Source organism: Rattus norvegicus, chromosome 4, assembly GCF_036323735.1.
Source record: "Rattus norvegicus strain BN/NHsdMcwi chromosome 4, GRCr8, whole genome shotgun sequence".
NCBI lineage: Eukaryota > Metazoa > Chordata > Mammalia > Rodentia > Muridae > Rattus > Rattus norvegicus.
This window is the reverse complement of record NC_086022.1, coordinates 141,382,610-141,454,698: the sequence shown is the minus strand read 5'-3', so window position 1 is coordinate 141,454,698 and position 72,089 is coordinate 141,382,610. Positions and strand designations below refer to the sequence as shown.

The window sequence follows — 72,089 nt, the reverse complement described above, 5'->3', positions numbered from 1 at the left end:
TTCCCTCAAGCAGAAAGGAACCTATACCGCCAGTTAATACTAAATAACTGCAGGGTTTAGATGAGGGTACAGAGAAGGTGTTGAGTGGTGTCCAAATCGTGCTGGGCCCTTTCTATGTAGCTCGTTAATTACTTTTTGTTGCTGTGAATAAATACCAGACAAGAAGCAATCTATTGAAGAAGGGCTTATTTTGTCTTTGAGGGGACACAGACCACTATGGAGTGAAAGCATGGCAGCAGGCCTCCCCATGGTGATAGAAATATACAGTGGAGATTCCTTACTTCCTCACATCAAGACAAAGCAGGAAACAAATAGAAGTGGACCTGGGACATAAAACATTAAGGCTTTAGTCTCACAGAGACCCAAAGTACCAGGGTAAGGGGATACCTAGGCGGTCCCCACTAATTGCTCAGAGGAAACGAAGAGGAAGGGGGATGAGGAAAGGATTATAGAAGGGAATGATCAGGAAAGGGGGATACTGAGCAGGGTATAAAGTAAATGGGTAAAATTAATTGATTAATTGATTAAAACAAACAAAAAACCCATTAAGGTCTGTCCCCAGTTATCCATTTCTTCCAGTGAGACTCCACTCCTTTAAGTTTTCACAGTCTTTGCAGAAAAAACAAACAAACAAACAAACAAAAACATTATCGTCCAGGAACTGTCATTAAACACATGAGCTTATGAGAAGCATTTCACACTCAAACTAATACAGGTACTGATGCCTTTGCCACGGCCTGAAGAGTTCTATAGTTGACTTACGATTTCATCATTAGCAATCTCAACCCTTAGCTACACCGTTATTAGCTGTCTGACCTTATGCACTGTGTAATCCAAAATGACCTTTGATTGTAAGATTCTCACTTGATAAAAAAGTTCAATGACATAAGTCCTGGATATCAATAACAGAACTTCCTGAGGTTTGACCCTCCTATATAAAGCCTTACATTAAGGTAATGCTTCAGTTGTAACTGGAGTAAAGATAAGAATTGAACTAGTAAGGTATTAATTTAGGAATAATTGTGTGTCCAGAGGACAATGATACCAAAGGTAACAATGTTTCCTTGCCTCTTGCTCACTTCTCCAGCCTTCTCTGATGACTCTGATGACTCTGATGACTCTGGCTTTATGTCACTGTAACCAAAGAAAAGCAACTTAATTTATGGTTTCAAAGTACATTAGTTGGGGTTCTCTAAAGTCATATATATGTATTATTAAATTATGTATATAATTTATTATATCTATTTATTATTATATATTATATATATAATTTATTGATATGACTTACATTACAGGCTGCAGTCCAACTAATCCCGCAATGGCCCTCTGTAAATGGAAAGAATCTAATAGTTCAAGAATCTAATAGTTGCTCAGTCCCATGAGCTAGGAGACACTAAGCTGGGTGTATCTTTGCTGGTTTTCTGTATAAACTGGAATCCTGAAGAAGTAGACTCCGGTGTTAGGAAAGGAATAAATGTGCTAGCAAGGTGAGGGCAGGCAGGTGAAGAATGAAAGAATGCTTTCTTCCCCATTGCCCTTATATCAGCCTCCAGCAGAGTCTAGCCCAGATTAAAGGTGTGTCTGGATTAAAGGTGTGTGTCATCCTACCTCAAGATCCAATCAGGATCTCACAGGATCAACTGCCTGTGTCCTCCAGCCTCACGATTTAGACCAAAAACATGTTGTCTTCCTGCAACAAGGTCTATATTACAGAGGTGCCCTACATTTCCAGATTGTTTTTTCATTCCAGATATAGTCAACTTGACAACAGAGAATAGCAATCACACAGAGGATAGCTTGCCTCCTTATTTCTGAATATGATAGTTGGAACATGTAGCAGAGGCTATTGATTTCATGGTGGTCACAAAACAGAGAATGAGGAGGGGACTGAGGTCCCAAAAGTATGTGTTTTAGTCACTTGTTATCATATCAAAATTCCTGACAAGAGAAACTTAAGGAAGAAAGGGCTAATTTTGGCCTACAGTTCAACAAGATACATTCCACCATGGCAAGGAAGTTATACAGGTAGAAACAGAAAGTTCTCGACCATGTTTTATTCAGAATCAGGAAGCAGAGTAACAAATACTTGTGTTCAGCGTTCATTGTCTATTTTATTCAGTCCTAGACCTCAAGCTGTGCAATGGCTTACATTTAAGATGTATCATCCTCCCTCAATTAACTTAAAGTAGACAACTCTTTACAGAGGTTAGTCTAATGCTGACCTTACTAGTTATGTTGTTGTTGTTAACTTAACACAAGCTAGTGTCATCTGGGAAGTGGGAACCTCTGTAGAGAAAAATGCTCCCACCAGATTGGCTTCTAGGCATGTCTGTGGGGCATTGGTTGTTGTTGTCGTTGTTGTTGTTATTGTTGTCGTTGTTGTTGTTGTTGTTGTTGTTGTTGTTCTTGCTCTTGTTCTTGTTCTTGTTCTTGTTCTTGTTATTGGTTACTGATTGATATGGGAGGGCCCAACCCACTGTGAATGGTGCCACCTCTAGACAGAGGCTTAATAAGCTATGGGGAACGAGCCAGTAGATGGTGCTCTTCCATGGTCTCTGCTTCAGTCCTGGCCCCCAGGTTCCTGCTTTGACTTTCCTTGATGAAAGATTGTGACATGAATGTATGAGCCAAATCAACCTTTCCACCCCCACCCCCATTCCACATTGTATTAAGTCATGATGTTTTGTCACAGCAATAGAAAACAACGTAAGGCACATGGTGACTCTCAATCAAGTTGTCCATCAAAGACAAATCATCCTAGCATGTCTCCAGTGACTTACTTACCTCACTTAGTCTTCATCTTCTAAAATGTCCAGACCTTCCAAAAATACTGTTACTAACTGGAGACCAAGCCATCATCACAGTGAGCCTGCAGGAGGCATTTTGTATTAAAAACATAATATCCGTTTCTTCTGTACCCACTCACCTCACTTTTCCCCAAGAACCCTCCTGCTTTTCAGCACATTGCTCTCAGTAGCTCAAGCCAGGAGGGTTGACCTTGAACAACATGTGTCCTTCCTTCAGCCCAAGACAAACTTGACCCACTGTCTGATACCAATCTTCTTTCCCTCTCTTATCAGAAAAGGGATCCTCCTGACTGATGTTCAGAAAATACAGCCCTTTCCTTCAAACATGGTTAAACTCTAACAAACCCTTTAAAACTTCACCTTCCCTAATTTCTTCCAATCCAAGAACAAATAGTGGCTATTCTTCTGTGTCCAGTGCTAGGAAACTGAAATATCCTTTAAGCCTAACTGTGAAACAATCCATTTAATTTAATTTTGAGATAAGTACTCATGAGGCATAATTGAGGGGAGAAAAGAAAAAGAACAGAAGAAGCTTGTTTTAGGAAATACTAAGGGAATCTCAATGGTGGTGGGACCATGCAAACTGTGAGTCCATGGACTCCCAATGTGCCTACTACTCATGAGATCTGCTGTCTTATGCCAGCCTGAATTTTTTGTATCTATGTTAGATAGCTAATGGGTAGTCCACATGTTTGAAGACTGAAGAAGTACTGAGGGGAGAATTAAAATGATTATCCTAAATGCATTCATTTTAAATATTTGAATGCTGTTTAGAATCTTGTGTGACTCAAACAGAAGCCAACATTTTTCTTGCTTCCCAAAGCCCACTAGAAAAATTATTATTGCAGAACTAGTAATTATCCATGTCTGTGTTGTTAACACCCTTATTAGGCCTCCTAGGTAAGTTAGTTGTGTTTTTTACATAGGATGGAGTTTTGAAGGTCCTGCAGACCAGCTCTTGCTTAAAGCATGAGTTCACACATAGCAACTTCCTCAGTGTCATAAGGGCTATTTTAGAAATTGGCTTTACATAAGTTCTATTTGAAGCAATATTAAGTAGTGTGAATGGATTCTTACACATGAAATGTACTGGTTCTCCAATATTTAACATTTGGTCCTGAGATACCCCGTGGTTTTGGTTTGCTCTCTCTAGCTATACTCCAGATCTGACTCTCACTCTGACTCCTCTGTATGAAAACCTCTAGATGTTACGACTTCATCCTTTGTTTTCTCTAAATTATGCTATGATTGCTTCTAGCAATACACCCATGGAAGAAGTAACAAAGCTATTGGCATCCTATCTGGACCATGTTAACTCTTAGCTGAATCAGTAACATGGTATACCCATCAGGTCAGATATCACTTTTCCAGGTAGAGGTAATTCAGGCTGGTGGGTCAGTCAGTGTCATAGCCTAGACCCTTGGTGATTAAATACACCAAGCTAAAGGCTGTGCCTCTAGAGTGCCAAAAAAGCAGAATGATTAAGTTCAGGGACTCAGAAGGCATGCGGACCCACATTCCCATCCTTGATATTGCCAGCTAGTTCAAAATATCTAATCTATTTTCTAGTCTGTAAAGTAAAAATAGAAGAGGGAAATCATTTGTAGAGGTGGAGATACAATTGAGGATGTGTATAAAGAGCTAAGGTGCACACTGACTGGTGCACATCGCTATGCAAGTGGGGTCGGACATATTTGTGCTGTCACTGTTATTCTGCTTACTCATCTTCTCTTTTTCATGAGACTTTTATATAATGAGTCCAATCTACTAAACAACTGAATTTCATTAAACTCTATTTTCATATTCCCCTTAATGATGATATTTTTCCTTTAAAAATAAAAATGAAGACTTAAGACCCAACAACATCAACTATTTTGTGAGATGGATTTGTATCCCTCCCACTTACGAAGAGGACCAAAGAAGGGTTTTTAGTCTTTGACAGGCAGGTTCACATATAATCTATTGTTCATTAGTTGTAGAAATTGAAAATATCACCCACTGTCTCCCTTGGTGAGGGTAGCCTAATATTTTATTATGACAATTAAATTATAGTATTAATATTTATCATGCTTAATACATCACTGAAAAATCACTTCTTATAAATCTTGAGAGATGTCGCAGAGTTTATAACACTTGTATTGTTCTCGAAGAGGACCAGTACAAACATGCATACATCAAATAAGAATAAATAAACCTTTAAAAAGAGACATTTTTTTCGGAACTGGGGACCGAACCCAGGGCCTTGCGCTTGCTAGGCAAGCGGTCTACCACTGAGCTGAATCCCCAACCCCCAAAAAAGAGACATTTTAAATGTACACTCAACATCACTTTTCATGGGAATACGAGATGAAATTAAAAGGAAGAAGGGATAATCTTTGGAGAATTAATCTTAGCCTGGGACCCCAGAATGGGGCTAAGGGGTAGGAACTAGAGGGAAAGGCAAGAAACATAGGGGAGAGAAAGAGTATAGTGTCTGCTGCCCAATGTGTAGCACTAGGCATGCCCCACCAAGGTTCTTCAGGGCCCTCAACTTCTCAGATAAGGAAATGTACTGATTCCTTTACTCAGGCTTGATCCATAGAAGGCCATTATCTTGCACTCACTTAAAAGTTAAGCGCAGTTGAACTCAGTAGATCCCTAGAAGTCTGTGTCCCAGAATAAGACAAGACACATCTAATACAGTCATAAAAGAATTCATACAGTTGAACGTTAACTGCTGATTGCCTAACCAATAGATGAGACCAGAAAACAACAACAATAAACACAAATAGACAAACAACCCTGAAGAAAATAAAGCCAAGAGGACACAGGAAAATGCTTTCATATAAGCATTTCTTGAGTTCAACTCAAGGATCAACGTTTAAAATAAACTTGGCCATGGTGGAGCACGTTTGTAATTCAGCACTATGGATGAAGAGATAAGCATATGTCTGGTGTTCACAAGCCAGCCAGCCAACCCTTATTTCATGAACTTCAGAACAATGAAAGACCTTGCTCAGTTAGGAAGATAAATGGCTCTTAAGGAATTACATGTAAAGTTGTCCCAGGCCTTCATATTACACACACACACACACACACACACACACACACACACACACACACACACACACACACACACACACACAATCTATGTACACACACACACATGTACACCCTCATGTGTACACACAGACAAAAATTTTAAGAGACGAACCTTATGCAACAAACTATCTAAAAATCAGAATCTTTACACAAGAAGTGTCCAAGGTAAGGAAGTGATGAGTAAAGAAGTAAGAAGACATTTCCACACACTCTTCTTGCATATATTAAAGACAAGTTGGCATGGTGTCCATCAGATTCACTCCCATGCCATGCCTGCATACTATCAGGACCGTATCATCTTGACTGGCTCTGAATGGTGCCTTCCCATCTGCAAATATGCTCTCATAAGCCTTAAAAGATCTTAGTCAGTACAGAGATTCTTTGTCATTTCTTTTCCAATCCCTTAACATGTGTCCTTTTTTTCCAGGTGACAAGAAATTTGTATATACATTGTCCCACTTATGTTTAACAATTCCAGAGTAATGTAAATGGAGAGAACAGGATTATGGTTTAAAGGTGACTAACTTAAAGTTAGAAGAAATTGCCTTCACAAGAAATCTTCAACAAAGAAAGGAAATGCACAAAATACATGTACATGGATTGTGGTATTTGAGGCTGTGAGACTATCTAGTGTATTTTTGCTGCCTTAAGTAAACTAGATCATAGAAGAAATATGTTTAGCCTTTCCCTGTGTAAAAGCTGTCCATACACAATGAACTACATTCAGTGCAGTTGCATTTGGATTGGTCATCTGACAATAGCATTGGGGAATAGATAATCAAGACAAAACCCATTAAATGAAGAATACTTCTCACATCTGAGAGATATTCTAGGCTGCTGTGGGAGAAGAGTCATAGAAGTACAATGTCATCTGTAAATAGGACCTCACTCCTCAACTCTTATTCCTAATGGATCCTCAGTAAATATTTAACAGCTGGGTGTGTAGGGGTAAAACACTAAGTTGTAACTGGAGTCTACGTGCATTATTTTGGTAGTTCTTTGAGATTTTAGGACACAGTGTTTTGATCATATTTACACCCTCTCATCCAACTCCTCGCAGGTCCACTCCATTTCCTTACCCACTTATCTTGTAGTTTCTCTCTGTTTTTTAATATGTCAAACCCACTTTATATTGTTAATATATCCTCAGATATGTGGCCTTCCATTGGAGTGTGCTCCACTCACCAGAGGCTATACTCTGAGAAGGAACTGACTCTCTTTTTTTTCTCTCCCAAGAGTTATCAATTGGCACTAGGTTCTTAATGAGGTGGGAGACTATGTGTTTGCCTCCCTATTTATACTAGGATTCAGTCTGGCTTGAACTTGCACAGGTTTTATATATGCTGTCACTACTGCTATGAGTTCGTATGTGCAGTTGCCCAACTCTGTTTGGAAGCCATTGTTTTCTGGGAGTCATTCAATGCCTATGGTTCTTATATTCATTCTATGTCCTCTTACACAATGATTCTTAAGTCTTAGAAGTGGGAGCTGTGATGTAGATACAATCTACAATCTCTTTTTATCTGTACCTTGACCAGTGTGGGTCTCCATGCTACTGATTATCTACCACAAATAAATGCTTCTCTAACGAAAGTTGAAAGATTCATGAGTCTATGTCTATAATAATAGTTATATGGAATTAGCTTACTATTATGTCTATTTAGCAAAATAATAGTAGAAGCTTCTATCAAGGGCCTGAGACCTGTCTAAACACAGATTCTTGGGCAAACAATAGTGCTAGTTATGGGTTTCAATCTTTTGGAGCAGGATTTATATCCAATCAGAAAGTGTTTAGTTACTCCAATGATGTTATGCCATTATTTTATCAGCACATACATCAAGCTGGTCATTATTTTAGCTCATAGGGTTAACAGATAAGATCAATGATTAATTTTTCTCCTCCAGTAGCTGTAACTCACCTGATCTAACTTATGCACATTTTAGGGTTTAAACATTCCCATTAGTTAGTTACTTGCTCATGCAACTCTTAAAATTTTTGCAGTTAAATCTCACAAGCTGAAACAGGCAGGCACTGACACAGCACTGTAGATAAAAGTGTAAAATGATTTTAACCACTGTCCATATTTTTATAATCCTCTCAACTTTCTTGAACTCAAAGCTCAGCTAATGATATTCCATGTTACAAAGCCTCAGAGGCCTCCTACTCCTGTGGTCCTCCCTGTCAGTTAAGGACAACCTCATATTTTCAATTATTCAGATCAAAATCTTCCTCAGCAGCCTTGTTGTTTTGACTCAGAAGTTTATCCAAATCAGTCAGAAAATTCAACAACTGATACCTTTAAATTGCATTTAATAACCAATCATATTTCATTTCCTGCCAACATCTGCATCCAATGTATTTAAAGTCTTTGGTACTGTCCTAAATAATGTACTAGCTTCTTGTATTTTGTGAGATAAAGTTCTCCAGATCAACAACAAAGGTTTTGGGAAGCATCCCCAGCTCCTGGTAGCCTATCTATCAATGAAAAAGCTTTACTTCTCTTTTGGTTCCCGATTTGATACAGGCCTGGGGGGTGCCCCTGAGCAGCTCACCTTTGACTGAAGGCAAAATCATCTGTGCTGTTGCCTTATAACTCCCAACTATTTGACCCGTCCAGCGGATCCAGTTATTCAGGGTCCCGAAGAGGCGTTCTACCTGTAGGTCAAGGGGGTAGAGAGAAGAAGGAGACCAAGCAAAGTTCTATTGTCAAGGTCTCATTTATTGAGAGGAATGTACAGCATTTAAAGCTCTATGGCAGGAATTGAAGCTTATGGTGGGGGAGTATTGGGAAGTACCCAAGGATATAAGGTGAATCACTAAACTGCAAGATATCCTCCTTAAACAAAGAGGCAACAGTCTTCCGAGGACATGTTCTTCGAAAAGGTAGAACCCTTCTCAGGAATCTGCTCAGGGACATCCGGTGTTTGCTCAGGCTGAAACATCCTGTGATTGCTCCCGGAATCTTCCTGGAAGAGGCTTTTGTCCAACAATCTCATAATCTTACAGCAGCCACCTTAGGGGTGAGCTTCTGTGGCCATACAGCCCAGAGTCACATAACCACCTTGAGCTATGCAGTCACAAAGCGGCAGGCCCAAATCCAATACAGCTCCCTACAACTATTCAGGGGGCCTTACCTTCCACAGAAAGAAAGGAAGGGAAATGTATAAGGTATAGAACCAGGCCTGGTTATTATATTTGTCTCTTCCACTCACACCCTACTCTCCATTTTCAAGAAAAACAGTCCTGCCAAGATAAAGAGGGCTGGAAAACGTCTTCCTGTGGCCCTGAGAAAATGGCATAGTTCTGTCTGGTCCATATGTGGCACTTTTTGTGTCACATCTTCAGCTGATACCCTTGTTTCTGCTCTAGCTTCCTCAATCTTATTCTCAACACAGCAGCAAGTAAACTGTTACATGCCAAGTCAACTACAAATCACATTATACGCTATTTTCTTCCAAACTACCCAGTGGCTTCCATACTTAGTCCAAATAAAACAAAATTGTATTTACACAGTTGTTAGGAAAACCTGCCTCCTGTTCCTTCTGTGAGCTTTTTTCTCACTACTCATCCTATACTCATTTCCAACATAACCATACTGCACAACTGCTGTTTGTATGCTGGCTGTGCTATGGCCCATATGCTACGGCCTTTACTCTTCCCATATTTCTATCGGAATAATGCCCTCTCCTTCCTATAGTTCATCACTGTCACCTTTTCTTGGTTGCCTATTTAAAATATTAATATTCTTGTCCAGTTCCCTTCACCTGTACTGTCTTCATTATCCCCTTTGCAGCTTCTTTTTCCTATACATCATTTAGCACTATCTTCTTCACATACGATTATCCATCATTTTATTATTGTCTTCTAAGCCTATTTCAATGTAAAGTAGTCCGTTGTATTTTACTCATTTTGTCTCTGAATTTACATTTGTGCCTATACATCACAGGTATTCAAGACATTCTTGGTAAGTGACTGAATAAATGGTGAGTAAAATTAAGTTTTTTTCTTACTTTGTGATATCTGTGGACATTAAGTGTTCACGAATTTTGCTTTTATCAAATGCTTCACAAATGAAGACAAATTATGTAGTTTAATCTGATAATAGTATAGTGGCAGGCATTAGTCCAAATTTCTGTCCTTGGATTATGTGATTAAATTCTTATAAAGTTTTCATAACACCTATATTATTATTTTCTTACTTTCTATAGGGAGGAAAAGGCCTCCATCATTGCTTATGTATCTGTTAGGAAAGTAAGTAGAGTTTCAGCCTAGGAAGATTGACCAAAGTCTAAAGAAAACCAGTCTACAATCTCAAATTGTTCTCAAGAATAAAGAGTCACTTTGTAATTTATTTGCTTTTTAATAATTGTATTTGTGTCCATTTGTGTGTGTGTGTGTGTGCATGTGTGTTTGTGTATCTCTTCTATTTGTTCAGATGAAGAGATAGGATGAGCATTATACTTAAACAGGGTGAATTTATGGCTTGGACTAAGTTCAGGGCGTTTCTTTTTCTGTTATAACTATCCTACACCTGGAAACTTTTCTGTACATTATAATCTTCCAAACTGACTGATTCAGTCTTGCTTCTTGTAGCTTCTGACTGAATTGTTCTGTTTGACCTCAAACTTACATTGGGAGCATGTCTAATCTTTTGGCTCCTTCTCATTCTCTGCCTCATTTTTTCTTCATCTGTATCTAGCTTGTTCTCTCTACAACTTGACTTGTGTCTGTAAAATTCATACACACACACACATACACACACACACACACACACACACACACACAACCACCCTTTTCTCTCTCATGCAAGTCTTTCATAGCCTCTCTTTCCTGTGCTGCTCTCATGAGAATTATGTGTATAGCATCTCTAACTCATTTTTTCCAATCTTTCTCTGATTCATCGCTTTGAATTTAGCAGAAAGTTCAAGATGGACTTAGTAAAAAGACTGGGTTCTTGAATGCATACCTAGAAAGAGGCATCTTTTTCTGTCTTTCTCATTTTAGCTAGAAATGGATGGTTTTAATATTACATGATCCTAGACTCATACTGCCAAAATAATAAGTAAATCACAACTTTTCTCTGTATATGTTGATTATCCCAGGTATTTGCCGTTGTAATGGATTATTATTACAACTACAAGTGTACATTATTTGCTAGATCATTACAGACTAGGCAGTTTAAAAATCAACAGAAATGTATTCACCTACAACTCCGGGCCTTGATGTAAAAACATCAAGGATTATCAAGGCCAGTCTTCCTTGGCAAGCTGCAGAAAAGATTTTTTACAAGGCTTTTATGGGTTACTGTAAATCCTTGATATCCAATTGCTTGTGCCAGCATCATTCTAATTTCTGCCTCTGATTTTACCCAGTATTGTCTCACTGCACCTATCTGTCTTTCTTCCTGGCTTTCCTATAAAGGAAACAGTCATTGGAAGATGATGAGTTGTGTTTGAAAAGAACTGCTTCCAGATAAGGAAATGAGTCATATTCTCACATTCTATGTGGACTTGACATTAACTATCTGGACCCATTCATTCAGAACGGGGCATTCTAGTTCTTGCTGGAAACTCTGTCTCCCACCCTGTTCTACCCATCCATACTCATGGCCCATCACTTTCATAGTATGTCATCTCCCCCTAGAAACTTCTTGAACTGTTCAAAGTTTAAGTATCCACCACCAGTCTTCTAACTGTAAATGTTTTGTATTTTAGAACAAGGGATTTAAAACTAACCCAAAGATGTCTTCCAACTACTTGACTCTATAGTGATCTTTCCTTATCCCAAGTTCCTTTAAGTGTTTATAGGGACGTTCCTTTGAGAAGAGTTGATAGCACATGGAAGAAACAAGATAGGAAATACTGGGTAAGCATTTTTGGTGGGTTGATAAATGTGTGAAACTGTGATGGCAGGTGCAAGAAAAAGTGCCAATTAAAAATTAGCTGTCATGCACATTTACAGCTTGTGTTGTTGACTCCAGCATTTTGCTGTTGCTTATTAAGGCAGGAGTTGGCAGGTAAATGTCCTCTTCTGAATTCATCTACAGGTCAGAAAATAATTGTACACAGCTATTGGGATTCATCCAAGCTGTTTAATGAGTTCTTTAGCTATACAGATGCTGTAAGTTAACCTGTTGGATTTGTTAGAAAAATAAAAACTAAAATAAAAGCTCTTCACTTGAATTATGACTTCTGCCAGTAGTCAAGAACCATAGAAATGCAATCTTTTTACTGAACGAGAAGCTACAGTTTGCCTGGTAACTATTTAAAGCAAGTGTTTCCACGACAACTATGTGTACCTATGTAATGTGCAACTGGAACTCATGTCTCTGGATGCCTCTGGTTATCAGCACTGCCTTTCTGTTAATTGTTAGGTGGAGAAATGCTTGATTTGATTACATGCACATCAGGATAAATCTTTGGACATTTGAGCATCGTTAAAAAATAATATTTGTCAGTCCCCAGCTCCGAAAAAAAGAAAAAAAATCGTCTTGTTTGATGCAGTTCTGAAGAAATAACCACATAAATGTCTCTTCTCACAGAGGAGGCATGTTGAGTTAGAATTTGAGAGGGGTTTTACCTGTAGAAGGAGCCCTTTATTCTCTTTGGTCATGCCCTAAATGGAACCTCCATAGAATCTTAATGTAATATTTAGCTTCACAGTAGATTGGATTGTGCTACTGACCTCTGGAAGCAGACTGTCCACACTCACTGTATACTCTGTTACAGCTGAGATTCTCAGACACCAAGATGTACAGGAATCATCTGGGAGCTTGCTAAGCTGCAAGTCTTGATTCTAAAGATTAGGCCACAAACTCTCCCTTTGTAACAAGTTTCTCAAAGTGGTAATGCATTTTGACGTTGAATTTTGTAGAACCTGGCACAATTTTAGATTTTGCCTGAATAGAAACAAAATTCTGTAGTTGTATTTGTTTATGATTTTTTTTCGTTATAACACATTTGTTGGGTTGAAACAACAGAAAATGTTTTCTTATAGTGTTGCTTACCAGAAATCTGAAATCAATCTCACCAAGCCAAAATTTGCATGTTTTCAGGAACATACTGGCTGCACAGGCACTGGGGAAGAATTTCTTCCTGCCTATTTCAGCTTTTGTGGCTGTCTACACTCATTGACTTATTGTCTCAACACTCTGCTCTTTACCTCTAATGTCATCTTACCTGCTCCTCCCCCTTCCCTACTTGAAATCTGTTTTCTTTTCCCTCCTGAAATGACTCTAAAACATAGGTCTGAGCCAGCTTATCCAGGATAAGGTAATGTCACCTGCAGTGGTCTTTTCCTATATAGACTCGTCTTAGGAGACTGTAGGGATTAAAACTGAAGCCTTAGGGAGCCATTTTTAACCTTACATGATATTTTTTATGGGATGTAGGGTACAGGACCCTGAATTCTAATAGCTTCTCAATAGACCTTGAATACTGTTTCATTGTAAGTTATACACTCATCATGTATAGCGTTCACGTAGTGCTTTAACTATTACTTATATATGTTTTTACTTATACATGTTTCTCTTTGGGGGAAGTTTTTTGTCATCATTGCTGTTGCTTTGTTTCTGTAGCTGTGGTCTTTATGTAGCTTAGAGCTCACTAGATAGAATATATATATATATATATATATATATACATATATATATATATATATATATATATCTCCACCCATTTAGGTCTGTCTATCTGTCTGTGTCTATATCTGTTTTAATTTCTCGTTGCCTACCTCTAATCTTTCCCCCCTCTGTATGTATATTTATATGTACATTATATCTACATCTATACCTATATTTCTATCATCTACAGAGAGAGACCATAGTGTCATCTCAAACTTACACACTTACACATATCTTTCTGCCTTTCCTCCATAGGTACAAAAGTTACAGGCATGTACCACCACCATGATCAGCTTGGAACGGGAATTTAAATGGTTTCCACCTTATTCTAGTTCACAAAAAGGCAATGCTAATCAAATGCATCCTGTCATGAAGCCAGTGAGTTGTACACCCCAAGAGCATTGTAGCTTCTGACCAGGCATTGCTAAGGGTTGTTAACACAAATCTTCAGCGGGGAGGAAGCCCATTTCTATATTGCATCTTGTGGCAGAATTGTTCAGTGATTACACTACCAGTCATCCATCTGTTGAGTGGCATTCTGTTGAATTGATGCTGATGCTTGGTATTCATTTATTTTTGCATTCGTGCATTGACTCAGCTGTAATATAAACTGTGGGGGGAGTTAGTGAAAACTAGAGAAATGTCAAAATATAGTGCCAGGTGTGATGGACCACACACCTGGCTGTAATCCTAAAATAGGAAATGCTGAGGCAACTTCTAGGCCTGCCTGGGCTTCAAAAAAGAGACCGTCTCAAAATATAACTAAATAACATGAAATACGCAAGTAAACGAAATGATAGTTTGTCCTCAGTATATCCATGGAGCCCACAGTTGAAGTAAATCCAAGCAAAAGAACTATGGTAGCCGTCTAAATACATCATTACAAGCATGCTGTTGAAATGTTCATTGTCAAACTATAAATGCTGAAATTCTATGAAAAGTTTAGAAAACTATAAAGAGTCCCTCAAAAGAGGGCTACATACATGGAAAATGACTAATCATATGATACTCGCACCAGAACTGTTAGAACTCTATCTGATGTTTGAGCTGTTCATGTCTAAATTTTAGCAGGCATCAATCATGCTTATTTACCACTTGGATTTGGGAAAAGTCATGGGTGTGTGTGTGTGTGTGTGTGTGTGTGTGTGTGTGTGTGTGTGTGTATTCAATTTTTGGAAACACAGAATGATGGTATTTTTTCATCAAGTCCTGAGTTTATGCTTGCATGTGTGCATGTGTTATGTGTTTTCAACAATGTACTCTGTGCCTCTTTGCTTGATTCAGGTCATACTTTAAGGACTGCTAAACTCAAGCTCATTTGGAAAACATGGAAAGTATAATCTAATCCCCTTGTAGAAGCAATCAACAATCCACACATGTAGGGATTCGAAGTCTGTGTCCACACAGTGGGTCATGTAACAATTAACTCCTTGTACCTTCCTCTATTTCTCAATGATGTGAGGTCTTGCTTTCATTAGCACAATCTTGGTTTAGCAGATTCTAACCAGCAGTAAAAGTGGAGGCTGAAATATGTTTTTAATTAAGAATGACTATTTCCCCCGAGTTTCATGGGCTACTTAATGATCGCATTCTTCTTGTACAAAACCTTTCTGGGTGCCATAGTAGCTCAGAATTAGTCTAACAATGAAAAGAATCATCTCACAGCCGATTCTTTTCTGTGTGTACAGGCCAACATCAATTTCACAGTGGGAAAGTGAACATTTAGGTACCTGGTTTTGGTGATTTGGATTGCCTATGCTAGTGTTTAGGCAAATAAAATGGTGTTGCCAAAGACAAAAAGAAAATGGGTCTTAACTTTTTATGGGATTTTCAATGAAAACTTATCAATTGCAAGGTTTCTAGTGAAGTCATTGCTGATGAAGATTGATAATGGCTGATAGCTTTGTGTATGTATATGTGGGTAATGGGATCAATGCACAAACTTAGTTACTGTGTCGCAACCAGATTGCTAAGTACATTAGTGTTAGTGTAATATTATCATTATATTCTTACAAAAATTATGAAATAATTATTTTTACTTTATAGATTAAAACTAACATAGTTTATATGAGTATATTTCCCCAAAACAGTGAGTAACTAAGGTGATGGAATTTAGGTCTAATTTGTGAGGCTCCTGAAGCCAACATTTTTTTAACATTTATTTGCTGACTGTTTACTGGGTTCTTACTATGTTTTCGGAGCAGTGCTAGGCTGGGAAGATAAATATCAAACAGGGAAACAGACAAAGTCTTTGATGTCCTAATATATTGGAAAGGAAGGAACCAGAACTGACACATAGCATAAAGGGAAATATGAATGTTGCCTCTATGGAGTAAGAAAGCCTTTGTGAGGAGGTTTCATTATAGCTCAGATCTAAAAAACAGAACCACCATGAGGAACACCTCAAGCAGACTGATGCACTTATACAGAACACGGGGACCCAGAGAAGCTTCATGCAAAGACCTTTTTTTTAATGTCAAGCAAGGAGGGCTCTCTCTCTCTCTCTCTCTCTCTCTCTCTCTCTCTCTCTCTCTCTCTCTTTCTCTTTCTCTCGTAAATCAGCAGAAAGTGAAATAGAGAAAGATGAGGTCCACAAAGATCTGTCTTCACTCTTGGCATGGTGCTTGGGTCTCTGCTGAGCAGAGTTCCTTATAGAAGATCTCAGAGGAGGTCAAACCCATTTAATGTCCCCCAGTTGCACTGATTTTGTGGTTTTTTCTGTCTGTGGTCAAGTGCAAAGAACCCCACTTAGAGCTTAAATCCAAAAAAGAAATTGTATTAGCACCACTGCAGTTCATTTTGCTGGCATGTAGGGACTGCAGTGACCAGCCTAAAGTAACTTCTATCACGCAACCTAGGCATGGGGCTAAGCAAGTTCAAGATGTGTGCAGATGGGAAGTCTCCAAGGGGCACTTTTTAAAAAAAAATCAAATGAACAGTACAAAAGAAACAAAGTATGTAAAAATATGAGCAGACTAGAGCAAACTCAAGAACATATCCAGTCTTTCTTGAGAAAAGTTGGCAGCTACTAGTAAGTCAGGGAAAAAAGATTTAAAAGGAGTTCATGGTGCTTATCATGCTATGAAATTCACATTTCAATATCTGTCCATATTTCACTGGACCATAGCCATACCTACAGGTGCTTTGCACATAGATAGTCGGTGACCAGCATGGCTAGAAAGATTCATTTTCTGGTCTTGGTAGAAAACATTTGGTTCTGATACAACTATCTGAGTGGGCCATGAAAATGTCATTCAGGGTTATAAAGCTTATTTTCAAGAGTCAGTGCTGGTTCTTTATGAAAAAAAATTGGGCTAGATAAGAAAGCAGATCAGACGGAGCAGGACTATGACAATAGGCACTCAGAGATTGTGGCAAGAGGATGGCAAGTTCTAGGCATGCTTTGTGATGGAATGAATTCAGGGACATCTTGAGGAACATAGTGAGCCCTTGACTCAAAAACAATAAGTAATAAAAGGGTTAGTAAACAAAAGTGTGTGTGAGTGTGTGTGTGTGTGTGTGTGTGTGTGTGTGTGTGTAGGGGTAAGAAACCAATGGGAGAACAAAAAAGTAAGGTGGAAAATACAAAAGAAGAAAAGAAGGAAGGGGAGCTGGGGGGAGGGGGATACAAAAGAATATTCCAGAACAAGAAAGTCTATTGCTTTTTGTTTCTTACCAGAGTGGAACAATAAGCCAATTCACAGGGAAGGATGCTCACTATACACACCAGTGTCCTCACAACCTGATTTTAACCACCGTTCTTACACACTACACACAATATTGGTGGATCCCATCGCCAGTTCATTGTCAAATCAGGGGAATACAAGACAAGGGTTTTTGTTGAACTAGGAGCTGGTGAATTCTAGAAAGGTGCCATGGAATAGGAGGAAGGGATGGAAAAGGGGGGAAAAAGAGGGAGACAGGGAGAAGAGGAAGTTGAGAGGAGCAAGAGAGAATCTGCTTAGGGAAATGCTATGCAGTAAGAGAAGCCTTCTATGCCATCAGAACTATTAGAAGAGACTCTCCAGCTAATTACCAAAGTACCCTCCATGTAGTTTTCTGGTGACACTTTATGCAACCATATGGATTCAGTTGAGAAAAAATTTCTAAGGACTTATGGACACTCTAAATGTTCCCTAGTTTGTGCTGAAAATGTGCTTTTCTCTGTGAGAGTTAGAATATAGGCAGCCTTCAAGAAAATTAAACCGGTGCACAGAAGCTCCCGGAAAGGGCTGCGCAGATCTTCCTGGTTGCTGCCACCACGGAGAGCTCGTAGGCAGCACCCCACGAGCAAACTTGAGCCTCGGGACCACAGGTAAAGACCAACTTTTCTGCTGCAAGAGACCTGACTGATGAACTTAGGACACACAGAGGGAAAATTCCTCTAGGACCGGGCACTTCTGCTGTTTACCGGGAGTCCTAAACCCGCGGATCCCGGCCCGCAGCAGCTCTCTGCTCCCAAACCCTGTGGAAGAGAGAACTCACCACCTGGTCAGGTGGGCACTCCTGAGGCTGCAAAGCTGAAGAGACCACCAACACTGCCCACCCCTGCCCACATCCCTGGCCCAAGAGGAAACTGTATACAGCCTCTAGGTTCCCGTAGAGGAGGGCCCAGGAGCAGCAGGACCTCTGTGCCTGAGACACCGCCATAACCTGAAGGGACCTACTGGACAAACAGTTCTCTGCACCCAAATTCCGTGGGAGGGAGAGCTAAACCTTCAGAGAGGCAGACATGCCTGGGAAACCAGAAGAGCCTGCACTCTGCACACATCTAAGACGCCAGAGGAAAACACCCCACGAGCAAACTTGAGCCTCGGGACCACAGGTAAGACCAACTTTTCTGCTGCAAGTGACCTGCCTGGTGAACTCCAGACACAGGCCCACAGGAACAGCTCAAGACCTGTAGATAGGAAAAACTACACGCCCGAAAGCAGAACACTTTGTCCCCATAACTGGCTGAAAGAAAACAGGAAAACAGGTCTACAGCACTACTGACACGCAAGCTTATAGGAAAGTCTAGCCACTGTCAGAAATAGCAGAACAAAGTAACACTAGAGATAATCTGATGGCGAGAGGCAAGTGCAGGAACCCAAGCAACAGAAACCAAGACAACATGGCACCATATAAGCCCAATTCTCCCATCAAAACAAACATGGAATATCCAAACACACCAGAAAAGCAAGATCTAGTTTCAAAATCATATTTGATCATGATGCTGGAGGACTTCAAGAAAGACGTGAAGAACTCCCTTAGAGAACAAGTAGAAGCCTACAGAGAGGAATCGCAAAAATCCCTGAAAGAATTCCAGGAAAACACAATCAAACAGTTGAAGGAATTAAAAATGGAAATGGAAGCAATCAAGAAAGAACACATGGAAACAACCCTGGATATAAAAAACCAAAAGAAGAGACAAGGAGCTGTAGATACAAGCTTCACCAACAGAATACAAGAGATGGAAGAGAGAATCTCAGGAGCAGAAGATTCCATAGAAATCATCGACTCAACTGTCAAAGATAATGTAAAGCGGAAAAAGCTACTGGTCCAAAACATACAGGAAATCCAGGACTCAATGAGAAGATCAAACCTAAGGATAATAGGTATAGAAGAGAGTGAAGACTCCCATCTCAAAGGACCAGTAAATATCTTCAACAAAATCATAGAAGAAAACTTCCCTAACCTAAAAAAAGAGATACCCATAGGCATACAAGAAGCCTACAGAACTCCAAATAGATTGGACCAGAAAAGAAACACCTCCTGTCACATAATAGTCAAAACATCAAACGCACAAAATAAAGAAAGAATATTAAAAGCAGTAAGGGAAAAAGGTCAAGTAACATATAGAGGCAGACCAATCAGAATCACCCCAGACTTTTCGCCAGAAAATATGAAAGCCTGAAGATCCTGGACAGATGTCATACAGACCCTAAGAGAACACAAATGCCAGCCCAGGTTACTGTATCCTGCAAAACTCTCAATTAACATAGATGGAGAAACCAAGATATTCCATGACAAAACCAAATTTACACAATATCTTTCTACAAATCCAGCACTACAAAGGATAATAAATGGTAAAGCCTAACATAAGGAGGCAAGCTATACCCTAGAAGAAGCAAGAAACTAATTGTCTTGGCAACAAAACAAAGAGAAGAAAAGCACACAAACATAATCTCATATCCAAATATGAATATAACAGGAAGCAATAATCACTATTCCTTAATATCTCTCAACATCAATGGCCTCAACTCCCCAATAAAAAGACATAGATTAACAAAATGGATACGCAACAAGGACCCTGCATTCTGCTGCCTACAGGAAACACACCTCAGGGACAAAGACAGACACTACCTCAGAGTGAAAGGCTGGAAAACAACTTTCCAAGCAAACGGTCGGAAGAAGCAAGCTGGTGTAGCCATTCTAATATCAAATAAAATCAATTTTCAACTAAAAGTCATCAAAAAAGATAAGGAAGGACACTTCATATTCATCAAAGGAAAAATCAACCAAGATGAACTCTCAATCCTAAATATCTATGCCCCAAATACAAGGGCACCTACATACGTAAAAGAAACCTTACTAAAGCTCAAAACACACATTGCACCTCACACAATAATAGTAGGAGATTTCAACACCCCACTCTCATCAATGGACAGATCATGGAAACAGAAATTAAACAGAGACGTAGACAGACTAAGAGAAGTCATGAATCAAATGGACTTAACAGATATTTATAGAACATTCTATCCTAAAGCAAAAGGATATACCTTCTTCTCAGCTCCTCATGGTACTTTCTCCAAAATTGACCATATAATTGGTCAAAAAACAGCCCTCAACAGGTACAGAAAGATAGAAATAATCCCATGCATGCTATCGGACCACCACGGCCTAAAACTGGTCTTCAATAAAAATAAGGGAAGAATGCCCACATATATGTGGAAATTGAACAATGCTCTACTCAACGATAACCTGGTCAAGGAAGAAATTAAGAAAGAAATTAAAGACTTTTTAGAATTTAATGAAAATGAAGGTACAACATACCCAAACTTATGGGACACAATGAAAGCTGTGCTAAGAGGAAAACTCATAGTGCTGAATGCCTGCAGAAAGAAACAGGAGAGAGTATATGTCAGCAGCTAGACAGCACACCTAAAAGCTCTATAACAAAAAGAAGCAAATACACCCAGGAGTAGTAGAAGGCAGGAAATAATCAAACTCAGAGGTTAAATCAACCAAGTAGAAACAAAAAGGACCATGGAAAGAATCAACAGAACCAAAAGTTGGTTCTTTGAGAAAATCAACAAGATAGATAAACCCTTAGCCAGACTAACGAGAGGACACAGAGATTGTGTCCAAATTAACAAAATCAGAAATGAAAAGGGAGACATAACTACAGATTCAGAGGAAATTCAAAAAATCATCAGATCTTACTATAAAAGCCTATTTTCAACAAAACTTGAAAATATGCAGGAAATGGACAATTTCCTAGACAGATACCAGGTACCGAAGTTAAATCAGGAACAGATAAACCAGTTAAACAACCCCATAACTCCTAAGGAAATAGAAGCAGTCATTAAAGGTCTCCCAACCAAAGAGTGCCCAGGTCCAGATGGGTTTAGTGCAGAATTCTATCAGACCTTCATAGAAGACCTCATACCAATATTATCCAAACTTTTCCACAAAATTGAAACAGATGGAGCACTACCGAATTCCTTCTACGAAGCCACAATTACTCTTATACCTAAACCACACAAAGACACAACAAAGAAAGAGAAATTCAGACCAATTTCCTTTATGAATATCGACACAAAAATACTCAATAAAATTCTGGCAAACCGAATCCAAGAGCACATCAAAACAATCATCCACCATGATCAAGTAGGCTTCATCCCAGGCATGCAGGGATGGTTTAATATACGGAAAACCATCAACATGATCCATTATATAAACAAACTGAAAGAACAAAACCACATGATCATTTCATTAGATGCTGAGAAAGCATTTGACAATATTCAACACCCCTTCATGATAAAAGTCCTGGAAAGAATAGGAATTCAAGGCCCATACCTAAACATAGTAAAAGCCATATACAGCAAACCAGTTGCTAACATTAAACTAAATGGAGAGAAACTTGAAGCAATCCAACTAAAATCAGGGACTAGACAAGGCTGCCCACTCTCCCTACTTATTCAATATAGTTCTTGAAGTTCTAGCCAGAGCAATCAGACAACAGAAGAAGGTCAAGGGGAAACAGATCAGAAAAGAAGAAGTCAAAATATCACTATTTGCAGATGATATGATAGTATATTTAAGTGATCCCAAAAGTTCCACCAGAGAACTACTAAAGCTGATAAACAACTTCAGCAAAGTGGCTGGGTATAAAATTAACTCAAATAAATCAGTAGCCTTCCTCTACACAAAAGAGAAACTAGCCGAGATAGAAATTAGGGAAAGGAAACCCTTCATAATAGACCCAAATAATATAAAGTACGTCGGTGTGACTTTAACCAAGCAAGTAAAAGATTTGTACAATAAGAACTTCAAGACACTGAAGAAAGAAATTGAAGAAGACCTCAGAAGATGGAAAGATCTCCCATGCTCATGGATTGGCAGGATTAATATAGTAAAAATGGCCATTTTACCAAAAGCGATCTACAGATTCAATGCAATCCCCATCAAAATACCAATCCAATTCTTCAAAGAGTTAGACAGAACAATTTGCAAATTCATCTGGAATAACAAAAAAACCAGGATAGCTAAAACTATCCTCAACAATAAAAGGACTTCAGGGGGAATCACTATCCCTGAACTGAAGCAGTATTACAGAGCAATAGTGATAAAAACTGTATGGTATTGGTACAGGGACAGGCAGATAGACCAATGGAACAGAATTGAAGACCCAGAAATGAACCCACACACCTATGGTCACTTGATTATTGACAAATGTGCCAAAACCATCCAATGGAAAAAAGATAGCATTTTCAGCAAATGGTGCTGGTTCAACTGGAGGTCAACATGTAGAAGAATGCAGATCGATCCATGCTTATCACCCTGTACAAAGCTTAAGTCCAAGTGGATCAAGGACCTCCACATCAAACCAGATACACCCAAACTAATAGAAGAAAAACTAGGGAAGCATGTGGAACACATGGGCACTGGAAAAAATTTCCTGAACAAAACACCAATGGCTTATGCTCTAAGATCAAGAATCGACAAATGGGATCTCATAAAACTGCAAAGCTTCTGTAAGGCAAAGGACACTGTTGTTAGGACAAAATGGCAACCAACAGATTGGGAAAAGATCTTTACCAATCCTACAACAGATAGAGGCCTTATATCCAAAATATACAAAGAACTCAAGAAGTTAGACCGCAGGAAGACAAATAACCCTATTTAAAAAATGGGGTTCAGAGCTAAACAAAGAATTCACAGCTGAGGAATGCCAAATGGCTGAGAAACATCTAAAGAAATGTTCAACATCTTTAGTCATAAGGGAAATGCAAATCAAAACAACCCTGAGATTTCACCTCACACCAGTGAGAATGGCTAAGATCAAAAACTCAGGTGACAGCAGATGCTGGCCAGGATGTGGAGAAAGAGGAACACTCCTCCATTGTTGGTGGGATTGCAAACTGGTACAACCATTCTGGAAATCAGTGTGGAGGTTCCTCAGAAAATTGGACATTGAACTGCCTGAGGATCCAGCTATACCACTCTTGGGCATATACCCAAAAGATGCCCCAACATATAAAAAAGACACGTGCTCCACTATGTTCATCGCAGCCTTATTTATAATAGCCAGAAGCTGGAAAGAACCCAGATGCCCTTCAACAGAGGAATGGATACAGAAAATATGGTACATCTACACAATGGAATATTACTCAGCTATCAAAAACAATGACTTTATGAAATTCGTAGGCAAATGGTTGGAACTGGAAAATATCATCCTGAGTGAGGTAACCCAATCACAGAAAAACACACATGGTATGCACTCATTGATAAGTGGCTATTAGCCCAAATGCTTGAATTACCCTAGATCCCTTGAACAAATGAAACTCAAGACGGATGATCAAAATGTGAATGCTTCACTCCTTCTTTAAATGGGGAACAAGAATACCCTTGGCAGGGAATAGCGAGGCAAAGATCAAAACAGACACAGGAGGAACACCCATTCAGAGCCTGCCCCACATGTGGCCCATACCTATACAGCCATCCAATTAGACAAGATGGATGAAGCAAAGAAGTGCAGGCTGACAGGAGCCGGATGTAGATCGCTTCTGAGAGACACAGCCAGAATACAGCAAATACAGAGGCGAATGCCAGCAGCAAACCACTGAACTGAGAATAGGACCCCCGTTGAAGGAATCAGAGAAAGAACTGGAAGAGCTTGAAGGGGCTCGAGACCCCATATGTACAACAATGCCAAGCAACCAGAGCTTCCAGTGACTAAGCCACTACCTAAAGACTATACATGGACTGACCCTGGACTCTGACCTCATAGGTAGCAATGAATATCCTAGTAAGAGCACCAGTGGAAGAGGAAGCCCTGGGTCCTGCTAAGGCTGAACCCCCAGTGAACTAGACTGTTGGGGGGAGGGCGGCAATGGGGGGAGGGTTGGGAGGGGAACACCCATAAGAAAGGGGAGGGGGGAGGGTGATGTTTGCCCGGATACCGGGAAAGGGAATAACACTCGAAATGTATATAAGAAATACTCAAGTTAATAAAAAAAAAAAGAAATACTCAAGTTAATTAAAAAAAAGAAAGAAAATTAAACCCAGCCCTGGCATTTTCTCATTAAATGCCTGGGCATTCCAGTCCCACAGGTCTACCTAAGTGCCTATCACAGAGAGGAAACAGGTGACTAGCAGTTTGAGAAACATGGAAAGTTTCTCAGAATCCATAGCTTTTAATTAATGACTTCCTAGCATCTAGCAATTTATCTCAAGCATCTTGCACAAGTGGAACATGTTTGGTTCCACAACTTTGGATTATCTCACAGGTAGGAATGGACAAAACTCATACAGAATTCATAATAAGGCTTCTAGACATTACTAAAAAGCTCTCTTATTTCTTACAACTCAAACCTGAAATCTGGATAATAAAGTGGACTTGCAGAGATCACTTCTTTTATAAACAAATTTCCTAGAGTCATGTACCCAACTACTCACATTTTGTCATGGAATAGAAATCGGAGTTTTACAGAGCCTTCCAAACTGATATAGGTCTCAGTCACTGACTAAGGGGGCTTCTCTCTGGCCTTTAAATCTTCCTCTTTAGGCTGAAGATTTTCCAGGGACTAGGGAAAACAGATTGCCTGCTTGTATGCAATGTAATGCTAATGTGTGATATTTTACATGAACCAATGAAGGCATTTTTTAAAGATATTGAATTGCATCATAAAAAAGTTATTCCCTTGCATCCAATTCTTTACTTTTTACATTGAGGACTATTGGTTGGTTAAATGCGCATATATCTGTAAGATTTACCAATCTGTATTTTAACAAAACAAGAAATAAAAAGGAGGCTTAGTCTAAATTCTTTCTGATTCCTGTTGTTCGATTTAGCAAGTAAAAATATAGAATGTTTATTTGGACAACCAACATGCCATTTTATGGTACCTTCTATGTAATATCTAGATAAACTACTATTTAGAAAATTGCTTCATGGTCTGGGGAGATGGCTCAGCAATTCTTGATACCCTTGTAGAAAGGTAGAATTCAGTTTCTAACACCTACGGCTAATGGCTCATGACCACCTATAACTCCAGCTCTAGTGAATCTAGTTTCCTATTCTGGCTACCCAGTGTTGGTATTCACATACACATTGTAAAAATACAAATTAAGATGATGACAACTATTTTTAATTTATTCTTATCTAAAATTAGAACTTAATCACTCAGTATATTATTTCTAAAGGTAATGGTAGCTGTATACAATTTCAATAATCTTATTTATTTAATTATTCATTTTTATTTTATGACTATACATATTTTATCTCCATGTATGACCCAGCACTATACATTAGAGTGTCTGTAGAGGCTGGAAGAGAGCACTGCATCTCCTGGAACTGGTATAACAGACAGTTGTGAGCAGCCATGTGGGTACTGGGAACCAAACCCAGGTCCTCTGAAAGAGTGCTGGTGGTCTTAACTACTGAACCATCTCTTAGCCCCAATTACTAGAATACTAAAAATGATATTTAATTTCATTGTTTCTTATCCCTTGAAAATTATTTGTTTATTGGTGTAGGGGAAGTATACAGGTGAAAGAAAACTTGTTAAGAGTCAGTTTTCTTCTGCTACAATGTGGGTCCTGAAGCTTGAATTCAGGTCTTTGAGCTTGGCTATAGTATTTTTGTTGGTTTTTTTTGGGGGGGGGGCTTTCTTGTCTGTTTGGATTTTTTAAGACAGTATTTCTCTGTGTAGCCCTGGCCTTGCTAGAACTTGCTCTGTAAAGAAGGATGGCTTTGAACTCAGACATCTACCTGCCTCTGCCTCCTAAGTTCTGGGACTAAAGGCATGCAACACTAGCCCTCAATTGGCCAGAAATATCTTATCATCTTGCAGGCCCATTGAATATCCATTTTGTAGCAAATAAAATTGCTGTTAAATCTAATTCCCCTCTTTCTAACACCTCTAAACAAAGCTTTTTTTTCTCTAACTTATCTATTTGGGAATTGACTATGTGATTTGCTTTGGCCAATGAATGTGGACATGATAGCGTGCAAGTTTTGGACCACGTGGGCATCTCTATGCCTTATTCTTGGCCCAGCATGAGATCCATGGAACAGCCTTGCAATCTGGAGTCTGGCCAGCTAAGTTCAACCAGATTAACAATAGATCTATGACTGTGAAGTAAGTATGCAATGCGAACTACTGGCTTTGCAGGTGTGTATTAAATGGGATTATTCAATAATTTACCTCTTGTTTATGGAAGTTCCACACTTTCACTTAGAGTGGTAATAAAAAGCATCTTAATTAATAAATTTTATGTGAAATTTAACAACTTGATTACAAATACCACTACATCTATCAGAGTACATTACATGGATATGGAAAAAGTGAGGCTGAGGGTACCTGAATGACTCCTTGCTGTTTGGAGAGTACCTCCAGCAGTGAACTGCCAAGTTCCTCCCAGCCTTTATGCATAGAGGTAGAGAAGGAGCAAGAGGCTTGTAGTGGAGTGAATGACAGCTTTAATTCTTACTCTGACACTGTCTGTGTAACCCTAGGGAGTCACTAAATGTGGGCTGGGTGGACCTAAGAAAGTCTTCTAAGTGCTTGTAGCTGCCTGGGGTTTTGTTGTTGATGCTGTTGTCTGTTTTCATCTCTTCTAAAATTAGGAAACTCCAAGGGCTAGGTTGTATGGAAAACAGGGGAGAAGTTTCTTAAAGGGTAACAGCCTATTGTTAGATAACATATGTATAAAAGAAAAGACGTCCGTATTTGAAGAAATTGCTGTATTCATATGGTAAATATTCACAAATATACTATTTTAATGTGACTGGCAAGACATGAACTTCTTTCCCAGTGATTGATATTACTGATCACTAATGAGGTAAGATGGATTTCTATTGAATCAAACTATCCATAGCATATAGATCTGTCCATCTTTGCAGATCGCAAAACTCGTGGGGCTTCAGATTTTCTCCTAGTCCTGTAAATGTCCTCAGGTGCTTGTATTTGCAGATGGTGGTGGGAGTTTTCTGGATATCACAGAAAATGGTGAGCTCAGGAATAGATTCCACTCCACAGGTATTAACCAGACCCATCATGTTGTCTTTCTCCTCTTCTGACTCTTAATCACACAATGATTCAAAGTGGTGCACATTTAAAGCTAGAGTTCCCAGATACTTTTAGAGGCTTCACATGGAGGTCAGAGAATTCAATATCCTTAGGTCCTCTAAGTCTTTCATGGTTGACATCCACATAGTTGACATTCTGAGAATTGAATCATTTCTGTCATCTAGAGGGAAGTAAAGTGATGGGGCTCCTACCCAAGTAAGAAAAAGTCCTCATTTACAAATCATCAGAGTGTAGACCAGGACCATTCAGTGCTGGAAATATTATCCAAGGAAATGACAGGTCTTTATTCTCACCCTGGAACTGTGACCAGTATCTGTCACAGTAAACTCAGAAGAAATCTTCCAAAATCAGCATGAGAAGCAAAAGAGATCAGTAAAATTGAAAAGTGATTATTAAAAAATGGCAATGAGGATTTCCATCTATACCTAGAGCCGACCTTGTGCCACAGTACCCCATACCCAAATCTTACATGGAGGGAGCTGGTCTCCCAAGAGTGCTGATAAACAGGGTTAGAGGAGGGACAAGCCACAGTCAGAGGCAGCAAGACCAGCTAATACCACAGATAACCAGATGGCAAAAGGCAAGTGCAGGAGCATAAGCAACAGAAACCAAGGGTACCTGGCATTATCAGAACCCAGTTCTCCCACCACAGCAAGCCCTGGGAAATCCAACACACTGGAAAAGCAAGATTCTGATGTAAAATGATATCTCATAATGATGATAGAGAACTTTAAGGACATAAATAACTCTCTTAAAAGAATACAGAAGAACACAAGTAAACAGGTAGAAGCACTTAAAGAGGAAACACAAAATCCCTAAAAGAATTACTAGAAAACACAACCAAACAGGTGAAAGAATTGAACAAAACCATCCAGAGTCTAAAATGAAAATAGAAACAGCAAAGAACTCACAAAGGGAGACATCCCTGGAAATACAAAACCTAGGAAAGAGATCAGGAGTCATTGACTCAAGCATCACCAACAGAATACAAGAGATAGAAGAGAGACTACCACATGCAGAAGACACCATAGAAAACATTGGCATGACAGTCAAAGAAAATAAAAAATGCACAAAACTCTTAACCCAAAACATCCAGGAAAACCAGGACACAATGAGAAGACCAAACCCAAGGATAATAGGAAGGGAGCAAAGATTGCCAACTTAAAGGGCCAGTAAATATCTTCAACAAAATTATAGAAGAAAACTTCCTTAACCTAAAGAAGATGCCCATAAATATACAAGAAGCCTATAGAATTCCAAGTAGATTGAACCAAAAAAGAAATTCCTCCTGTCACAGAATAGCCAAAACACCAAATGCACAAAACAAAAAAAGAATATTAAAAGCAATAAGGGAAAAGGGTCATGAATCATATAAAGGCAGACCTATCAGAAATACAACAGACTTCTCAACAGTGACATGAAAGCCAGAAGATCCTGGGCAGATGTCATACAGACACTAAGAGAACACAAATACCAGCCCAGGCTACTATATCCAGCAAAACTCTCAATTATCATAGATGGAGAAACCAAGATACTCCATGACAAAACCAAATTTATACATCTTTCCATAAATCCAGCACTACAACGGATAATAGATGGGAAACTCCAAAGCAGGGAAGGAAACCATATCCTGGACAAAGCAAGAAAGTAATCTAATTTCAACTAACCCAAAAGAAGATAGACCTACAAACATATTTCCACCACTAACAACAAAAATAACAGGAAACACCAATCTTTAGTCCCTAATATGGCTCAATACCAATGGACTCAATTACCCAATAAAAAGACATAGACTAACAGACTGGATGCATAAACAGGACCCAGCATTTTGAGGTGTGCAGGAAACATGCCTCGGTGACAAAGACAGATACTACCTCAGAGTAAAAGGATAGAAAAAAATTTTCCAAGAAAATAGCCCCAAGAAGCATGCTGGAGTAGCCATTCTAATATTGAATAAAACCAACTTTCAACCAAAAGTTATCATAAAAGATAAGGAAGTATACTTTATACTCATTAAAGGAAAAATCTACCAAGATGAACTTTCAATTCTGAACATCTGTGCTCCAAATGCAAGGGCATCCATATTCATAAAAGAAACTTTACTAGACCATAAAGCACACATTGCACCACCACACACAATAGTGGGAGACTTCAACAACCTACTCTCATTAATGAACAGGTAATGGAAATGGAAATTAAACAGAGACACAGTGAAACTAACAAAAGTTATGAACTTAATGGATTTAACAGATATCTGTACAACATTCCATCCTAGAACAAATGAATATACCTTCTTCTCATCACTTCATGGCACCTTCTCCAAATTTGACCATATAATTGGTCACAAAACAGGCCTCAACACATACAAGAAGATTGAAATAAGCCCATGTATCCTATCAGATCACCACAGACTAAAGCTGGTTTCAGTAACAACAAAAACCACAGAAAGCCCACGTACACGTGGAAGCTGAACAATGCTTTACTCAATGATGAATTGGTCAAGGAAGAAATAAAGAAAGGTATTAAAGACATTTCAGAATTTAATGAAAATGAAGGCACAACATACCCAAACTTATGGGATATAATGAAAGCAATGTTAACAGAAAACTCATAGCTCTTAGTGCCTCCAAATATAATCTGGAGAAAGTATACACTAGCAGCTTGACAGCACACCTAAAAGATCTAGAACAAAAAGAAGCAAATGTACCTAAGAGGAGTGGACTGCAGAAAATAATCAAAATCAGGGCTGAAGTTAACCAAGTAAAAAGAGAAAGAACTATACAAAGAATCAAGAAAATCAGGGACTGGTTCTTCAAGAAAAGCAGCAAGATAGATAAACCCTTAGCCAGGCTAACCAGCATGCACAGAAACAGTATCCAAATTAACCAAATCAGAAATGATAAAGCAGATATAACAACAGAAACTGAGAAAATTAAAAAATTCATCAGATCCTACTACAAAAACCAATACTCAACAAAACTGAAAAATCTGCATGAAATGGACAATTCAGATACCAGGTACCAACATTAAATCAGGATCATATAAACCATCTAAACAGTCCCATAATGCCTGAAGAAATAGAAGCAGTCTCCCATCAACAATAACAAAAACAAACAAAAAACAAAACCAAAGAACAGGACCAGATGGGTTTAGTGCAGAATTCTATCAAACCTTCCAAGAAGACCTAATACCAATACTCTTCAAACTATTCTACAAAATAGAAACAGATGGAGCACTACCCAATTCCTTCTATGAAACCACAATTATGCTTATACCTAAACCACCCAAAGATCAACAAAGAAAGAGAACTTCAGAAAAATTTCCCTTATGAATATTGATGTAAAAATACTCAATAAAATTCTCAAAAACTGAATCCAAGAACACATCAAAACAATCATATATCATGATCAAGTAGGCTTCTTCTCAGGGATACAGAGATGGCTCAATATACCGAAATCCATCAATCCACCACATGAACAAACTTAAAAAAACAAAAACAAAAACAAAAAAACACATGGTCATTTCATTAGATGTTGAAAAAGCATATGACAAAATTCAACAACCCTTCATTTTAAATGTCTTGGAAAGAACAGGAAATCAAGCCACACACCTAAACATAGTAAAAGCAATATACAACAAGCCAGTAGCCAACATTAAATTAGATGAAGAAAACTTGAAGCAATCCCATTAAGATAGGGGACTAGACAAAACTGCCTATGTATTCAATATATTATCTCCATATCTATTCAATATAGTGCTTTAAGTTCTAGCTAGAGCAATTAGACAACAAAAGGAGGTCAAAGTAATACATATTAGAAAGGAAGAAGTCTAAATATGACTATTTGCAGATGCTATGATAGTATATTTAAGTGACTCCAATAGTTCCACAAGAGAACTCCTACAGGTGATAGCAACTTCTGCAAAGTGGCTGGATATAAAATTAACTCAAACAAAGCAGTAGCCTTCCTCTACTCAAAGGATAAACAGGCTGAGAAAGAAATTAGGGAAATAACACCCTTTTCAGTAGTCATAAATAATATAACATATCTTGGGTTGACTCTAACCTAACAAGTGAAAGATCTGTACACCAAGAACTTCAAGTCTCTGAAGAAAGTAATCGAAGAAGACTTCAGAAGTTGGAAATATCTCCCATGCTCATGGATTGGCAGGATTAATATAGTATAAATGGCCATCTTGCTGGAAGCAATCTACAGATTCAATGTAATCCCCATCAAAATTCCAACATAATTCTTCATAGAGTTAGAAAGAGCAATTCTCACATTCATTTAGAATAAAAAAAACCCAGGATAGTGAAAACTATTCTTAACAATAAAAGAACATCTGGAGTAATCAACATTCCTGACCACATGCTATACTACAGAACAATAGTGATAAAAACTTTATGGTTATTTGTACAGAGACAGACTGTAAATCAACAGAATAGAACTGAAGACGCAGAAATGAACCCACACACCTATGGTCACTTGATCTTTAATGAAACAGCTAAAACCATCCAGTGGAAAAAAGACAGCATTTTCAGCAAATGGTGCTGGTTCAACTGGTGTTCAGCATGTAGAAGAATGCAAATTGATCTTTCTTATCTCCTTGTACAAAGCTCAAGTCCAAGTAGATCAAGGATATATTATTGAATATAATAGAAGAGAAAGTGGGGGAAATCCTCAAAAATATGGGCACTGGGGAAAATTTCCTGAACAAAACACCAATGGCTTATGCTCTAAGATCAAGAACTGACAAATGGGACTTCATAAAACTGCAAGGCTTCTGTAAGGCAAAGGACATTGTCAATAGGACAAATGGCAACCAACAGATTTAGAAAAGATCCTTACCAATCCTACATCTCATAGAATGCTAATATCCAAAATATACAGTTAGACTCCAGAAAGTTAAATAACCTTTTTTAAAAAATGGGCTCTAGAGCTAAACAAAGAATTCTCAAGTTAGGAATAGCAAATGGCTGAGAAACACCTAAAGAAATGTTCAACATCTTTAGTCATAAGGGAAATGCAAATCAAAACAACCCTGAGATTTCACCTCACACCAGTGAGAATGGCTAAGATCAAAAACTCAGGTGACAGCAAATGCTGTCGAGGATATGGAGAAAGAGGAACACTCCTCCACTGTTGGTGGGATTGCAGACTGGTACAACCACTCTGGAAATCAGTCTGTGGGTTCCTCAGAAAATTGGACATAGTACTACCTGAGGACACAGCTGTACCACTCTTGGGCATATACCCAAAAGATGCTCCAACATATAATAAGGACACATGCTCCACTATGTTCATAGCAATCATATTTGTAATAGCCAGAAACTGGAAACAACCTAGATGTCCCTCAACAGAGGAATGGATACATAAAATGTGGTACATTTACACAATGGAGTACTAGTCAGCTATTAAAATCAACAACTTCGTGAAATTTGTAGGCAAATGGTTGGAATTAAAAAAAATATCATCCTGAGTGAGGTAACTCAGTCACATACATGGTATGTACTTCCTGATCAGTGGATATTAAGCAAAGATCTTGGAATACCAATGATAAAACTCGCATACCACATGAAGCTCAAGAGGAGGGATGACAAAATTGTGGATTCTTCAGTCCTACTTAGAAGGGGGAACAAAATAATCAAGGAAATTCAGGGACAAAGAGTGGAGCAGAGACAGAAAGAAAGGCCATTCAAAGACTGCCCCACCTGTGGATCCCTCCCACATGTAGACACCAAACCCAGACACTTGCTGATGCCAAAAAGTGCTTGCTGACAGGAGCCTGATACAGATGTCTCCTGAAATGATCTGCCAGATCCTGACCAATACAAATGCGAATGCTTGAAGCCAACCACTGGAGTTACCTCAATGGAGGAGTTAGGGGAAGGGTCAAAGGAGCTAAATGGGCCTTATCCGGTATCAATGGGAGGGGAGGCCCTTGGTTCTGTGAAGTCTTGATGCCCCACCATAGACGAATGCTAGGGTGGTGAGGCAGGAGTGGGTGAGTGGGTTGGGGAGCATAGCAGGATAGTGAGTATGGGATAGAGGGTTTGCAGAGAGGATACCAGGAAAGGGAATAACATTTAAAATTTAAATAAATAAAATATTCAATTACAAATAAAGAATGTGACAATGAGTTGTGGTCAGAAAGATGGCTCAATTAAAAGTGTTAAAATCACTTGATGGTCTTGTAGAGGATCCAGATTTGATTCCTAGCACCCATGTTTTTGCTGAAACCATATGTAATTCTAGTTCCTGAGGCTCCAACACCTGCTTCTGACATCCATGTATACCAGGATGTATACAGTGCACTTACATACTGCAGGCCTAACAATCATGTACAAAGGAATAAAATAACTAATTCTTTTTACAAAGTAAAAAAAAAATGGCATCAAAGGCTCAGTAAGATGATCCAGGGGGTAAATGTACTTGTTGCAAAAACCTGATGACTTGAATTTAATCCCTGAAACACATAAACATAGAATAAAATTCCTTTGTCCTCTATATGCACAGAACACCTGCACTTTTGTGTGCACACACATACATGCAGATGTGTATGCACATATGTACATATATATACAAACTTACAAATAATAATGATGGAGTGATGATATATAACAACAAAATTATTGTTATTTTAAATAGAAAATAGAAATGCAAGTAAACAAACTACAGAATGAAATCTCGATAGAAGTAAATCTATGGATATAAATGGCATTTATGTGGCCTTGGGTACAGAGAGGGGCATGATGACACCACCACACTACTAGCTAACTGCAACTGGGTAGTGGTGATGGTTGTATAAATTTCTATAAATCCCTGAATTTATACTAAGACAAGTAAATTTTATGACACATGAATCGTATGTATCTCAATAAAGCTATTAATAAAGATTTAAAAGCAATTGCAATAGAGACCATGGGTTTGGTACTGAGGCTACAATGATAGATATAAAGGACACTAGAGATGGCATGCAACACTGTTGCAGAGAATGAGAAGTCAGTTGCCAGCAATTATATAAAGCAGCTTAAAACTACACTAACTCCAATTCCAGGGGATCTAATTCCTTTTTTCTGACTCCCATGGGTACTACACTATCCCTACACAGACATACACATTTAACATAAATAAAGTAACAATAAAATATTTTTAAATGTTCATTGCCACAATGTTTATGCTACTGGGGAACAGGGATCCTGGGTATGCACTTCTATCACAGTGCTGGGTTAGGTCATTGAGAACTCCCAATGGGACATGATCTAGCAGAGAGTATGAAACAGAGAGAGATAAATACTATAGCTTTGCACATACATTAAAAATATGTGCATGGGGAGAAAAACATGTTTGAAAATGATTTTTAAACAGACTATGCATTAACATTAACACTTGAAGAGAGCAAGACATGGGGGTAGAGCTTGCTTAAACTAAATGAATCGCTAAATCAACCCAACAGCCAAGGGAAGTTACTATCCTTTACCAGGAACTGAAGAACGTGATTAACCTACCCTGTGCCATGGGTCTTATAGAACGCTGGTCTTTTCCTTAAGTTTACTCTAAACATGGGGTAGTCCTCTCCTTTTGCTATAAGATCATGCACTTTGTTTAATATTTGACATGACTTGTTTTATACATGTACAGATTTGTCCATTACTCAAAATTAGGACTCTCAGATTTAAGATTCTTTTTCTGTTTAAAAATAAGATTCTAGATGGCGACACAGGAAGCTGATTTTTTATTCACTCTTCTTTCCTGGACTAATTATGCGTGGAGTTTTGTGTGTATATTTGGTCATTAGCCAACAAGGCCATCCTCTGCCACATATGCAGCTGGAGCCATGGGTCTGTCCACTTTGGGTAGTGGTTTAGTCCCTGGGAGCTCTGGTTGGTTGGCATTGTTGTTCTTATGGGGTGGCAAAACCCCTTTAGCTCTTTCAATCCTTTCTCTAACTCCTCCAATGGGGGTCCCGTTCTCAGTTCAATGGTTTGCTGCTAGCATTCGCCTCTGTATAAGGAAATGCTACCTTATGGAAGATTCCAACTGTCCTCACTTCACATTGCTAGGGCAAAGTCTTGGATCCATTCCTCTTGGCTGGGAAGCTCTGACGCAGCATGTTCCTGATTTTTACATTGATTCAATAGGATACGCCTTCACACTCCCTCTGTTTAAATATGTGGGAGGTTGCCGAGTTGGACGCTATGTTTACTATCCCACTATCAGCACATGCTGTCTGTGGTGAAGAATCAAACTCCTGGATTTAATAACGCTGCTTTCATTAGCAGAAATGCTCGTCTCAGCAAAGCAAGGCTCATCTATTACTATTTACTTGCTTTTGTTTATGGCCTTATTGGATCTTGCAGTGATGTAGTCATGGTTAATTCCTCTTGGACACTAAACCATATTCTCTCACCGTAGAAAGCTGGGCATTGCACTAGCATTGTTTATCCACCCTGTGATGTGCAAACATTTCTGGACATCCCTTTACATGAGAAAAAGGTGACCCTGGGGCATTTACTGGTTTCCATTGGCCAGTTCAGGCCTGAAAAGCATCATGTTCTGCGGATCAAAGCCTTTGCTCGGTTGCTAAATAAGAAGATAGCTGAGTTCCGCTATTATCTTAAACTTGTCCTTATTGCAGAATGTCTCAACAAAGATGATGAGTTTAGAGTAAACCAACTGAGAAGACTATCCTAGAATATGGGAGTTCAAGAAAAGGTGGAATTTAGAATAAACATTTCATTCGATGAATTGAAGATTTACTTGTCTGAAGCAGCAATCGGTCTGCATACCTTGTGGAACGAGTATTTTGGGATTGGAGTTGTCAAGTGTATAGAGGCTGGTACAATTATCCTTGCACACAATTCTGGAGGCCCAAAGCCTGACATCGTTTTTCCTCATGAAGGACAAATAACTGGATTTCTGGCTGAGAGTGAAGAAGGCTATGCTGAAACCATGGCCCATATTCTTTCTCTGTTGGCAGAAAAGAGACTTTGAATCAGGAAAACGCAGAGCATCTCTGAGCAGATTTTCCAACCAAGAGTTTGAAGTAGCATCCATGGGAAAGCTACTTACTTAATGCCCGATCTGCACGTTCTCAATGTTTCATGCAATGTGGAGATGAAGTTAGTAGGACAGCCTGTGTGCAAGTCCCCAGTTCCATCTCCAGCACCAGTAAAAGGAAACACCTTCATGTGTAAATATTTTCTAACTTTATTTTTCATTATAATAAAAGCAGCCTGAACAATTTTCTCAGCAATTTTGTATAGACAAGGCAGTAGTTAACAGCAGAATTAATCTATTGGAAAAAGTAAAAAAATAAAAGATTTTAGTAACATTTTATTTTAATGTGAATGCCAATATAATTAGCTAGTACTTAATTTACTTAAGAAAAGAATATCTCAAAATGAAGTTCATCCCCTAAAGTCTTGTAAGCAAAATCAAACCCTGACTGTCTGTGCTGAAAGGAACATATTTAGACTTATTTCATAACATATATAATCATTTTCCTTTGGGATACAGAACATGTTATTTGCAAATGGTTACAAGACACTTTTCTATCAAGGAATCATTATAGCTATTTTTTTCCTGATCATTCCTACCCATCAAATGAAAAATCCACAGAAAGACTGTACATCTGTTCATGTATTATGGCCCTGAAAAGGACCACAGCATTGTACTGATATTTTTTCACCAGTCTTTTACAGTAACCATTGTTTAACCTCTTGGGTACACTATCATTTCATTTATGGTTGAATTGCACATGACAGCCAAGCTGTGAACCAAGACCCCAAACTTCATTCATATACTAAGATGACAAGACAGGAGTCCTCCACCTTTTCATCCTCCAATCACTCATTTTTGTGGAGATGGTTTTTATTCTTTTCTCATTTTTCTTGGAAAAAACCAGAGTTTTCACGATATAACACATTAAGGGTATAGAATACTATTTTAAAGATTCAATGGGTAGATTCTGGAGAAATTCTCTTAATGGGTAGAATGGTAGCAGGCATGGGGATTAGAATTCAGATCCCCAGAAACTGCTTAAGTGCCAAGTGGACCTGGTGGCCCAACTTCAATTCCAATGATTTGAAGGCAGAGACAGAGAGTCGCTGAAGCAAGCTGGTTCCAAGATGAGACCATATCAGTCTATGTTTGACTGAGAAACTCTACCTCAATAAATATTGGGGAAAGTAACCAACCAAGGAATATTTCTAACATCAATCTCAGTCCTCAATATAAGTACAACCATGTATATGTACATATGAGCACACATGTATGTACAAACACACAAACATAAATGCATACACACACAGGCATACTCAAATGTGCAAGTACATGCACATCACGGAATATTCATAACAAATAACAACACAGAATACGTGATGAGAATAGAATATGTCACTAAGCAGTAAGAAGGATTGAAAGTTGACTCCTCAGATACAGAATCATGCCTCACAGGGCCCTGTCAGCCCTAATGAAATAGAGAACTTGGCAGATTGTGATTGTGGGAAGTAGACGGTGGTTTATGAAGACTAAAGGTAGACAGATCCATCCAAAGTGATACTTGACTATCGTTATATTGACAATAGTTGTTCAGTCTGTCTTCTGGCCAGTGGGACATGAAATACTTATTGAGACTAGGTAGGGGAGAAGGGTTCATTCTTTCACTGACCTATTCTGCAAGCATTTATGGAAATTTTTCTGTGTGCCAGTCATGGTATGAAGGGCTGATGTAGAGGGTCAAGGTAATTGGTCTTTATCCTCGAGCTAACACTTCACCCAGGGAGCTTGACCACATCCAAAAGTAGCTAACATGCATCAGTAGACAACCACCTGCATTTTGACAGTCACTGCCACCCTGTCCCCTGCTTCTTTACTCCAGAACCAAGCTTTATTTCCTTTTGGCTACTGAGGCTGTCAGCCACACAGTAATGAGAAAGGCATGCTGCGTAACAACCCATCTCCCCTGCGACTCTCTGACAGGACTTAGTACCATTTGTCACACAACTGAACAATGAGCCTGCAGTGGCAATTAAGAAAATCCAAGTCTATCTGCATTTACCCCAATGGAGCTCTTCATTCCTGAGAGTTTTTGAAATTACAGTGTTAAGTAAAGCCATCACCAGAATGTTCTTAGCTTATTTGAAAACTCATTAAGTAGGAAATAATGAACTCAGTGTACACACCTAAATGATGATCATAATTACAGGGATGGTTTGGGGGACCACATTTTTCTTTTTTGTTTCTTTCTGCCTTTGTGTCATTCTGAGTTATATTTCTGCATGCTACCCACTAAATTAATTTTGTATTTCTTCTGGTTTATTTTATCTCTGATGTAAACAACATGATAGGTTTATAGCAATGTAAGAATAAGGTATACTTTCAGCTGAGTGAAAAATATAACTTGAAGAAAAGTCTGTATGATTATGCTAGGTTTTACTGAAAAATTCTGTTTATTTAACCAAGAGTTCTACTGATCCATGTTATGGGTGATGCTCTAGTCATGTCTGATTCTGGAATCTTAAGCTAAGTAGAAGTACATAAATCCAAGGCTACTGTACTGAAATCTAGGTTGAAATTCTCTTTGTAGCTCATTGTAGGGGAAACACCATTTCTTTAGCATGAAACATTAGAGGGAACCAAGATTGGGGCTTATAGTACCTTTAATGTTAACTTTTATTTTTTTCAGTTTTTATTGATTCTTTGTGAATTTCAAATCCTGTCCCCAATTTCCCATATTTCCCAGTCCTTCCATATCCTTTCTCCACCAGGGTAACCTTTCCTCAAAAGAAAATTTAAATATTATAATTACATTTTTAAAAAAATGTCTCACCATGGAAGTTGCAATGTGTCACAGTGTAACAGACATTACACACTTTTATCCAAATAGCTTACTTGCAAATGTTCATTGCAATGAGTCATTGATCTGTCTCAAGGCCTCTGGCTTCTGCTATACCTTTAGTACTGCATTCTCACAGAGACTTCTCTCAGATATCCTGCTGTTGCTGTGAGTCATGGAGATCCTGAAGATTTGATTCTTCAGTTCTGGCCCCTTAGCATTCTCCAGGAGCTCTCAGGTAGAGTTCATTTTAGAATGGTCCAACTCAAAGTCATGGATCTGAAGATGTGTAGTGGCTCAGTTGGTCATCCTTCAAGCTCTCCTGTGCCAACACCAGTGTGCCCAGCTCTCCCACACTGCCTAGGTGGGAGACAGGGACAGTCTTCTGCACCCAGTCATTATTGGTACCACAATGCTATGATAATTGAGGGGGAGGCCAGCTCAACACAACCCTTGGACATCAACATGGCCCCAGGTAGCAGCCCAGACCATGGATGTCCACATGGCTTTTGATGATAACATGTACCACAGACAACAATACAGATCCCTGCTACATGAGGCAATGGACCAGTCATGGCCCTCAGCAGCAGCATGGCCCAGACACCAACATACCTTCAGGTAGCAGTTCAGGCTACACACATCAGGCTGTTCCTCATTGCCTTCATGGCCTCACTTCATAGTACACAAACCTCATCTCCATCACATGATTATTTATCCTAGTAGCAACAACCCACCTCACTAGGCAGTGGATGGGCCTCTGATTGTCTTCTGCCCACCTATGCTATGAAGCAGAATGAGGGCTTCTCTAATGTCAACTAAGTGACTATATTAGCATATTCTCTATGTTGCCACTATAACAAATGGCTTCAAATCAATAACAACACAGGTAGCTCACCTAACCAAAGCTTTACCTCTCATATTTATGCTTGGGAGTTGTCTGAGGTTCTCCTTCCCTTTGTCACTGCTGAAACTACAGATGAAGAAATAATCTATATTCAGAAGAGTTCTTATCACATAGGCGAACATGGTAGAACCATTTAATGATGCCTAAAGTCACTCACTGAAAATCATACATATCATTTTTGCTTCTATCCCATTTGCCAAAGAGAATACCAGCCAAATCCATTGGCAGAATTAAGAAACAAAACCATTCCACAAAGGGAACTGGAAATAAAATGAGGAGTCGCAGTCCACCAAAGTGCCTTTGGACAAGAAAGCGACTTTGGTTTCCTTTTGTTTGCATTGGGAAAATAGGACTGTACGTCTGTGGGCTCATGCTCCTGATCTAGTGTGCAATGTTTGAGAAACTGAAGATAGTACATGCTGGAAATTTTAGATTCACTATTGTCTGTGGAACATACACTAGCATGGGGATGACATGTGTGAGGCAGCATGTCTGTACTGCTAAAGGAATGGGAAAGGAGAAAATAAGAAAGATCACAGACATTTATAGGGAAATCAACCCCCGAGACACTGTGAGTTCTGCTATTGGCCTTTGAGTGCAATAGGGTTTTAGGGCAGTAGCAAACAGCTGAGACTGGGGCAACAAAGGAAAGGAATCTCCCAAGCTCACATGGATAATGTTATACACTCTGACTTGACCTTTTTCTATTATGATAAAAATGAAGTTTTCTAGCATTGTGAAATGTGACCAGATGTTTAATAGAGATGGGACCAAGATACCCTATGAGAGCTAAAACTATTTCCAGGTTTTGTGTTCTTGATGATGGATTTGGGAGGAAGTTTGACTTTTGTTTGTGCTGCATAATAGTAACCAAATTTCTTGAACAAAATAAAGCAAATTACTGCCGGCATAAACAAGATATATTTAGACATGGAAATCAGGTATTTTTACATATCACTTTAGTGATCTCATGCATTCTTATACATCTGTACATTTTGACACCTGGAAGCTGGCTCAATAAATATAGCAATTACCAAGGCCAAGATACATCCAAGCAGCATAAGTGATGAGAGTCAGATTAAACTTCCCATTTGGTCGTCTTTTTGTTTAGCTTTGTCTGGAGCAGTCCTTTCTTTGATACATGAAGCTGTCCATTTTATACAGGGGTGTCTTAGAGGCCGCAGACAGGTGGCTGTGATAGATGCCCCTCTATTGGAGAGCAATAAGAGTGGAAAGAAAAATGAAGGATTTGCCAAGCCCTTTGTGTGGAATAGAGAACTCAACCAAAGGAAGCAGGAGGGTGAGCCATTCATCTTGAACCTATATCCTTGCTGCTACTTTCCCGAGTGCTCTAAGGCCCTGCATTTTGAGCTCTGTCCAGGACAGTTTATGAATCTAAATTGGAATGAGGTCTTAGGGGTGGGATTTCTCAACCTTGTCACTATTTACATTTAGGGTTAGATCATTCTGTCACTGGGGGGTGGTGGATAGGATGGATTCTATGTGTGGTAGATTGTATGCTTGGCTTTCCAGTTTTCACTTACCAGATGCTAATGGCACCACCCGCTAAGATTACACAACCTAAGAGTGTTTGCTCTTATCGCCATGGCCCCTTGGGGACTGAGTCACATTCAGCTGAGAACCACTGATCTAGAAAATGTGATTTTAGAGACACCTGAGCTAGTCAATAGCCAGCCGTAGGAAGCCAGCATGCAGCCTTACAGTGATGAATGTGGGCATACTTCATGTTTAAAAGTCTGTGAGAGTGATCAAAAGTCTGCCTCTCCCAGGTTAGTCATTACCTCTGTTGTTATTAATTTTCTAAAGCGATGCATTGGAATGAGTGACTCCCATTTGAATCCCTCTCCCACGGCTGGCTGATTTTGCTCCCCTATTGTTTCTAATTTCCTGTAATGTCTGATTACATAGGGAAGCGTTCAATATGATCCTCATGTAAGAGCCCCTACAAATAGGCTTATGCCTCAGCTGTAAGCAGAAGCGAGGGAAGGCTTTTACCTTACTGCACTGAATATGTGTGTCGCTGGAAGTAAATGTGGTAACAACACAGATGATAGCTAGGGACAGAAAGGATACGTCAATACTGGACTGAATGAATTTTAAAGATGGTAAAGGTGTATATTTGTGATTCTTATCCATTTCTGTCATATGGACTAGAACATCTACTCAATAAAAAAAAATACTCTTAGGTTGTGTTTATGTTTCTTTTCTCTGGAATTTCTGTGGGTGTATCTTGTGGATTATATGATATTTGCTCTTCTCTGAAGGTGTGTCAAAAACTTCTTGCCCATCTTGGGTATAAATTTTGATACATGCTTATTGTAAAAGGGCCTTTGAGCTGAGTGAATTCTTACTGAATTGACACTATTGCTTGTCAGTTCTTTTTTAAATAATTATTTTACTTATTTACATCCAAGATGTTGCTCCCCCTCCAGGTCTCCCCTCCCAGAGTTCCCCAACCCCATCTCCGCACCCCTTCACCTCTGAGAAGGTGCCTCCCCCCTGGCACCCCCTTCCTCTGAAGCATCAAGTTTCTACAGGACTAGGCACATCCTCTCCTACTAGGGCCAGACAGGGCAGTCAGTCCTCTGCTACATATGTGTCTTTGACCTCGGAGCAGTCCATATATGTTCTTGGTTGGTGGCTTAGTTTCAGGGAGCTCCCAGGGGTCAAGGTTAGTTGACACTTTCCTATGGGATTTCCATCCCTTTCAGTCCCTTCAATCCTTCCCCTACCTCTTCCATAGGGGTCCCCAATCTCTGTCCAATGCTGTCTATATCTGCAATCTGTCTCAGTCAGCTGCTGTTAGAGCTTCTCAGAGGACAGCCATGCTAGGCTTCTGTCTGCAAGCACAACATAACATCAGTAATAGTGTCAGGGATTGGTGCCAACCCATAGGATGGATCTTAAGTTGCCATGGTCACTGGTGGGCCATTCCTTCAGTCTCTGTTCCATTTTGGTTCCTGCATTTCTTTTAGATGGGAACAATTCTGGGTTTTGAAGATGAGTTGGTGTCCCTATCCCTCCACTGGGAGCCCTGTCTAATGAATGGAAGTGGACTGTTCAGGTTTCATCTCCCTACTGTTCAGCTAAAGTAACCTACACTGAGTGCAGGGTGCCTCTCTCATCAATCCTGTAAGCAGGTGGATATCATAGGATAGACGTCTGGGTCTCCCTCCAAGATGAATGATGATGGTCAACAAAATGGCTTTGTTACCACTCGCTGCCATTTCTGATGACCTGAGTTCAGTCAAATCCATAGGAGAGAACTGATAACCCCATGCTCTTCTTTAATCTCCATACACATACTGCAATGTATATGCTCTCACACATAATAAACAAACAAACTGATAGTGTTTATTTTAAGATGAAGGTTTTAGGGGAACTATGTGTTTGGTTCTATGAGTTTGGATGATAGCTAAATACTTCATTGTTACTTTTATCTGCATTCATGATTTTAAGGTGTCCTCAGTAGCTTTGTTTGTTTTATATCACCATAAAAACAGACCTCACCTATCACAATGATGTACTAGTTCAGGATACCAATTGATTCTTCATCTAGATTGTCCTGGTTCCAATCCTGCCTCTATGTAGTTAATAGCTTGCCATCATGGGACAAACCATGCTTCTCAGTTTACCTACTATATAGATTTACATGTATTGAATGAATCAAAATACACAAAGTACCTAGATCAGAGCCCAACACATAATGACTGTCATATAATGATGGGAGTATCTTTAACAGTTTAGTCTTGTTTAGTTTAAAGTAGCTTACTTTAAACTAAAGGAGATCCTTCTTCATAGAGTGTCCATGTTTACTGAATGGGAAAAATGTGTGTGCAAATTTATATGTACATAGTTGCATGCTCAAGTGTAATTTGTGTTGATGAGGGGTTGCAGACTCCACAAGATAACCTTGAATGTTAGCCTTAGGGATGCCATTCACCTTCTTTGACATGATCTCTCATTCACCTGCAGCTCACCAATTTGATTAGACTGGCTAGGCAGTGAGCCCTGGGGATCCACCTGCCTACAGCTTCCCAGTGCTGGGATTGCAACACACTCAGCATCTTTATGTATGTTTGGCAAACTACATTTAAGTCCTCAAGTTTATACAACCAGCCTTTTACCAACTAAGTTATATGTCCAGTCTTGCCCTGGAAATTTTGACTTCAGATAAGAGATGATGTTTTCTATAAATATGCTCCATATTATACTGGGGGAATACTTTTAGTTAAAAATACACAGCTGATATTTTGGTTATAATTGAATATTATTTCTTCAAAGATACCTGTATCTTCTACTTCATGAACATATTAAATATCATGTAAAGATAGGAAGATTCTTCAACCATGCCATTTAACATTGTTTTCTAACCCACATGGATAAATTCTTTATCTTCCATAAACAAACACAAAACTTAAATCTTAAAAACATAAAAAATATCTTTCAAGCTTGAAGGGGCTCGAGACCCCATATGGACAACAATGCTAAGCAACCAGAGCTTCCAGGGACTAATCCACTGCCCAAAGACTATACATGGACTAACCCTGGGCTCCAACCTCATAGGTAGCAATGAATAGCCTAGTAAGAACAGCAGTGGAAGGGGAAGACCTTGGTCCTGCCAAGACTGAACCCCCCAGTGAACATGATTGTTGGGGGGAGGGCGGTAATGGGGGGAGGATGAGGAGGGAAACACCAATATAGAAGGGGAGGAGGAGGGGTTAGGGCGATGTTGGTCTGGAAACCGGGAAAGGGAATAACAATCAAAATGTAAATAAGAAATACTCAAGTTAATAAAGATAAAAAAAAATCTTCCAGACTGGTACAGATCTCCTGTCTTTTAGTTAATCTCAGAGTGATACTTAATTCATCAACAGTTAAGTTACTGTCCAATAACTCCATGCAATGTTCATTCTCTTGACTTTCACCTTTTATTATGCTAATCCTTAATTAGAAAATTAGAAATTAGAAAATCAGAAAATATTTAAGTATTAAGTATTTTCATGAAATATTTTCTTGATGTCTTTTCACAGATTGCCATGTGAGTGGCTCTATAACATGATCCATACACTATGCTTTATGTTTTTTCTGTAGGGTCTGCTTCTGAACTCTGCATTTATTAAATGTTCAGCCCTGTTTGACTGATTCCCATGTTCATGTTGCAGCAATGTTTGGCTGAAAGGCTTTCAGAGATGGCAGAAAATAGATCAACTGTTAGATTGTAAGCCAGTAAGGAAGAATGTCTTAGGTGTGTTTTGTTAGCCTTCATGACCCATATAGAGTTATCTCTCTTGGAGTCAGGTTTGCTTAGGAAAAGCATGATGACATCTATAATTCACAACTTAAATCTTAGGCACATTATTCTGGCTGATGCCCAAGGTTTATGATAAAATGACAGCATTATTTCTCTAGAGAAGCTAGCAATAAAATAAAGTAAGGATGTCTGTTAAAAAATGTTTTATTATGGTGCACACTTATTAACAATAAGATCTGTTTGAGACATCTGAGAGTACTTTCTTTTTTTTTTCTTTATGCTTCTTTTGAGGAACCCTTAATGTATCTGAAGTGACCTAGAATGTCCTTTCTCAGACTTTCCTTGCCAACAGAAGGTAGTATTTAAAGTCAATATGTTGTGTCACAAATCCCTGTGGCTAAGATGCTAATTATTTTTCATTACATCTCCCAGCAACATTGAATGTAGAATCTGAAACTCCTGCCTCACCTCCTATAACTGTTGTAACACCTATGTCTAAATGATATAATTTCCCAGGATCATAAAGTTTGAGAATATATGTATGTCTCACTCTACTAGAACAAGATGTAGACAAAAGAAATGCATATGACATTTGGTGACTTCCTTATGAGAAAATGACATAGAAATAGAAGAATTCTGGCTAGTGGCATTTTGTCTGCTGTCTTGGCAATAGTGTGTGGGCTCAGAATTCACAGTCGTTACTATGTGGTGTTGTGGGTGGGTCCAACTGCCTTTGAATTGGGTGATTATAGAAAAATAACACAGCCCATCAGGACTTGTCAGAGTTGAGACTCATGAGGACATGTAGCATTGCTCTCAGCATTCTCCATGGCAGACTCCAGCTCAGACTGGTTTAAGCACAAAGGCAAATATGTTCTTCTAAGAAGAAACTCCTACTTTCAATTCAGGCACACCTGTCCTTTATACTCTACCTGGCTGGACATGGATTCAATATTATTTTAAGACATGCCTTATCAGAAGACAAGGCAGCCAACATGTGTCTGTCACGATTTCAGAGAGAGGGTATCTCCTGACAAAACAAGAAGATTTGCTAGAGGAGATTGTCCTTAGCCTACAATGACACAATTATATATTCCTTGATCAATCCTTAGTAAGAGGAGGAGAGTAATATGATTGGCCAAGAGTGAATCATGTAAACACCATGGACCTTGGATGATGAGAAATTTTCAATAGAGCTATTTATAATGGGAAGAAAATTTGGAAATTTTCTACCTTATATCAAAGATGTTTTGTTTGATTTACAAAAACAAATATGTATTTGTTTTTATGATTTATACATTTGTCCACATCTATACCTATAATGCCTATTTCTCAGTATCACTTAATCTCATCTTTGATCTATATTAAGCAAACAGTGAAGAAAATTGAAACTTTTGCTCTATTTATTTCCATATTTAATTCTAACTTCTTCCTAATTCTGATAGGTGGGTGTGGTATACTTGGTCTCATACTGTGGGTAGGAGTATCCTAATGGCAAGAATGATTGTAAAGTGGTGGGAACTGGCCACTGACCTTTAGAGTGTCACAGCACTATAAGTCTGAGATCCTAGCAAGATAATATGAATTTTAACAGAATTTTATATGTTCCTGAGGTATATGTGTATATATGTATAGTTGCCAGATGTGGAGTTTGGTGTTAAACATGGCAGAAAATGGGGCAATTATGTTGCATCATGGAACTTTGAAGGGTCAATCAAGAAATACAGCCAATACATAGAGGGGTTATAGGAGAGTTTAGAAATGACTGTTTAGGCTATTGAATAGAGAATAGGTTTAATACCACAGTGGATTCCAAAGCAAGGCCCCCAGTATATTACCATCAGTAATCCCTAAAGACTTGCTAAAAGGACAGACTCTTTTTTTTTCTTTTTCTTTTTCCTTTTTCTTTTTTTCGGAGCTGGGGACCGAACCCAGGGCCTTGCGCTTCCTAGGCAGCGCTCTACCGCTGAGCTAAATCCCCAACCCCAAAAGGACAGACTCTTAAACACAGCCTCAGTCCTAGTAAAATCAAATCCTGCTGTGGGAGTTGAGCCCAGAGATCTACATGTTAACAAGTCCTTCAGGGGATTCCTACAGAGTCAAGTTAGGAATCAGAGACTTTGGGGGATGGCAGTAGAAAGACCCCTTAGGAAGCCATGGCCATCTTCCAGAAATAAGGACAATATAAAGTCATACAGAAGATGTAGAGATCAGATCAGACACAGATACATATAGTTTCCATTTATTGGAATCACTGGGAAAACCTGATAAGGGACTGGATGTAGAGATGGAGGAGAGCATGTAATCCTTGGGTTCGTAATGGGAGAGGCTATAGCTCTGACAACGTTTTTCTTCCCGCCAGCCATAAAATTAAAGATCCAGAAGCCGAACTCTGAGACCAACGAGGGTCAGATGACTTTTTTATAAAAACACCATCCACTAAGGAGTTTTGTTTCCTTGTCATCTTGAAGCCTTCATTTTTTCCAAATATAAAATAGGTATTAATGCTATTCTTAGGAGAGATATACTAAGAATATGAACTTATATCATGAGCATTAAGTGCCATGCAAATCAAGTTGTTCATGATAGGAGGACTGAGTAGGACACAAATACACATACCATTTCTGTGGACTTCCATTAAACATCAATCTCTTAGTAGTTATCAATACCCCTTATACTGGATTGCCTTTAAATGGCTCTACTTACTACTTAGAAAATAGTCTTCCATAAAGAAAAGTTTTAAAAAGGAACATCATATCAAGGCTGGGCAAGGCAACTCAGTAGAAGAAAGTCCCAAAAGCAGGCAAAAAGAGTCAGAGATACTCCTCATACTCCCACTATTAGGAGTCCCACAAAAACACAGGAGTAACAACCTTGCCACTAGAGTCTCTGAGACCTCCTATGAGCCCTGCTTAGTTGATTCTGTGAGCCATGATCTCTTGATGTGCTCAATCCATTTGACTCCTATAATTCTTCCTCTCCATCTTCCACAGAGTTTGCTGTGGGTCTCTGCAATTGCTTCAATGAGCTGCCAGCAGAGTTCTTTCTAATGAGTTTTGGGCAAGACACAGACCTATGAATATAACAGAATATAATTAGAAAACATTTTATTTTGTTCCTCTCTGTCTTATGCCTCTGTATTATCCAGCTTCTTGTTTCTAGTCATCCATGCAGTGTGAGGCAATAATACAAGTGAAAAGCCTTCACACTGAGATTGGATAAGGCAACATAGCAGGAGAAAAAGTCCCAAGAGCAGGCATATGACTCAAAGACACATCTAGAGTTAGGAGTATCCCAAAAACACCAAGCTAACAGCCACAACCTATGGACAGTGAACCTGTTGCAGCTCCTTGCAGGCCACCCCCAAAATGCCCTCCGATTCCAGTCATCTCTTTCCACACCTTCTCTCTCCATCTTTCCGGCCCACCTGATCTCTCCTGTTCCCATCCCCACCTGCACCAAGTTCATTCACAAAATCTATTCTATTTCCCCTTCCCATGAAAGATCTATGTTCCCCCTTAGAGCTCTCTTTGTTACCTAGCCTCTTTTACTCATTGGATTGTAGTATTGCCACTTTAGCTTCTATGAGTCCATGTGGACACCACTTAGACTGTGTTCTCCTAGTACCCTCCATCTCCTCTGACGCCTACAATCTTTCTACCTCCTTTCCAGAAGATTAACTGAGCTCTTAGAGGAAGAATCCAATGGAGACCTCCAGTGTAAAGTCTCTCTTTAAATAATGTCTGGCAGTGGGCCTCTGCATTCGCTTGCTTCCAACTGCTGCAGGAGGAAGACACTTTGATGACAACTAGACAAGGCACTGATCTATGAATGAGTACAACAGAATATCATCAGGAACCATTTCATTGACATTTTTTAGACTTGTTGTGTTTGGTTCTACCCTAGGTTTCTGGGCTATCTAGTCTCTGGTTCCTGAACATCCAAGCAGTGTGGAGCACAGGTTCCTTCTCATGGTGTGAACATAAAATTAGTCCTGTCATTGGTTGGCCACTTTCACAAAGGTTTTTTTTCTCCATTGCTCTTGCACAACCTGGCAGGACAGTTTGTAGGTAGAAGGTTTTATGGCTGGGTTTGTGTCTCAGTCTTACCACTGGAAGCCTTCAGATTCCATATCCTCTATTTATAGAAGTCCTTGCTAGGATAAGTTTCATAGAATCCTAGGAGTTTCTACTGTACTGTTTCCACATCACCCCTCAAATGCCCTCCAATTCCAGTCATCTCTCTCCATACCTTCTCTCTCTATCTCCTCTGCCCACCTGATCTTTCTTGTTTACATCCACATCTGCCCCCAGTTCACCCACAAAATCTATTTCAGGGGAAATGGGATTTTCCCTGCAAAACATATTTCCTAAGTATCCCCCTTAGAGTCCTCCTTGTTACTTAGCCTTTTTGAATCTGTGGCTCGTACCATGATTATCATTTACTTGAGAGTGTATATCCGCTTATATGGTTGTCTTCTGGGTCTGGGTTACCTCACTTAGGATGTTTTCTTTTCAAGTTTCATCCATTCTCATGCCTATTTTAGGATGCCACCTTTTAACAGCTGAGTAATAATATTCCATCATGCAATTGTACCACATTTCCTTTATCCACTGTTTAGTTGAGGGACATTTAGGTTGTTTCCATGTCCTGGCTATTATGAACAATGCTGCTATAAACATAATTGAACAACTGTCTTTGTGATAGGATGGAGCAACCTTTGAGTTTATGTCCAAGAGTAGTATATTTGGGTTTTGAGGTAGATTGATTCCCAGAGTGCTGAGGAACTGCCATATTGATTTCCACAGTGGTTGTACAAGTTTGCGCTCCCACCAGCAATAGAGGAGTGGTTCCCTTACTCCACATCCTCACTGCCATGAGCTGTCATTTGTGTTATTGATCTTAGTGAGTCTGACGGGCATGGAATCTCAAGTAGTTTTGATTTGCAATTCTCTGATGGCTAATGATATTGAACATTTCTTTAAATGTTTCTCAGCCATTTGAGATTCCTCTTTTGAGAATTCTCTGTTTAGAATCTGAATTCCATTTTTAAATTGGATTATTTGGTTTATTGATATCTAATCTCTTGAGCTATGTTTATTTTGGATATTAACCCTCACTAAGATATTGCTTTGAGGTTTTGTCCATTTAATGTGATGTTGGCTATAAACTTCCTGCAAATTGCTTTTAATTATATTTATGTATGTTTGTTGTATTTCTACTCTTTCTTTCCAAGACTTCTATCATGAAGGGGCATTGCATTTTGTCACATGCTTTTTTTTTTTAATTTTGCATCTAATGAGATGGCCATGTGTTTTTTGTTATTTGTTTTGTTGTTGTTGTTGTGGTGGAGGTGGTGGTGGTGGTGGTGGTGGTTTTCCTTTCAGTTTGATTATGGTGAATTACATTGACTGATTTTCATGTGTTGGACCATCCCTGCATCTTCGGGATGAAACCTACTTGATTGAGGTCAATGATTTTGTTGTGTTCTTGGATTCAGTTTGCAAGTAATTTATTGAGTATTTTTCCATCAATGTCCATGGTGTACAGAAGATTTGTCTGTAATTCACTTTCTTTGTTGAATCTTTTTGGAGTTAGGGTATCAGGGTGACTGTGGCCACAAATTATTCTACAAAATAGAGAGAAAAGGAACATTGCCAAATTCATTTCATGAGACTTGGCTCTGAATTTTAAAGAAGAGAAAAATGGATGCAACATGAAACCAAGAGAGTGTTAAATTTAATCTCAGGCAATGCTAGCACTGAGTATTGAACTTTTCCCAATGTAAGTCTCAGAGTTTCTTTTCAGAAGGAGACTTGCCCCAAGAAAATATGCTAGATATTTACCTAAATTTACTAATAAATACTTGGGGAATGAAATGAGGTTGTTTTCCATAAGTCAATTGTGTGTGGCTCACCGTCAAAACCATAATAAGGTCGGGTGGAAGGCAAGAGACCTTTGAGAATAGGGGAGTATAAGTTTTTGCTTATTAAGGATTCAACATTTCAAGGTTTTTGAAACCTAGAGCATATTAATTACCTCCAACTCTGAGTAGTCACTTTTAAACACATAAACTTGCCTGTACCTCACAATTACAAAAATATAACAGCTCCTTCCTGCACCAATCATGTTTTAATTTTTCTGATTTTATACTTTTGCAATAACATGTATGTTTTATGGAACAATTAAAGAATAAATTAGTATACAGTTGGCCCTCTGTATGCATTGGTTCTACATCCACAGATACACTCTACCACGACTTCCACTTGAATATTTACACTTTCTTATGTTTGTGTGTGTGTGCATGTACACCACGCACACACACACACACACACACACACACACACACACACGCACACACACACCTGCCATGTTCAAGATAAATAAAAAATTTTCCAAATACTGTTAATTTATATTGGGCTTCCCCCACCATTTTGATCTCTCTCTCTCTCTCTCTCTCTCTCTCTCTCTCTCTGTGTGTATGTGTGTGTCTCTCTGCCTCTCTCTCATTCTCTGCCCCTTCTCCTCTCTCCATCATATCCCACTCTCCTAGACTTTTCCAATTAGATATGCTGGTCTAGGAGCTTACTTTCACTTCTACGGTGCTGGAAATAGAAAGGCAGACCATCATGCCTCATTCACTTTTTAAAAAGCATTATTTCTGGGACTCAAACTGAGGTGATCATGTTTATTGGTCAAGAGCATGAGCAGATGAGCTCTTGCCACAACCTAATTGGCAGACTATTCACTTGTTATTTCCTACTCCAGTACTTTTTTAAAGTTTTCCTACTAGCAAATCCTTTTCACTTGAGAATTGTGCATAATGTCAGGTATACAGGTGTATAAAACATAAGTATAGAAACAAAACACTTACTGATACTAACTCATAAAGAATTTTATTCTAAAACAATTCTTTGATAAACACATAACTTTATCACTTATTAAAGGTGAATTGAATTTTATACGTCCATTTATTTTTACATAATAATTAAAACAGATGGGTATTTAATACTGCAGAATATAGAACATATTTCACATTTATCAGAATTAATCCACATTTGATTATACGGTTATCAGTGCTCAAAATGACTTTGCATAAATACATAATATAAAATGATGGAAGAATGATTCAAGACATTTTAGAAATTGTTGGGAATTCTGTGTTAATCCCAAGCCAACATTTACTGAATGGAGCATGTTTGTGTGCATGTGCGTGTGTGTGTGTGTGCGTGTGTGTGTGTGTGTGTGTGTGTGTGTGTGTGTATGTGTGTGTGTCTGTGTCTGTGTTTTCAACCAGATTAGAGAATATCCATCAAATGACTCAAGCTTGAGTGCAGCCTGTAATATCAGAGACTAGAGTTGATAGGTTTGTAAAGACTTTGTGATCTCTCTCAATGTATCTGTATAGTAGCCAAGATGCTATGGGGTCCTACAGTAAAGCTGTGTAGAATCAAGCATCACAATGCAATGCAAAAGTGCATTAGTTTGGTACATTGTTGAAGAATGACGGTAGAAAAGTATCAAGGCTTTGGTTGCTGTAATTAATCACTTATATCTCTAGAAGAGGAGAAAACTTGGTGTGTACTGTCAAAACACTGTGGTCCATGTCAAATATTAATGACAGTATTTCAGGGCATCTGCTGGTCTCATGGATGGTGTGATGCTGTGCACAGAGTAATGTGTGCACATCGTGTTGTGTGTTCATAATCAAGGCAGCACTGACATCGTACAATACAAACCAGGTGAGATCTGCCAGGATCACCTCAGATTCATTTCATATTGGATTTGAATGACTTTTTGATACTGTGCATTCGCAAAGATTTTACCATTGCAAAAAGAAGTTCCAACTCCAAGTTAGTTATGTAGCCCCATTAATGGTTAGCAATCTAAAACCTAAAAAATAAAATGAAAAAAATTTATGAGATATTATGATCAAGTATATGAGATGATATGCCCAGGCTATATATATGCAAACACTATGCCATTTTAGAGAAGGAAATTGAATATATGTTCAATATGAAATTCAGAGAATTTAAGACTAATCTCTCTGGATGCTAAGGCATGGCTGTCTTAAAGATCTGTCATGAAACTGACTATTTTTTTCATATTATTATGGACATATATGCACTGGTCAACTTTGAATTACTGAAACAAAATCCTGGAAATGGCTTATATGGAAAAGAGGTTTACTTAGGGTTTCTGAATTTCCAGCCTGTGACCTCTTGGTCATGTTGCTTTGGGTGGCACAGTACAATGAATGCACAATGCTTTCAGGAGTACTGATACACACTAATTACTGTATAAACATATGGTAGAGGGGACAGGTTGTTTCATGAAGGCCAGGATGCAAAGAGGGGAAGAGGAAAAGTCTAGAATCCTAATATCTGTCTTTACACTTGTGCATCCCTTAATCCCAATAACTGAGCTTCATTTCAACAGGCTCCAGCCCCTCAAATTCCATAGGTGAGAACCAAGCCTATATGCATAGCCTATAGGGGACATTCCAAAGTCAAAGTAGGACAGATACAGTGCTGTATATTAGACAGGGTACCAACTGAGAAGATTCAGAAGTGCAGACTGGTTTACAAGCAATCGCCATGTGCTTTGGGGGGATTGTCGGTCTAGTCTCGGGACAGTATTAAGGGACATGATGAAGCAGCACAAAGTGAGCCCCAGTGGGTATCAGTTTAGCTTTATCCATGGCACAGGAGCCAGTGCTTTTAAAATCAGAATCCAGAATGATCCCAAGTCTAAGTGCCAAGGGCACAACACTGGAGGCACCAGTCATCATCCAGGAAGGAAATTTGGTATCATCGATCCACGTTTTGATTTTAATCATAAATATCCCCCAAATTGTTGACAATTAAGGAGTTTTCAGTTGGACTCATACCATGTGGTGTGCTTGGTTTGTTCGTTTTAGAGACATTGTAACTCTACAGACTACCAAAAAGGAAATATTGACAGCAATCCAGCCACAAGACCTTTGACTTACCATCTGTCCTGCTGTAAGATGTGATGGGAAATGGTATTGCAGAACTTGTGGGAATGGCCAACCAATCAATATCTGCTTTAAATTGAAGGCAACTCCACAAGAAAGGGCCCATGCCCTACACTGCTTGGATGGCCAGGAACTGGAGACTGAATGGGGTAGAACCAAACATGACTGGTGTTAAAATAAATTAATGTAGTAATTCCTAATGATACTCTGTTGTACTCATAGATCAGTGCCTTGTCCGGTTGTCATCAGAGATGACATCGGATGGGGCTGAATGCAGAGACCCTCAATCAGACATTGTGTGGAAAGAGAGTCTAAATTGAAGGTGTCCATCAGGTTCCCTATGAGCTTGGGGAATCTTGGTGAAAGGGGGACAGAAAGATTGTAGGAGTCAAAGGGGATGGAGTATACCAGGAGAACATAGCTTACTGAATCAACTAGGCAGGATGCATAGGAGCTCACAGAAACCAGGTGGCAAGCACAGGGTCCAGGTCCTAGGCATATGATTTATGGGTGTTAGCTTGTTTTTGTGGGGCTTCCAACAGCTGCAGTGGGTGTATCTTTGACTCTTCGACCTGCTCTTGGGATTCTTTTTCTCCTGTTGGGTTACCTCGTTCAGTTCTGATGCGAGGGCTTTTGCTTTCTCTCGTTGTAATTTGTTTTCTCCTGTTTGGATGTTGTCCCTTGGAGGCCTGCTCTTTTTGAAGGGAGATAGAGAGTGGATCCTGGGGAGACAGAAACTGAGGGAATGGAGCTGAGAGTGCATGGAGGAAAGAAAAACTGAGATCAGGGTGTATTGTTTGATATTTCAATTAAAAATAATAATAAAAGTCAATTGGCATAGGACAATCCAAATGATAGGCAGAGTAGTGAAGAGTAAGACAAATTATATCATTTTGCTTAGGAGTAAAAAGATTCTGGGGATATAAGACTTTGACTTGAAAAACTTTTTGTTAAATTTTATTTATTTATCTCCCCCCTCCCCCTATGCCAATGTGCTTGCCATAGTGTGCATGAGGATGTGGGGGTGAGAAGACAACAGCATGAGCCACTTCTCTCCTTTCTCCCTTTCCCATGAGGAACCCTAGGGATTAAACTCAGGTTGTCGAGTTTAGTGGCAGGAACATTTGTCTGCTGAAGCTTCTCAAGAGCTTTAACTTTGAATTTCAAGGACAAGACTCATTGATCACTTTATTAGGGAAGAGGTTCTAGTCCCATCACATGAGCACATATTTTCTCATGAAAACACACACACACAGAGAGAGAGAGAGAGAGAGAGAGAGAGAGAGAGAGAGAGAGAGAGAAAGAGAGAGAGAGAGAGAGAGAGAGAGAGAATCAGAAATGTGCTCATCTAATAAAGGTTGTATTCAGCATTTGTTGAGCACTTCTGTTCACTGTTTCATGAAGCACTTTAGATTAATATCCTCATTTAATCTTCACAACTAACTCATAAGAAGGTATAATTATTTCTCCCATTTTTCATGATTCAAAAAGCAAAAGCTTACAATGTTTTAATAGTTGCCAGTGACAGGCCTGATAAGTGGAAGAACCCTAAACTGAGCCTGCACAGCTGGGTTCCGGCACTTGCAATCCTCAGCCCTTCAGAAACCTTGGGAGTAGAAGTGGGTGCCGCTTCAACATTTAAAGGACTGCCCAGGAAAAGGACTGCTCTTATTTTATGGTGATTAGAAATATGTTCAGGTAAGGAGAAAGAGGATGTTGAATTTCTGAACTTTCAAGAATGAAGGAGACTGTTCTAGAAAGTAGGCATTTCCTATGCTCAGGAGGAATTCTCAAGAGAATGCGAGCTCTGCATAACTGATCTAATCTTTAATACCCCCTAACTGCATGTTGCTAATTTTTCCAGTGTTCTCTAAATTAAAAACGAGCTCAATCATGATGACTTACAAAATCAACATTAAGAACACAGTGGAAGGGCAACTTGTTTTATTTTACAATAAAGCTTATAATTTATCATAAATCCCCATGCCTTTTGAATAAATGCTAGTATACCATATGCCCCCTTCAGCTCATGTTTGAGTGCATATTATAAAAGGTCCATAATCCAAAACACTTTATGCATTTTCATGATCACAGAAGGCCGCCTTGCCTTCCATTCACGATTAATTTCTTTTGATGGCTCCCTCTAGATCTTAGAAAATAATTAAAACTAATGAACAATGTGAAATGGCAGTAATGCAAGGAGCATATTGTTTCCTGTCTGGATTCCAAGTTTGATCAAAGGGAAGACGCACTGAGATGCAATGACATTGATGTTCGTACTTTCCTTCCAGGCCACCCACTGAGGCCAAATGACAGCTTCAGGGAAGATTCATGGATTAAGTTTTTTAAATTACTATTTTATTCTTATTCTTATTCTTATTGTCACTTTATAGGATAGACTTTGCAAAAATACATTTAGTAGGAGTAACTGCTGTTTCCACAACAGAGATGGCCGCTAAGCTGTATGTACAGGGCCATGTGTGTGCCTTTGTTTTTCTTACCACTTTCCAGTATTGCAAGTGAAATAAGGTTTTCATTAAATCAGTATGCCTCCTTAGACCCATTATCTAAACCTGTCTGACTGCTGGAGGGGCAAAGGCATTCACAGATGACCGTTTTATCACATTAGCCATGTTTGATGCTGTGCTGTCAACGGATACTGTAAAGAATGTTTTATTCAGAGGTTTCTGTAGTCAAACACTTAACTTCCAGTTAAGTCAGTTGTGTAGGAGGTATGAAGGCCGACTTGGGAGGTGTTTCTGTAATAGTTAACAGGGATGTGGGATTTTAGGAGAACTGACTATTCAGTCATTCACATTTTGTGGTGGTTTTATCTATACAAAGTACTTGACTCTCTCTCTCTCTCTCTCTCTCTCTCTCTCTCTCTCTCTCTCTCACACACACACACACACACACACACACACACACATACTTGACAGTCTATTTGTTCAGCCATGCCATTGGTACATTGATTGTAACTAATCATAATAGAAGTTTTATCGTTTTAAAAACTTTTCTTCCTCAGTTAAAAAAACAAAACAACACATGTATTGAAGATACAACACAAATAGATTACCTATTTACCCTGGCCACATATGAGAGTTAGATGAACGTGTGTGGGGGTGGGGTGTGTGGGAGGAGTAAGTCATTATTAATTACTCTTATATTTGCATCCTTTCATGAAACCTTGAGTGTTTTTCCCCTATTCCATTTCTCTACTTCCTGTTTATTGACTCCACATGGAAAGAAACCTGAGATGGGCTAGAAGCATTTGTTTAGTAATTGGTGGGAGTTTTGAGGAATTATTAGAGTTCAATCATCCAATTTTGCTACAGTTGTTCACTGACGATTGAAAGCCTGAACTTTAGCAACAGAACCTTCTGATTCTTTGTGGGATGAAATGTTGTGGTTAATTCAGTACTATCCTCTTTAGTTTAGTTTGTTTGTTTTGGCAGAAGGGTGCTGGTGGAAAGTTAGTAAAGCAAACCTAAGTCTAGAAAGTTCTTACTCAGTTGAACTTACACTACTGATCCTGGGCCATCCTCATAAGATGACCACATCTAAAGTGATTGGTGGTAACTTGTGAATGTTTGCTTGATAAGACTGAGAAGCACCTAGGATCCCTTGAGAGGGTTAAAAATATATCATGAAATAGAGCTTTCTACAGCCCAACCCAGCGTGGATGAGTCAAGACTGATGAGAAGTGATTCAAGGCTTGTTTTATGCCATTGGTGAAAGAATAAAAAATACAGCCAAAAAGTCAGAAGTTTAAAAAATGCAACCTCACCCCTAAAAAGCCAAAATACCTCAAATTCCAGACCCTGCCCTCTACCTGTATTAAATGATCATAAAGTTAGATTAAAACTTAGAGAATATACTTGAGAAACAGGAAGCTCCTCCTTGTGATTTTTCATTAGTATTCTCGACCCTTTCCAATGACACCATCCCTGCCCCCTCAGGTTGTGGTTTCTCCCTTTAAATACCCTTTCTCCCAGCCTTTCAGGGTCGAACTCCACTGCCCCTGCGTGGGATACGAGTCTTGACCCCAGTGCACTGGTTCCCGTTAATAAACCTCATGTGATTACAGCAAGGACGGTCTCTCGTGAGTTCTTGGGGGGTCGTGTCATCCCGAGACTTGAGCGTGGGTCTCCCGGCTCCGGGGGTCTTTCATTGGGATTTATGTATTGTTTTAGTTTTAAATGTAGATCTATCTAAGAAATCATAATGGTGATTGAACCCAGTAGTATAGCAGCTTATTTAATTGAAAACACTCCAACACATTTACAAAATGTTTTTCACCAAATTCACCACAATTTTCTTTTGTTTTTTCAAAATAGATGACCCAGTGTTCCTAACTCCAATACTTGATTTTTCCCTTTCTTACTCATTGAGTCACTTGAATTGAAGGTTTCATTTTTTTCCTGAAAATTCCATAGATAACTCTAGAAGGTTGAAACAAGATATTTTGCCTTAGCAGTACAAATTCTCCTTGGAATTTCTTTAAAACTCATCTGCTATCCAAGAGCACTGCAGGTGGTTTGCATAACCACACAGGGTGAAATCCATTTCCAGATGTCCAACCCAGTGGGGCTTCTGTAGTGTTACAGAGGCGAAGGACTAGAGTTTGTAAGAACAGAGAAAAGGCTGATTTCTGAGTATTTCTAAACTGAAGATATTTTCCTCCAAGAAAGAAACAGAAGGAGCCTGATACAGACACAGACACATAAATGTGAACTCACTTCAAAACCAATTCTTCGTAGAAATCCATCTGTTGTTGAGGTTTACATGAAAGAAATGGGAAACATTATGGTGTGTCTAAATTGAAAACCAAGATGTTTTTAGCCTCTTGGTGCATTCACTTTCCTAATGGGCCTTGCAATTTGACATCAGAATATAATCTTCTGTCAACTGAAGACCATAGAAAGGCGTATTGACTGTTGTAGTGTTCTATTCAGACTTCTACCGTGACCCTTTGTAGTTTACTGCCCATGTCTTTGAAGAGATAGGATGGAGCAATGGTTAACTGTGCTACATTCATTGAGAACTCTTCTATATTATCTATTTCACGGAATGGATTATCCCTAGAAGTTCTTGTGGTTAAAATTTAATCCTCAGTGCAGCTATGTGATGTAGTAAGATCTTTAAGAGATGGCTCTGAGTAGAAAGTAATTAAGCTGTGAGAATAATAATACTGATTTCTTTGAGTGGGTCAGACCTCTCTACCAGGAAACTGTTCTTGCAAGAGTAGATTGTTATAAAGGGAGGCAATGGCGATTTCCATTCTACTTTCTCTTCAACATTGTGATGCATCCTGGGGATCTCTCACAATGGTGCCAATGCTGTTTGGATGCTCCAATCACTAGATTTGTGAACCAAATAAACCTCTTTATGAAATACACAATCTCGGGCATTTGTTATAATAAATCTAAACAGACTAAGAACATAGCACATCTCTGGCAAGTTACACAATATTTCTTTACATAAATTTGTGACTATCATTAAATTAGTTTATAAAGGATTATAAAATGTAATCACAATAGTGATAGAATACACTAAATAATAATGCTATTATTACTTCTGCCATTATGGGTATTACTAATAGTTTGGTGACAGACCCTAAATGTTCCTAGTAAACTATTCTTTTATCCTTTAGCTTATTGATATCATGTGTCAGCCTTCTCTTTTAATTCCATTATCATTCTTGGCTACAGTGATCAATGAAGGTTAGGGTATGTGGTCCAGGCTAACCAATGACGTATGATCTTTAGATTCCATGGTTGTTTCGGAGATATGTACTTTCTCTTCCACCGGGCATCAGCTCACAAGAAAATAGGCTATGGCTATTAAAATTGGAAAGCCAAGATGTATGAGCTGATCCAAATGATAACATTAAAGCCATAGTTCTGGAACTAGAGAGGCGACTCAGAGGCTAAGAAAGCTTACTGCTCACCCAAATTGAGTGTTCACAACAGTAACTCTAGATCTAGGAGATCCAAAACCCTCTTCTAGTTCCTGTGGGCACCTGCATACAAGGTAATCCCTCTCAAAGACACACCTAGTTAAAAATAAGATTTAAAAAGATATATATATATATATATATATATATATATTTTAAACTCATGTGATACAAAAAATGTGTGTGTGTGTGTGTGTGTGTGTTTGTGTGTTGTTTGTGGCTATGCATTGCTTTGCTTGAACTAGTGCAAGTTACATTTGATATGTGTTCTATTTGTTCTTACAGAAAGTTTTATTGAAATTTTAATTCATACCTTGAAAGTTTTAATGGAGAGTTATTTCAGGTCAAATGTGAATGAGCAAAAATTATTAATCAAAAATAGTGATCTCACTCAGCTGGAAGAGCCAGAAACTGTTATCATAAAGGATTTTTCACTTGTACTTTGTGGAGATTAGAGATCTGACAGCTTACGATGAAAATTATGACTTTTTTCTTCCTCCTTTAGTTATGCATTTGACCAAGGTAAATTGCAGCATTTATGAAATATAAAAATACCCAAATCATAAGATTAATTCCTACAGTTAGCAACTCAACAAAATGGACACTGGGACTCTCTTGTCACAATACGTCAATTTTCATGGATTATCAGGTTAGTAGAGCAGGTTACTCATTTCCCAAAGATTGAGAAATGCAGAGGTTGAACTCATCCCTTCTCACAAGCAAAGGGATAAAAAGGGTTTCTAAGCACAGGTGTCTGGGAAGAAGGTGAATCTTGCCTCAGTGAGCCAATCCTATGGGCAGACAATTTGTCTTCATTCTCCTTCTACCTCTTGGGATCCTGTTTCAAAAAGAATCTCCATTAGCTTTTCTGATTGTAAGCCCATCTCCGTGACACCAAGAGTGTCATTCCTCTCAGCCTCAGCCAGTCATTGTTTCTCCTACTGATTAGCCATAGTGATAAATCTAAGCTACACACATGTGACATAAAATAAATACTCAAAACTTAGCCGCAGAACGGTCTTTTGTAAGTCTCTTCTGTAGTGACAGACCTGTTATAGTTGGAGTCCGATCTGCCTACCGCCACAGCCAAAAACAGATGGGTGGCTGTCACGAGTAAACATTGCCCTGAGACATGAAGAAGTCAGCATGCAGGGAAGCAGTCTTGGCAGTATTCTCAGCCTTAGTGCTGATAGTTCCTAAAGCCAGCTTTGTCTGCCTCCCCATGACTTGCTATGTAAGCAAATAAATATGTTATTACTTTTTAAGACAGAGTTTTGAGATCATCTGTGACACATAATTGTCTTAGGAGACAGCATTCTTCCATCATTAAAATAGAAAAAAAACCTAGACAAACACAATTAATTACTTATTTTCCTTCCAGTTTTTGAGAACTACAGTCTTTGAGGATATATGAGCTTTGCTTATAGGAACCCCATCAATTTTGTTTTTATATTTTTTGGTTTTTTTTGTTTTTATTTTTTTATCATGACAGTCTGTCTCAGAAAGATATCCTTCAACGATCTTGGACGAAATGAGGAAAGAATTGTAAATTTTGTCTAGAGACTTCTCTATCTAAAACACTTATTATTGAGAATTTCTTAGACCCTAATCTAATAGATCGACATTCCTCCAACACACAATTCCTCAAGCTTTCTGTGTCTCTTTTAAAATACTGGGGAAGGCTCCCAGACCCCGTGAGAGAGAGAGAGACCCAACCGCCTGGTCAGGTGGGCACTCCTGAGGCTGCAGAGCCGAAGAGACCACCAACACTGCTCACGCCTGCCCACATCCCTGGCCCAAGAGGAAACTGTATAAGGCCTCTGGGCTCCCGTGGGGGAAGGCCCAGGAGCGGCAGGACCCCTGCCTGAGACACCTCCAAAACCTGAAGGAAACAGACCGGATAAACAGTTCTCTGCACCCAAATCCCGTGGGAGGGAGAGCTAAACCTTCAGAGAGGCAGACAAGCCTAGGAAACCAGAAGAGACTGCTCTCTGCACACACATCTCGGACGCCAGAGGAAAAAGCCAAAGACCATCTGGAACCCTGGTGCACTGAAGCTCCCGGATGGGGCGGCACAGGTCTTCCTGGTTGCTGCCGCTGCAGAGAGCCCGTGGGCAGCACCCCACGAGTGAACTTGAGCCTCGGGACCACAGGTAAGACCAAATTTTCTGCTGTAAGAAAGCTGCCTGGTGAACTCAAGACACAGGCCCACAGGAACAGCTGAAGACCTGTAGAGAGGAAAAACTACACGCCCGAAAGCAGAACACTCTGTCCCCATAACTGACTGAAAGAGAGGAAAACAGGTCTACAGCACTCCTGACACACAGGCTTATAGGACAGTCTAGCCACTGTCAGAAATAGCAGAACAAAGTAACACTAGAGATAATCTGATGGCGAGAGGCAAGAGCAGGAACCCAAGCAACAGAAACCAAAACTACATGGCACCATCGGAGCCCAATTCTCCCATCAAAACAAACATGGAATATCCAAACACACCAGAAAAGCAAGATGTAGTTTCAAAATCATTTTTGATCATAATGCTGGAGGATTTCAAGAAAGACGTGAAGAACTCCCTTAGAGAACAAGTAGAAGCCTACAGAGAGGAATCGCAAAAATGCCTGAAAGAATTCCAGGAAAACATAAATAAACAAGTAGAAGCCCATAGAGAGGAGACACAAAAATCCCTGAAAGAATTCCAGGAAAACACAATCAAACAGTTGAAGGAATTAAAAATGGAAATAGAAGCAATCAAGAAAGAACACAGGGAAACAACCCTGGATATAGCAAACCAAAAGAAGAGACAAGGAGCTGTAGATACAAGCTTCACCAACAGAATACAAGAGATGGAAGAGAGAATCTCAGGACCAGAAGATTCCATAGAAATCATTGACTCAACAGTCAAAGATAATGTAAAGCGGAAAAAGCTACTGGTCCAAAACATACAGGAAATCCAGGACTCAATGAGAAGATCAAACCTAAGGATAATAGGTATAGAAGAGAGTGAAGACTCCCAGCTCAAACGACCAGTAAATATCTTCAACGAAATCATAGAAGAAAACTTCCCTAACCTAAAAAAAGAGATATCCATAGACATACAAGAAGCCTACAGAACTCCAAATAGATTGGACCAGAAAAGAAACACCTCCCGTCACATAATTGTCAAAACACCAAACGCACAAAATAAAGAAAGAATATTAAAAGCAGTAAGGGAAAAAGGTCAAGTAACATATAAAGGCAGACCTACCAGAATCACACCAGACTTCTGGCCAGAAACTATGAAGGCCAGAAGATCCTGGACAGATGTCATACAGACCCTAAGAGAACACAAATGCCAGCCCAGGTTACTGTATCCTGCAAAACTCTCAATTAACATAGATAGAGAAACCAAGATATTCCATGACAAAACCAAATTTACACAATATCTTTCTACAAATCCAGCACTACAAAGGATAATAAATGGTAAAGCCCAACATAAGGAGGCAAGCTATACCCTAGAAGAAGCAAGAAACTAATCGCCTTGGCAACAAAACAAAGAGAATGAAAGCACACAAACATAACCTCACATCCAAATATGAATATAACGGGAAGCAATAATCACTATTCCTTAATATCTCTCAATATCAATGGCCTCAACTCCCCAATAAAAAGACATAGATTAACAAACTGGATACGCAATGAGGACCCTGCATTCTGCTGCCTACAGGAAACACACCTCAGAGACAAAGACAGACACTACCTCAGAGTGAAAGGCTGGAAAACAACTTTCCAAGCAAATGGTCAGAAGAAGCAAGCTGGAGTAGCCATTCTAATATCAAATAAAATCTATTTCCAACTAAAAGTCATCAAAAAAGATAAGGAAGGACACTTCATATTCATCAAAGGAAAAATCCACCAAGATGAACTCTCAATCCTAAATATCTATGCCCCAAATATGAGGGCACCTACATACGTAAAAAAAAACTTACTAAAGCTCAAAACACACATTGCACCTCACACAATAATAGTGGGAGATTTCAACACCCCACTCTCATCAATGGACAGATCATGGAAACAGAAATTAAACAGTGATGTCGACAGACTAAGAGAAGTCATGAGCCAAATGGACTTAACGGATATTTATAGAACATTCTATCCTAAAGAAAAAGGATATACCTTCTTCTCAGCTCCTCATGGTACTTTCTCCAAAAGTGACCATGTAATTGGTCAAAAAACGGGCCTCAACAGGTACAGAAAGATAGAAATAATCCCAAGCGTGCTATCGGACCACCACGGCCTAAAACTGGTCTTCAATAACAATAAGGGAAGAATGCCCACATATACGTGGAAATTGAACAATGCTCTACTCAATGATAACCTGGTCAAGGAAGAAATAAAGAAAGAAATTAAAAACTTTTTAGAATTTAATGAAAATGAAGGTACAACATACCCAAATTTATGGGACACAATGAAAGCTGTACTAAGAGGAAAACTCATAGCGCTGAGTGCCTGCAGAAAGAAACAGGAAAGAGCATATGTCAGCAGCTTGACAGCACACCTAAAATCTCTAGAACAAAAAGAAGCAAATACACCCAGGAGGAGTAGAAGGCAGGAAATAATCAAACTCAGAGCTGAAATCAACCAAGTGGAAACAAAAAGGACCATAGAAAGAATCAACAGAACCAAAAGTTGGTTCTTTGAGAAAATCAACAAGATAGATAAACCCTTAGCCAGACTAACGAGAGGACACAGAGAGTGCGTCCAAATTAACAAAATCAGAAATGAAAAGGGAGACATAACTACAGATTCAGAGGAAATTCAAAAAATCATCAGATCTTACTATAAAAACCTATATTCAACAAAACTTGAAAATCTTCAGGAAATGGACAATTTCCTAGACAGATACCAGGTATCGAAGTTAAATCAGGAACAGATAAACGAGTTAAACAACCCCATAATTCCTAAGGAAATAGAAGCAGTCATTAAAGGTCTCCCAACCAAAAAGAGCCCAGGTCCAGACGGGTTTAGTGCAGAATTCTATCAAACCTTCATAGAAGACCTCATACCAATATTATCCAAACTATTCCACAAAATTGAAACAGATGGAGCACTACCGAATTCCTTCTACGAAGCCACAATTACTCTTATACCTAAACCACACAAAGACATAACAAAGAAAGAGAACTTCAGACCAATTTCCCTTATGAATATCGACGCAAAAATACTCAATAAAATTCTGGCAAACCGAATTCAAGAGCACATCAAAACAATCATCCACCATGATCAAGTAGGCTTCATCCCAGGCATGCAGGGATGGTTTAATATACGGAAAACCATCAACGTGATCCATCATATAAACAAACTGAAAGAACAGAACCACATGATCATTTCATTAGATGCTGAGAAAGCATTTGACAAAATTCAACACCCCTTCATGATAAAAGTCCTGGAAAGAATAGGAATTCAAGGCCTATACCTAAACATAGTAAAAGCCATATACAGCAAACCAGTTGCTAACATTAAACTAAATGGAGAGAAACTTGAAGCAATCCCACTAAAATCAGGGACTAGACAAGGCTGCCCACTCTCTCCCTACTTATTCAATATAGTTCTTGAAGTTCTAGCCAGAGCAATCAGACAACAAAAGGAGATCAAGGGGATACCGATCGGAAAAGAAGAGGTCAAAACATCACTATTTGCAGACGACATGATAGTATATTTAAGTGATCCCAAATTTCCACCAGAGAACTACTAAAGCTGATAAACAACTTCAGCAAAGTGGCTGGGTATAAAATTAACTCAAATAAATCAGTTGCCTTCCTCTATACAAAAGTGAAACAAGCCGAGAAAGAAATTAGGGAAACGACACCCTTCATAATAGACCCAAATAATATAAAGTACCTCGGTGTGACTTTAACCAAGCAAGTAAAAGATCTGTACAATAAGAACTTCAAGACACTGAGGAAAGAAATTGAAGAAGACCTCAGAAGATGGAAAGATCTCCCATGCTCATGGATTGGCAGGATTAATACAGTAAAAAATGGCCATTTTACCAAAAGCGATCTACAGATTCAATGCAATCCCCATCAAAATACCAATCCAATTCTTCAAAGAGTTAGACAGAACAATTTGCAAATTCATCTGGAATAACAAAAAACCCAGGATAGCTAAAGCTATCCTCAACAATAAAAGGACTTCAGGGGGAATCACTATCCCTGAACACAAGCAGTATTACAGAGCAATAGTGATAAAAACTGCATGGTATTGGTACAGAGACAGACAGATAGACCAATGGAATAGAATTGAAGACCCAGAAATGAACCCACACACCTATGGTCACTTGATTTTTGACAAAGGAGCCAAAACCATCCAATGGAAAAAAGATAGCCTTTTCAGCAAATGGTGCTGGTTCAACTGGAGGGCAACATGTAGAATAATGCAGATCGATCCATCCTTATCACCCTGTACAAAGCTTAAGTCCAAGTGGATCAAGGACCTCCACATCAAACCAGACACACTCAAACTAATAGAAGAAAAACTAGGGAAGCATCTGGAACACATGGGCACTGGAAAAAATTTCCTGAACAAACACCAATGGCTTATGCTCTAAGATCAAGAATCGACAAATGGGATCTCATAAAACTGCAAAGCTTCTGTAAGGCAAAGGACACTGTGGTAAGGACAAAACGGCAACCAACAGATTGGGAAAAGATCTTTACCAATCCTACAACAGATAGAGGCCTTATATCCAAAATATACAAAGAACTCAAGAAGTTAGACCGCAGGGAAACAAATATCCCTATTAAAAAATGGGGTTCAGAGCTAAACAATGAATTCACAGCTGAGGAATGCCGAATGGCTGAGAAACATCTAAAGAAATGTTCAACATCTTTAGTCATAAGGGAAATGCAAATCAAAACAACCCTGAGATTTCACCTCACACCAGTGAGAATGGCTAAGATCAAAAACTCAGGTGACAGCAGATGCTGGCGAGAATGTGGAGAAAGAGGAACACTCCTCCATTGTTGGTGGGATTGCAGACTGGTAAAACCATTCTGGAAATCAGTCTGGAGGTTCCTCAGAAAATTGGACATTGAACTGCCTGAGGATCCAGCTATACCTCTCTTGGGCATATACCCAAAAGATTCCTCAACATATAAAAGAGACACGTGCTCCACTATGTTCATCGCAGCCTTATTTATAATAGCCAGAAGCTGGAAAGAACCCAGATGCCCTTCAACAGAGGAATGGATACAGAAAATGTGGTACATCTACACAATGGAATATTACTCAGCTCTCAAAAACAACGAGTTTATGAAATTCGTAGGCAAATGGTTGGAACTGGAAAATATCATCCTGAGTGAGCTAACCCAATCACAGAAAGACATACATGGTATGCACTCATTGATAAGTGGCTATTAGCCCAAATGCTTGAATTACCCTAGATCCCTAGAACAAACGAAACTCAAGACGGATGATCAAAATGTGAATGCTTCATTCCTTCTTTAAATGAGGAAAAAGAATACCCTTGGCAGGGAAGGGAGAGGCAAAGATTAAAACAGAGACTGAAGGAACACCCATTCAGAGCCTGCCCCACATGTGGCCCATACATATACAGCCACCCAATTAGACAAGATGGATGAAGCAAAGAAGTGCAGACCGACAGGGGCGGGATGTAGATCGCTCCTGAGAGACACATCCAGAATACAGCAAATACAGAGGCGAATGCCAGCAGCAAACCATTGAACTGAGAATAGGTCCCCCGTTGAAGGAATCAGAGAAAGAACTGGAAGAGCTTGAAGGGGCTCGAGACCCCAAAAGTACAACAATGTCAAGCAACCAGAGCTTCCAGGGACTAAGCCACTACCTAAAGACTATACATGGACTGACCCTGGACTCTGACCCCATAGGTAGCAATGAATATCCTAGTAAGAGCACCAGTGGAAGGGGAAGCCCTGGGTCCTGCTAAGACTGAACCCCCAGTGAACTAGACCATGGGGGGAGGGCGGCAATGGGGGGAGGGTTGGGAGGGGAACACCCATAAGGAAGGGGAGGGGGGAGGGGGATGTTTGCCCGGAAACCGGGAAAGGGAATAACACTTGAAATGTATATAAGAAATACTCAAGTTAATAAAAAAAAAAAAATACTGGGGAAAAGAACTCAGTTGGAGACAAAACTCCTAGGAAATAAACCAAGTATGCCATTACTTCTAAAAAGAGAAAGAGAATTGAGAGGAAGAAATACTTGTGAGGCATAACTTCAGACCCACTAAAGAACTGGCCTATCTAGAATGTTGCAAAAACATTCATATCCTGCCATGAGCACCAATAAGATCACAGTGTACTAATAATTGCTTGGAGAAGAAAAAAGAATAGTTTATCTCAAGAAATAAACTTAAGGAAAACCAAAATAAAATAAGGATAATAGATATTAAGTCTCTGAGGCTTCATGCTAGAGAAAACATGAAACCCACTCCAACCTCTATATGCATTACCATAAAGCCTCACAGTTAAGTCTGATCTGCCACAATTTTCTTTATAATATTTATAATATTTATTGACTTTAATTAAAAGTTTAAACACCATGAGATATTAAAACAACCCACTGATAACATGAAGAAGAAACATTCTTAGATATGACAGAGTTGTAGAAATTAGCAGACAGATATTTGACTTAACAGGTTAATGTAATATGGTACCTAATAGGAAAGAGAAACAACCTAAAAGACAAGTGGGAAATGATAGATTTTAAAAATATTTTTAAAAAGAAAGAAAAATTAAACAATAAAAGAATTCAGGACATAGTCTAGGAAAGAATCTGTGAGTTTGAAATTCACTCAAAACTTTAAAAATGGAAAGCAATGTAAAAGGGCAGAAGAGAAGCAGAAGAATGGGACAACTACAAAGGTAATCACTATAGCTGCCAGTGGGATATCAGAAAGGAGAGAATAGAAGAGAGGAAGTAATATTATAATAATGGCCACAAACTACTAACAGGAAGAAACTCACAGATTCAAAAAGAGGAGAAAATGCAAGACAAAATAAATACTAAAGAACAAACCCAGGCATGGCATGTTTACACTGCAGAAAGAAATCCACATGTTCTTGAAGCCAGAGAAAGAATAAGATGCTTTATTTAAAGGATCAGGTTAGTAAGAATAGCAAGCATGGCTCTAATGATGACTTATGCTAAAAGAGCATGGCAAGAAACATGTAGAAAGAAACAGTCAGAGATAGGAAGAGCAGGTAACACTAAAGACCACCAGATGGCAAGAGAAAAGCACAAGAGCGTAAGCAACACAAACCAAGACTAAGTGGCATCATCAGAACCTAATTGTCCCAATATACCAAGTCCTAGATATCGGAACACACTGGAAAAGCAACATTTGGATTTAAAATCACATCTCCTGATGATGATACAGAACTTTAAGAAGGACATAAATAAATCCCGTAGAGAAATACAGGAGAACACAGGTAAACAGGTAGAAGCCCATAAAGAGGAAACATAAAATCCCTTAAAGAATTACAGGAAAACACAACCAAACAAGTGAAGGAGTTGAATAAAACCATTCAAGATCTAAAAACAAAAATAGAAACAATAAAGAAATTACACAGGGAGACAACATTGAAGATAGAAAACCTAGGAAAGAGGTCAGGAGTCAGAAACAAGCATCAGCAACAGAATACAAGAGATAGAAGAGAGAATCCCAGGGGCAGAAGATACCATCGAAAACATTGACACAACAATCAAAGAAAATGCAAAATACAAAAAACTCCTAACCCAAGACATCCAAGAAATCCAGGACACAATGAGAAAAACAAACCTGAGGATAATATATGTGGAAGAGAATGATGATTCCAAACTTAAAGGGCCAGTAAATATCTTCTACAAAATTATAGAGAAAACTTCCCTAACATAAAGAAAGAGATTCCCATAAGCATACAATAAGCCTACGGAATTCTAAATAGATTGGACCAAAAAGAAAAAACCCTTCTGTCACAAAATTATCAAAACACCAAATGCAGAAAACAAAGAAAGAATATTAAAAGCAGTAAGGGAAAAGGTCAAGTAACATATAAAGGCAAACCTATCAGAATTGTACCAGACTTCTCAACAGAGACTATGAAAACCAGAAGATCCCAAGCAGATGTCATACAGGCCCTAAGAGACAACATGCTGGAGCCATGGGCCCCTCCATGTATACTCTTTGGTTGGTGGTTTATTCCCTGGGAGCTCTGGTGGGCTCTGTTTGGTTGGTATTGTTCTTCTTATGGAGTTGCAAAACCTTTCAGCTCTTTCAGGCCTTGCTCTAATTTCTCCATTCAGGTCCCCATGCTCAGTCGAATGGTTATCTGTATCAGTAAGGCTCTGGCAGAGCCTCTCAGGAGACATCCATGTCAGGCTTTTCTCAGCAAGCACTTTGTGGCTAACATCCACCTATGAGTGAGTGCATACAATGTGTGTTGTTTTGTGACTGGGTTACCTAACTCAGGATGATATTTTCTAATTCTATCCATTTGCCTAACAATTTCATGTAGTCATTGTTTTTGACAGATGAGTAGTACTACATTTCATAAATGTACCACATTTTCTGTATCCATTCTTCTGCTGAGGGACATCTGGATTTTTCCAGCTTCTGGCTATTATAAATAAGGCTGCTATGAATGGAGTGGAGAACGTGTCCTTGTAATACGTTGGAGCCTCTTTTGGGTGTACGCCCAAAAGGAGTAGTATAGCTTGCTCTTCAGGTACTACTATGAACCATTTTCTGTGGAACCTCCAAAATTATTTCCAGAGTAGTTGTACAAGCTTGCAATCCCACCACCAATGGAGGAGTGTTCCTCTTTCTCCACATCCTCACCAAAATCTGCTGTCAACAGTATTTTTGATCTTAGCCATTCTGACTGGTGTGAGGTAGAATCTCAGGGTTGTTTTGATTTGCATTTCCCAGATGACTTAGGATGTTGAACATTTCTTTATGTGCTTCTCTGCAATTTGGTATTCCTCAGTTGAGAATTCTTTGTTTAGCTCTGTACCCCATTTTTAATAAGATTATTTGAATCTCTGGAGCCGAACTTCTTAAGTTCTTTGTATATATTAGATATTAGCCCTCTATCAGATGTGGGATTGGTAAAGATCCTTTCCCAATCTGTTGGTTGCAGTTCTGTTTTACTGACAGTGTCCTTTGACTTACAGAAGTTTTGCAATTTTATGAGGTTCCATTTGTCGATGCTTGATCTTAAAGCATAAGCCATTGGTGTTCTGTTCAGGGAAATTCTCCATGTGCCCATGTGTTCAAAGGGTCTTCCCCCATTTTCTCTTCTATTAGTTTCAGTGTATCTGGTTTGATGTGAAGGTCTTTGTTCCTCTTGGACTTGAGATTTGTACAAAGAGATAAGAATGGATCAATTTACCTTTTTCTACATGTTGACCTCCAGTTAAACCAGCACCATTTGTTGATAATCCTGTCTTTTTTCCATTGGATGGATTTAGCTTTTTTGTCAAAGATCAAGTGACCATAGGTTTGTGGGATCATTTCTTGGTCTTGGACTCTACTCCATTGATCTACCTGCCTGACTCTGTACCAATACCATACAGCTTTTATCATGATTGCTTGATACATACAGCTTGATGTAAGGGATGGTGTTTTCCCTAGAAGAACTTTTATTGTTAAGAATAGTTTATGGTATCCTGGGTTTTTAGTTATTCCAAATGAATTTGCAAATTGCTCTTTCTAACTCTATGTAGAATTGAGTTGGAATTTTGATGGGGATTGCATTGAATCTGAAGATTGCTTTCAGCAAGATGGCCATTTTTATTACATTAACCCTGC

The 72,089-nt window shown here is 39.0% G+C and overlaps 1 long non-coding RNA gene and 1 pseudogene across 1 annotated transcript; one reads left to right on the top strand and one right to left on the bottom strand.

The window, feature by feature from the left end:
• The first annotated feature begins 35,216 nt into the window (after positions 1-35,216).
• Alg11-ps1 (ALG11, alpha-1,2-mannosyltransferase, pseudogene 1) lies at positions 35,217-36,384 on the top strand (annotated as a pseudogene).
• An 11,168-nt stretch (positions 36,385-47,552) lies between these two features.
• On the bottom strand, positions 47,553-53,853 carry LOC134486621 (uncharacterized). Its single transcript, XR_010065898.1, has 2 exons — positions 53,153-53,853; positions 47,553-48,399 (listed from the first exon to the last, which is right to left on the bottom strand). It is a non-coding gene; the product is annotated as an uncharacterized LOC134486621 (long non-coding RNA).
• Between the last annotated feature and the right edge of the window lie 18,236 nt (positions 53,854-72,089).